The following is a 70,058-nucleotide window of genomic DNA, read 5'->3' as shown; positions in this document are numbered from 1 at the left end:
TGTCCGGGCTGCAGGAGGAGCAGGCACAGAGCCTGCAGGGGCCCTCCGTCGTGCGTCCGCGTGACTGGCCACCGGGTGCCCAGATGCAGCGTTGTTCAGGGTCAGCGAGGGTGTTTCTGGGCGGGATTAGCGTTTGAGTGGTGAACTCTGGAGCGGGCGCCTCCCCAGTTTGGGGCTTCTCCAATGCCGGGGACCTGACTAGGACCAAAGGTACAGGGGGGAGAATGCGCCCCTGTCTCCTGCCTCATGGTGACGGGGACATCTCATCTCGTCCCCTCCTGCCCTCGGGCTGGGATTGGCTCCCCTGGTTCTCAGGTCTTACCACTCAGACTGACTACCCCACCCACTTTCCTGGGCCACCAGCTTGCAGACGGCAGACGGTGGGACTTCCCAGCCTCCATTTATAGTCATGTGAGCCAACGCCTGGAATGAATGAACGGATGAATGAATACGTCAGGAGGCCACGGCAAACCCAGGCAGCAGAAGGTGGTGCATCCGGATGTGAGTACTTCTCTTCCTTCGGTGCCAAATGCATCTACTCTGAGACCACGTCCTTGGCCCTCTGTGCACAGGGACGCCCACCTCTGGTGCCAATGGACTAGACGCGGACGAGAGGACTGAAGGACTGTGCGAAGGTGCGGAGGTTTCCAGTAGGAGACCTGCTGGCCTAAGCAGCCAGGAAAGCGTTGCTTTCCTCAAGTCGGGGGTGCTTTTGGGGTTTTGGGGTGCTGTGTTTGTTTCCTGGGCCTGTGGTCACAGAGCACCATGAACCAGTTGCCTGGAAGCAACACGAATGTCTTCTCTTACCATTTTGGAGGCCAGAAGTCTGCAGCCAAGGCATGGACAGGGCCACGCTCCGTCCAGAGGCTCCAGGGGAGGACCCTCCTGCGTCTTCCTGCTTCTGGCGGCCCCGGGCGTCCCTTGGTTTGTGGCCACATCCCTCCCGTCTCCGACCCGCACCCAGGGGGCTTCTCCCTCTGCCCAGCCCTCCTCCCTTCCTCTCCGCCTCCAGGGTGCAGGCCCCTCACAGCATCTTCCTCACTTACAGAGGCCTGGGCATGAGACCTGACTCCTGTCCTGGGGGCGTGGCCTGTCTCCCGACAGGGATTTCCCTCCCTCCACCCAGTGCGGACTTTGGTCCAGGAGGAAATATCTACTGCTGCTGGCCGTCGGAGCAGCAGCCACAGCAACGCGGGCTGACCAGCTGCAGTCGCTCTCTGGGCCCTTTATCCGTATCGTGCCCCTGGCCCTCCTGACACCCCCAAGGTCAGCAGCATCACCCATCTCCACGTAACGATGGGGGCCAGAGAGGCAAAGGGACTCTCCCTGGATGGCTCAGTGGGTGGTTGTGGTGCTGAGGACGGAACAGAGGCTGTGTCCCCCTTACAGGCCATACGGCAGAGGGGAGGGGACAGGAGCCAGGGCAGCACTTGGCAGAGGCCCCCCGGCTCCACGGGGCGGCGGGCAGGGGGCCAGGTCCAGCCGGGGGCTGGTCGTATTTATTCTGCTTGAGTAACAGCAGCAAACACGTGAAAAGAGCTAAGAGAGATTTTCTCTGCCTGATACAGCGACTCACGTAAAAGGCCATGAAAGGCTGTGTCCACGTGGCGTCCCCAGGACAGCAGCGACGGCCTGGGCGGTGTCTGATGCCCTCATTCACTTGTTCACTCATTCATTCAGTCATTCATTCACCCGTCCAGTCCAGCAAGTGCTGATGGTCGGTGGGCCTGCTGTGAGTCAGGCCCTGTTCCAGGCGCTGGCAGCAGGCAGAGCCCAGAGGGCGAGAGGCCCCACTCCCACGGAGTGACCCTGCCCTGGGGTCTCGGAGTAGCTGCCGTGGCGGGGGAAGGATGGCCCCCACCCTGTCCCTAAGGATGTTCAGCCTCACACATGGGAGGCAAGTAAGGTCGTCCTGCTAAGGCCTCACAAGGAGGGGCGCTCCGTGGGCTCATAAGACTCGGCTTCAGGGGTCTGGGAGCAGGATAGGAGGGCACAGCCAAGGTGGAGAGTGCTGGGGACGGGGGAGGCCTTGGCACAGGCAGCGGGGGGACACTGGGTGGCCTGGATTCTGCTGGCCAGAGTTAAGCTGCCCTTCAAACCTCTAGTCTTTAAACATTTATTCTGATTTCCTCAAGTCGGGCTGGGGAGAGACTGATTTGTATTTTTCTGACATTTCATTTTTTCCCCCAACATTTTGTTTCGAAAAATCTTCAAACATTTGGAGAAGCTGAAAAAACGTTCCAGTGCAGACCAGTCTCCCCACACCCAGATCCGCCAGCACCCTTTCCTCTACCCGCTCTCCACCCAGCTCCGCACTCTCTATCCAGCTGGACTAGTCACCTCCGGCCAGAACAAATGACCACACACTGGGGGCTGAAAACAGCCTGGAGGCCAGAGTTCTGAGACCTGTGCTGCCGGGCTGGTTCCTCCTGGGGTCAGAGGGCGAATCTGGTCCAGGCTTCTCCAGGTGCTGGTGCCGCGGGCATCCTCGGTGTCCTGGGCCTGGGGCTGCATCACTCCCGTCTCTGCCTCTGGGGCGCCTCACCTCCACGGAGCTCTCTGGGTGTCCCCTCCGCTGCTCATCGCCCGTAAGGACATTTGCCACTGGCTTTAGGGCCCACCCTGATCTGGGGTAATACATAACGTAGTTCCGTCACAAAGGCGCTTTCTCTAAGTAAGGTCACGTTCGCAGGCTCCTGATGGGCGCGTCTTTGCTGGGGGGCCAGCAGATGTTACGTGCGAGAGCTGGGCCCCAGGAGGACGGGGCTCCTCAGCCCAGGAATGAGGGAATTAGTCCGTGAATTAGTGAGACAGTGAACTGGTCAATGTCGAGAGTGACACGAGGTGAACGCTACGTTCACTGTAAAGCCGGGGCGGGTCTGCTAGGCCCTCTCAGGGGTGGGTGAGAGATGGGGCTCCTGGGTCCGGGGATGACCCCAGGTTCCATCTGTTCCGTCTTAGACTTCATTACTGATCACACGATACTTTAGTAATGATGGTAGTTAAATGCAGCCTTCAAATTTAAATTTGGAGTGTGACCTTCAAGCAGGAGAGAAAGATACAGACACCAGCGCCTCAGCGTGTCCGCCAGAGCCAGTCCTGCGCTGGGGGCCGGGGCTGGGGATGGCCGTCAGGTGGCCTGGCCGCAGATGCAGGACAGCCGGCTGGGAGAGCTGGAGGCATGGGGAAAGAAAGGAAGTGGACCTGACAGTCCTTCCCTCCTCAGGAGAGGAAGTTCTCTTTGTGGGACCCCAGGGTCTGCTGTATCGGGCCCTGGCCCCATGTGGGGCTGGCTGGCTCTCTCTCGGCCTCCGATTCCTGCCTCCCCACCCAGCCTGTTACCAGCAGACCATGGGACGCAAGCCTGGCTCTCCAGCCATCTGAGCAAACATCGGACTGACGTGGTTTGACAGCTGGAGCCACCGGACGTCTCCACCAAGCACCCCGCGGGGGCCCCTCTGGCCTGAGTGTCTGGCGTGCCCCATCCAGCTGCTCAGGGAGGGCTCTCACAGCTGGGAGACAAGGTCCAGGACCCAGAGGGAAACAAAGCGAGACTTCAGTTTCCAAAAGGGCGGAGAGGATGGGCACCGAGCCCTGAGGTGAACGTGGCCTTGGGCGCAATTCTCAGGCAGACCCCGGAGCGGATGCTCCAGGCCCTGGAAGAAAGGAGCAGTCACCGGGTGGCAGGCTCCCTGCTGCACACCCTTGTGACTCAGAGCCACACTCCTTTCTTCTTCTGCCGCCCCCCCCCAATCTGGGGGTCGTGTCAGCAAGCTGGTTCCTCCCGGAGGCTCCAGCGAGGATTCACTCCTTGCCTTTTCCAGTTTCTAGAAGCTGCCCTCATCCTTGGCTCCCATCCCTTCTCCGCCTTCCAAGCGCATCCTTCCAACCTCTGCTTCCGCTGTCACTTCTCCTTCTCGACTGACCCCCCACCTCCCTCTCACAAGGACCCCGAGATGACTCTGGGCCCACCCTGATCACCCAGGGCAATCTCTCCATTCAAGGACCTTAATTAATAAAATCGTCAAAGTCCCTTTTGCCCGATGAGGTAACATACTCAGGGGTTGCAGGGACTCGCCCCTGGTGTCTCTGGGGGGCTGAGGTTCTGCCCAGCACAGCCACGCCAGGGCGACGAGGCTCAGTGTGGCCGTGAAACGTGTGTGGATTTGAGCAGGAGGTTTGGCCAGACTCTCAGGCTAGCCTGTGGTGAACTACAGGCAGCTGAGGCAGGCGGGTGACCAGCCAGGTGGAGGGAGGGCTGATCAAGAAGGGGGATCTGCGGGGTCACTCCTCGACCTTGTGGCTACAATCATGCTAGGCAACGAGGCCACTGCCTGCAAGATTCTGTGCCAACCTGAAGGTCACCAGAGAGAGATGCAGGTTGGAAGTAGCACATGAAACAACTATTCTTAGAGGCTGGTGTGAGCCCCTGCCTGCAACCAGGGCCCGGGGACCCGGAACCCCGGCTTCCGGGAGGCGCGCAGAGGCGCTGGCGCCACGTCAGAGCAGGTTTTGCTCTGAGAACAGCTGGGAGTTTCACGGGGACGCTGTTTTCTTGCTGCCTAGCATCCGTGTGCCTTTCCTAAGAGCATCCAGACTGCCTGGTGAGGTGGGGTCGCCCTCCCTCCTGGGACAGTCTGCTTTCCCCAGGTCCCCCCCCCCCCCCGGAGGCTGTCCTCTAGGGCCGTCGGCCAGAGAGGGGCTGCTGGTGGACTGGGGAAGGGCCTCCTGCCAGCCGGGGGCCCTGGGGTGCGTGGGATGCAGAGGTGGGGAGGTGGGTGCAGGCCGCCTTGCGCCCGCCTCCTCTGTGCTTCTGGCCCCCGCCTCCAGCAGCAGGGCCACGCGGCGCAGGGCGTGTGACGGTGGGAGACCCCAGCCTATGCGTCAGACCAGGGCGGGGGCTCACTAGGATAATTTTGCCCCCTACCAGGGGGTGTCTGCAGACCTTTTTTTAATACCTTCCCCCCCAGAAATCTGTAACTGGCTATGATCAGTTAGTTGTAACACCACTGCCCTCGGACCAGCCCAGGGACAGTTTTGATTTTTGGACCGAGGTGGGTGACACCGTCCCTCCAGCCTCCTCTTCGGCCCCCTCTCTCATGTCAGGGCTACAGGCTTTTCTTTTAAGGTCAGCTGATCAGCAGCCTTCGTCCCCTGATACGTAAGCTAATATATTCGTGGTCCTGGGGATTTGCGTGGCATTAAGTCTTCATTTTCACTTGATCACCTCGGAAAGACTTTCCAAATGAGGACGCTTTCACAGACGCTGGGGGTTAGGCCTCGGGGGACAAGTCAGCTGTCACAAGTCCTTAGATGAGCGCCGACACCCGTCAGTGCTGGGCCGTGGCGGTCACGCTCAGCTCGCAGGAGGGGCCTGGCGCCGGCCTCCCCGTGATCATGGAACCACCTCCCCCGTCCCCCCGAGAACCTTCAGCCATGCCGGCATGGGGGATGTAAACCCCATGCCGCCCCAGGCCTGGGGCCCCTTTCTCTCAGGGCTGGCTAGCCCAGGTCCCAGGTCTTCAGGGCAGCCTCCCCTGGGGCTCCACAGCGGTGAGAGTGGAGGCTGGGGCCTCCCGCGGTCCAGGCCCAGAGCTCACGTGATGATACACCCCAATCCTGCTGGTCAGGGTGGGACACAGGCCAGCCTTGGATCAGCAGGGGAGGGGGGAGTAGCCCTTCCTCCTTCCCTTCCCCATAGATGGGAAGACAGTCACCTGTCGAGGGGCGCCTCCTGGCCATCTTTGCCGCCACCACGTGTGGGGGGCCCCACCCCGCAGCCTGGGGGGGCATTTAATCGATTCTTTTGTCCCGAACTTCAGCAACATTGTCATCTTGGCCCACCCCAGGCAGGCTACGTCGTCACACACTGCACCCACCGTTCACACTCACTCACACACTCCATGCATGTGTCACACACCTTCACATGTGCTCCTACACGGACCCAGAATTTTCTTTACAAAGCCATAACCCAGAAAGCCCCAAACAGCCACACTGATTCTGCCACGGAGTCCAAACTCGTTCTGCTTGCCGCACGACAGGCCAGTAAATCGCGAGACAAGGCGCCGGGGCAAGGAATAGCGACTTTACTGGGAAAGCCAGCAGATGGGGAAGATGGGGGTCTAGTGTCCTGGAGAAAGAACCATCTTCCTCAAGTCAGAATTCAGGCTCCTTTTATACTAAAAAGGGGAGGGGGTGTGGCTGGTTGTCGCAGACTTCTTGGTGCCGGAATCCTTTGTCCTTGCACCTGTGCCCGTAGGTCAGGTCACGATGTTCCTGCAAACCTCCAACAAGACAAATGTTATTCCCTGTTCTGCAACTTCTTATCTTTACATGAGTGGCAAAGTGTTGTATCCTTAAAGGTCAGAGCCTTGAGAAGGGGCTCTCCTGTGTGTTTCAGGCTCTAGGCAATGTTCATTTACAGAAAGTGTGGAATCAGCATGACTAAGCCCAGGAAACAGAGCCCAGGGTTAAAGTCAAAGGAACAGGTCTAATGCAGAGACAGGTTTGCTCCTTTCTATTACAATTCCAGATAAGTGGCTCTCCTCCCTGGGCCGTCCATGCCGAGGACAGCTACCCCTCAGGGCCCCCTCCGTGCCTGGGACTGACGCCCCCGCCCCGCACACCCCTGTCCTCTGCCTTGGGCCTCTGAGCAGGAAAAGGCGAGCCCTGGTACTGGTTTCAGCACGCCTCCCTCTTTTCCGAGCAGTCCCCCCTCTTCCTGCACTACCTGCTCCCCCAGGGGGACCTGCCCAGCCCCCTGTCTCCCGCCGGGAGGAAGCAGAGACCCAAGGGTCTCTGGACCCTGGATCCTGTGTGGGTCTGTGGGCCTGGTGAAGTCGGGGGTCAGAATGCGGGCAGCTGTGGGGCGCCGTTCACCCAGTACGCCCTCTCCTAGAATAAAAGCCACTCTTTGTAATTGGCCTAGGGGGCCGTGCTCTCTCTTGGCCTCCTCGGCCCCCACCACCCTGTGCTCCCCCCACGGGGCTGCCTCAGGGGTTTGCACTGGCTGTCCCCTCTATCCAGCGCTCTTCCCTGGGTGGCTGGAGGCTGAGAATCTGGGCCTTCTGGGCCCAGGAGCTGGGAGAGAGCTTCCAATACAGGGCACTGGCCTCACAGCTGCCCTGTGCCCCCACCTGGGGCTCCGACACGGCCATCTGGGGATGCCTGTTCCTCTGCAGCCTGAGCCCTGCTCTGGCTGGGCCCTGCCAATTGGCACGTGCGTCCCCCACTCAGTCCCTTGGATGAACCTGGAATAGCTGAGCAGCAGGACAGATGTCTCCCTAACCCCTTCTCATGCAGGCCAAGGTCCAGGCCCGAGAGCATGGCCAACACTGGCCACACGCTTGCCCTGCCTCTGAGGCCTGCTGGGGCTGGGGCCGGTCAGGGTTGAGTGGGCACCTCGCGCCTACAGCCCAGCCACCCAGGGCCACCTGGTTGGCTGGAGCCAAGCCAGGTCCACAGTGCCTTTGGCCCCAGTAAATCCTCCCATTTGGTGCGTAACAAGGCCTGAGGCGTCTGCCGGCTCAGCTCAGCCCCACAAATTGCAGGTATAAATTTCCTGGCTTATTGCAGGGATTCTGGAATTCAATTAAATCAGCCGTCCTCCTGTGGCCTGGCGTGCGGAGACGCCCGTGCTGGGCCAGGTGGTCAGGAGCCAGGCTGCTGGGGTGTCCTCTGGGGGACCTGCCAGCTACCCGCTTGGCCCAGAGGCCTCAGCCCCTCCACACAGGCCCTTGAGCCCTCTCTCAGGACTTGATTTGGCCCTGCCACGTGCCAGTCGCGCCTCGGGCGCTTGGTGCCCCAGCGAGCAGAGATAAAGCCCTGCCCTGGGGGTGGCACCCTTGCAGAGGACAAAGTCGTCAGAGGGACGTGTGGCCTCGTGAAGCCACGTCGTGTGCCACGCGGTGGCCAGTGACGCTGGTTTGATGTGTTTCACTGGTGACCAGGGAAGGTGATACTAAATTTACGTGAGGGGCGAGCCCCGGAAGTTTGGTGGGGGGCGTCAGGAAGGCAGAGGGCAGAGGGAACAGGCAGTGCAAAGGCCCGCAGACACAGAGCAGGAGTGTTGGCCACACCTCGAGGGGACGCGTGGCCGGAGCACAGCGGGGAAGGTGGAAGGCTGAGGGAGCAGGCCTTCAAGGCCACCAATCAGTTTTGGTTTTTATTTTGGGAGACAATGTGCTGGGTGGAATAGCTTCCCCCCAAATTCACGTCCACCAGGACCTCAGAATGTTGCCTTATTCCTCCCTTGGGGCCTCCGGAGGGTGAAGAAACAGACACACACATCTGAGCAAGTAAGGCTCGGTGACTGGGAGAACAGCGGCTGCTCTGGCCGGCAGTTGGCTTGGGTCTCCAGCACTAGCACAGGGCCGCAGCACGGACGTCGGCCGATTAATTACATGGAAATGGTCCTTCTTAGGAGCAATTTTGTTATTTTTTAATTTTTAGTTGAAGTATAGTCAGTTACAAATGTGTCAGTTTCTGGGGTACAGCACAACATCCCAGTCTCACACACACACACACACACACATATATTTGTTTTCATATTCTTTTTCATTAAAGGTTATTACAAGGTACTGAATATAGTTCCCTATGCTATACAGAAAAAAATTGTGTTTTAATCTATTTTTATATATAGTGGTTAACATTTGCAAATCTCAAATTTATCCCTTCCCACCCCCTTTCCCCTGGTAACCGTAAGATTGTTTACTATGTGTGCAAGTCTGTTTCTGTTTTGTAGATGAGTTCATAGTGTCCTTTTTTCTTTTTTTTTAGATTCCACATATAAGTGATCTCATATGGTATTTGCCTTTCTCTTTCTGGCTTACTTCACATGAATGACAATCTCTAGATCCACCCACGTTGCTGCAAGTGGCATTATTCTATTCTTTTTTATGGCTGAGTAGTATTCCATTATATAAATATACCACAACTTCTTATTCAGTCATCTGTTGATGGACATTTAGGCTGTTTCCATGTTCTTGGCTATTGTAAATAGTGCTGCTGTGAACATTGGGGTGCAGCTGTCTTTTTGAATTAAGGTTTCCTCTGGATATGTGCCCAGGAGTGGGATTGCTGGATCATCGGGTAAGTCTATTTTTAGTTTTTTGAGGCATCTCCATGCTGTTTTCCATTGTGGCTGCACCAAACTGCATTCCCACCAGCAGTGTAGGAGGGCTCCCTTTTTGGGGAGCAGTTTTATAATGGCTCAGACCCTTCTGACCTGGTGGTTTCACTTTTAGGTATTACCTTCACGAAACAGTCACAGATATTTCCTAGTGGGTCTGTGCATCCACATTCTTGACTTTCTGTCTGTCCCTCCTCCCACCTCAAAGAGCGAGACCGGCTGTCTCGCCTGCGCGCTGACCGCTGCTGTGGCGCACCTGCCCCCACTCGGGGGCTGCACACCTGCTCACGCCCTGGTAGGTGGAGTCGCAGTTGGCGTGCCAGTGGCCTTCTCGGCCGCCCAGCTTGGGTCCCAGCGAGCATGCCACCCTTTGGATTAGTCAGCATTCTGGGTTTGGAGCAGCAGAAATGGACTCTGCATGATCTTTGCAGGAAGTAAGTTTAGTGCAAAGGATACTGGTTAGCTCAAAGGTGCAGAAGACAAGCAGGTTGGTCAGAGGCCAGAGTGTGACATGTTCTCTGTGCCAGGGGACAGGGAGCAAGGGGTGACCATGGCTGCCTTTGAAGGTAGAGCCCTCTGCTGCCCCCCCTGCTGGCTTTGAGTGCTGACACCAGGAAGTATTTCCTGCTTGCGTGGGGTCCCCAAGGCAGCCTTGCTTCTAACACCCCCTGCAAGTTTAGGGGGTCCCCAAGATCACCCTCAGGTTTGATGTTTTGCTGGGACTCACAGGACTCAGGAAAACTGTTATGCTCAGGGTTACAGGTGATTCCAGCACAGGGTCCAGGTTAGAATCTGCAAAAGGAAGAAACGCAGAGGACCAAGTCCAAGGGAACCCAGGCTGGGCTTCCAGTCATCTCCGGCCCGGGAAGTCGCAGGGGCAGCGCGAGATACTCCCAGCAGTGATGTGTGACAGTGAGCGAAGTGTCGCCAGCCAGGGAGGGTCACCCAGCCTCAGGGTCTAGAGTTCTCGTTGGGTTTGGTCACGTAGACATAGCTGCCTGCCCACGCGGCTGACCTGAGCCTCCCGCCGCTCCAGAGGTCAAGCTGATGCCATGTGGCCAAAGACCTGGCCATAAATCACATTGCAGCAGAGACAGTCTGGCTGCCCACGGCCCCAGGTAAACAGAGACACTCTTATCAGGCAGGACCTCCCCTGGGCTCAGAGGTCGCCTCCCCGGAGCTGGCAGGGACCAGTCCTGCAGACCTTGGGAGGACTTCCGGTGTGCACCTTCTGAGTTAACTGCTTACTGCCCATGGCTGCTACAAACACAGCTTCTGCTCTGCTCTGAAGCCTGGCTCAGGGGAGTCTGGGTACCAGAGGTGGGCCCTGTGCAGCGGGACTTGTCAGGTGAACAGTGGGAGGAGACAGGTGCTGCCCCTCACTCCACCTGTTCTCGCAGAGTGGGGACTTGCTGGAACACAGGAGCCACTCCCCCATTTCACGAACCACCCGCCCACTATTAAATAATCCAGAATCCAGAACATGAGGGTGAGAGGTCCTGGGTCTGCAGGGTGTGGGATCTGCCTTCGTCTTGTTCTGACCCCAGAGGACCAGGCTTCGGGGCCGCTCCTGTTCCAGGCCACCTCTCGATCGCCCACATGGGTAGCAGCGACCTCTCATGTGTTCCTCAGGCTCTTCCAGGCCAGGAGACCTGACCCCACTGGGAGCCTGGAGCCTCTGCCACCTGGGCCCTGGTGCCCTGCAGATGCCCACCTGCTGCCCTTGGCATCACAGGGTCTCTCTGGTGGAGCGGGCAGGAGCAGGGGAGCATCTCGTGTCCCTAACTACGCGACGTGATCAGCTCAACTAGTGTCCTGATGTGTGGCCACTGTGGACCCTTCCTGTCTCAGTGGGTCAGGAGTTGCCTCCCCTGGTGTCTGGGCTGCCCACCCCCTCTGCCCTCCCCTGACGTCCCCGGTCCCTCCTCCTCCTCCAACTGCCCTTGGTCTAGGCTGTGTGTTCTCTTCTGGGACGAGCCACACCGCGCACACCACGTGCTGCTGCTGACACGGCACATGGGTTCTGTGCTCTGGCACGTGCATCACACGATGTAAAAACGAACAGCAAACTTCATACTAACAGGGTCAGATTGTTATTTGGTTAGAATGACATTAAATATCAAATGAAAAACACTATGACAGTTAGCAAGAGAGTAGAGCAGAAGAAAGAAAAAAACTGTAGTTTTAGTGCTTAAAGGACATTTTTTCCCTGAGTTTTCAGCCGGGGGCTACGTCCTTCAATTTTTGCACTAGACCTCGCAGATTTCGCAGCTGGCCTGCAAAGGCTGTACTTCTGCATGGAGACTTGTTCGTTCTCTGCCAAACATCGTAAGCTCCCTGAGGGTGGAGACCTTGGCTTCTGAACCCCCAGACAACAGACTGGCGCTCAGTGCACGGGATGGGGGTGTGGGCCTGGGGATGCCACGTTTGGGGTGACGCTGGTGCTGGTGAGGGAAGGGGCACATCTGCTTGAGTCCGGGGAGAAAACCCACATGAAGACGTCTCATCTCCAGTTCCCGTCGCCTGTGACCCACCCTAGACAGCGGTGGAGACTTTGGGGTTTCTGCCACATCATTCACACTACCATCAGGAAACAGAATTCAAATCAAGAAACCTGATAAAGAGATGTTTACAGACAGAACTGCGGGCAAGGCTAAGGGGCTGCTGAGACACCCAGAGACTGGCAAGAGCGGGAAGCCTAGCCCCTGAAGGAATGCCCGCGAGCCCTTGTGACGTGAGCCAGCGAGAGCTGGGGACCTGGGAGGGGACACCACAATGGCCAGCTGGCCGGCAAGTGCAGAAGCCAGTGGACGGGGAGACTGGGAGGTGCGGCTGTCAAGACATTTCCCGCACAGCAAGGCGGCCGAGGACGGAGGACGGATTGGGCAGTAGGGTGAGTCCTATGTTGACCAGCCACACGCCAGCCCACCCCAGGAAGGACCATCCAGCATCCTTACACCTTTGTGGGAAAAGCCTGGACAGATCTGGGGACAGTGCTCTCAGAAAGTCATCTTGAAACCTGGCCCTAGGGTTGGGGTCCAAGCCACCTTTGAGGGGCACTGGAGTCATTACGGGGAAAGAGGGCAGATGGAGGTGTCCCCATGATCTCACACACAGCTTCCGGAAGCCCTCCATCCGACGCCCCGCTCTGCTAGAGCTGGACCCCTGCCTCAGACCTCAGGGAAGGCCTCTCTGCCCAGGGCCTGGGTCTCATGATCACGCAGCCATTAGGAAGCAGAATTAGCAAGTCTTTTGTTTTCAATGTTTTCCTAGAGCTGCCCCCCCCAGTGCCCCCCCTTTGCTTTGCAGCAGCCTCTCTGACTCAGCCCAAAGGCCTAGTGGGCTCGCTCTGCTCCCCGCCCCCAGCTCCCGGCCAGCCCCTCCTCAGATGGGCAAATCCCTGTTACTGTTAACGGCAAGGCTACCCCTGCAGGGACAGCAGGAGGACCTCAAACTCCTCCTCAGGGAAGCTTGTAATGGGGAGTGTCCAGCCTGGGGCTGAGGCAGGGCTGGGGCCCCGGAGGAGGCAGGCTGGGTCAGCGGGGACTGGGGGCTGCTGCCAGGGAGGGGAGCCCTTGGGAAGTTGTTCTCACACTCCTGTCTCCATTCCTCTGCGGGATTTTCTATTTCCTCTCTGCTCCTCCTCCAGCTGGAGCCTGGGGCAGAGATGCCTGGGGAGCTCAGGGGCCCGGGGAGGCCCTGGTGCTGGCCTCTGGGGGTGTGGCGTGTAGCACAAGTTGGGGCCACCTCCCCACCCCCACCTAAACCTCTGCCCTGGGTGGGTAGCACTCAGCCTGGGATTCCTGGGAGTGAGCAGAAGAGTGTGCCCAGGCTGGGCCCTGACATCAGCTTCCAACAGCAAAGCAGGACAGCCTCGCGGCCTTGGAAGTCCTGGCTAGACAGGCGCACCCTCTCCCAGTCCCCCCACCCCATCCTGCACATGCCACAAGCACACCCGTGCCCATGGGGGGACACACACAGATCCACATGTGCACAAGGTAAACACAAGCACATCTGCACATGCGCACACTCACGCACACAGCCCCCAATCAGACCCTCATGCATGCGCGAGCGCGCGCACACACACACACACACGCACTCGTGCCTACCCAAGCACAGCCGCGGGTCCAGACACATATTTCCAGACACAAACAAATCTGGGCGCCCAGACGTGCACGTTGGACTCTAGCCTCACAGGCATAAAGGGAAGCCAAGGCACACGGGCTCCTGTGTCCACAAGCAGGGGCGCACACATGTGACCCCACGGACACACGCGCATCTCTGTGTGCACAGCCCAAGTGCTGTGTCCACAGGCGTGTCCGGGCAGCAGGCCTGCACGCTCACGGACAGGCCCGAGGACAGGCTCCCTGGCTCCCTGGGGCCTTTGCCTCGGCTTGGCATGAACACCTCTGCTCTGTTCTGGAGGGGTGGGGGCGGGTGGGAGGCCGGGCTCCAGGCTTCAATGCCTTTGGCAAAACTCCCTGAAGGCGGGGAAGGAGCCAAGGCTCAGAGGCCGAGCTCGGAGCAGCTGCGGCCCAGCCCTGCTTCAGGCCCCGCTTGGCAACCTCTCCCCACGGCGGGCCCCTGAGCTGCCGAATCTGGAAATGCAGGTGGTGGTTGAAGGCCTGCAAATGCTGAGGCCAACCCCCCCAGCGCCCAGGCAACCCGGGGAGCAGAGGCCTGGGGGCCCCCAGCAGTGATGGGGCCACCCAGCCGAGTACCTAAGCTTCCCAGCTGGGACCTGGGCTCTGCACCGGACATCTGGGGAGACCGCAGCGGCGGTGTGTGTCCGGGGGCGGGGTGGGGCTGGGCCTCCTCTCTCAGCCGCCAGGCCCTCGGAGCTGGCGTTTTGTGCCAGCTCAGCACCAGAACAGCCCTGTCTACCGAGGAGAACACGCTGTCTGGGAGATTCCATCCCAGGAGCCCTGCTAGGAGCCTGTGGACCTGCAGCGAGTGTGAGTCTATTTTATTGTCGCTTTAAAGCTAACATCTCGCCCCAGCTGCGATCCAGCAGCAGGGTTCTGGCAGGTTCAGGGTGACCCACGGCGAATGCTTCCTCCTCCTCTAGACGAGAAGGGTGTCGGGGCTGCTGCGACCTCGCCCCTCTTGTAAGGACACCAGTCATTGGACTCAGGGCCCACCCTCTTACATCTGCAAAGACCGCATTTCCAAATAAAGCCACATTCTGAAACGCGGGTGGGGGGCACGCATGCTTAGGGGACACTATTCAACCCGGCACACTACGTGCATGTGCTTAATCCTCGCGGCACCCGTGTGGGGCGGCACCTCATTACCTGTAATTACAGACGTGGAAACATGCACAGAGGCACTAGCGGCCCCAAGGTCCCTGGGTGAGGAGACATTTCTCAGCAACCTATGGTTGAATGAAAGCCACCCCAAAACTAAGTGGCACACAGCTACGATGGCTTTAAGTTTTATTGTGAATCTGCGGTTTGGCAGGACTTGGTGGGGACAGCTGGTCTCTGCTCCACTTGGCAAGACCCAGGGCTGAGGTCATCTCCCGGGCCTGGTGGGTCTTGAGCCACCATGTGGCCTTGGGCATCCCCACAGCGCGGTGGCCGGTTCCAGGAGCAAGTGTCCGGAGCACAGAGGGAAAAGCCAGCTGGAGGCTCTGGCCCCTGACGGCCACGCCTCAGAAGGTGGAAGTGTCCCTTCTGACCACTCTGCTCACCAAGGCAGAAGCTGGGCCCATCCAGTTCCAAAGGGAGGGGTTAGGCTCCACCCCACGGTGTGGAGGGGTGAGGGAAGGTTCTGGAAGAGCAGTGGGGCTGAAAAATATAGGGTTGGCCATTTTGGGTAGAATCTCCCCACAACCCAGGACTAGACGTGAGTTCCAAACCCAGGCTTCCCAGATCCAGGGCCACGCCCTCAAACGCCAATCGGTTTATGGAGCACCTGTGCGCCGGGCCTACGGCAGGTGCAGGTGTTTTCTTGGCCCGTCGTTGTCATCCTACAGCTGCCCTGCCGGGGACGACACCTCCTTCTGACACACGAAGAAACTGAGTGGTGCCCGGCCCTCCATGCACAGTGTGGTCAGTGCCGACGTGGAACCCACACGCCACCTGGACTCTGACACAGAAGTCACACTCCCGGGCCTCTCAGGCCACATCTGAACCACAGACGCGTTTCATTGGGCCAGCAGAACGTTTCTAAAACGGGGATCATCCCCCCCAGATAGAGGCTTTCAGCTTCTCTCGAAGGACCGGAAGACGTGGTCACGCTGGCTCCCACTCCTGCAGGGGGACGGTCAGCTGGGGCTGCCTGGGCACAGCTGCCCCTCCATGTGGGCTCCTGTTCTGACTTGCCGCAGTCCCCACCACCCCCCATCGTGTCGCCACCGGCTCCGCACCCGCCATGCAACCCCTTTCTAAACCTGCTTCTTTGCTGTCTCACACTTTGGTGGCCTGCCTGGGATGACACCACGGCTGGAGAGCTGCAGGCAGCATGGACTTGTATGGCCATCCTAGGGTCGTGCACCCTGAGATGTGGCTGTGACTTCGAGGGTCAGGGGCAGAACGAAAACAAAGGGGCAGCCCCTAAATGGCCTGTACCATAGGCCGGGGTCTGACACACATTGTCTTTTTCTCTCCTCCATATCTTTTTTTTTTTTTTTTTTTCCAGAAGTATAGTCATTTACAATATGGCAGTTTCTGGGGCACAGCACAATGTCCCAGTCATGCACATACGTACATATACTTGTTTCATATTCTTTTTCATTAAATGTTATTACAAGACATTGAATATAGTTCCCTGTGCTGTACAGAAGACATCTGGCTTTTATATATAATGATTAACATCTGCAAATCTCAAACTCCAAAATTTATCCCTTCCCACACCCTTTCCCCCGGTAACCATAAGATTGCCTATTAAGTCTGCAAGTCTAGTTTCTGTTTCGTAGATGAGTTCATTAGTGTCTTTCTTTCTTTCTTTCCTTCTTTCTTTCCTTCTTTCTTTCTTTCTTTCTTTCTTTCTTTCTTTCTTTCTTTCTTTCTTTCTTTCTTTCTTTCTTTCTTTCTTTCTTTCTTTCTTTCTTTCTTTCTTTCTTTCTTTCTCTCTCTCTCTCTCTCTTTCTTTCTCTCTCTCTCTCTTTCTTTCTTTCTTCCTACCTTCCTTCCTTCCTTCCTTCCTTCCTTTCAAGATTCCACATATGAGTGATATCAAATGGTATTTTTCTCTTTCTGGCTTACTTCACTTGGAATGACAATCTCCAGGTCCATCCATGTTACTGCAAATGGCATCATTTTAGTCTTTTTTATGGCTGAGTAGTATTCCATTGTGTATGTATACCACATCTTCATTATCCAGTCATCTGTCGACGGACCTGACATGCATTGTCTTGTTTCACCCTCACAATAGCTCTGTGAAGGAGGTCATTGTCCCCATTGGAGATGAGGAAATTCAGGTACCAGGTTAGATAATTTGCTCAAGGTCACACAGGGACCCAGTGGCGGAGCCCACATCAGTGTGGCCAGTGAGGCTGGAAATGAGAAGAGTGTAGGGGAGTGTGGGCGGACACAGGCGGGCTCAGGTGTGCACTCAGGTATGTGCAGGTGTGCCGGGCGCCTGGCCCAGGAATACAAGTACTTCAGCATGTCTTCCTGCTGCCCGAGGTCTGGCGTGGGAGGTGTGCCCACTAACGGCTTTGACCACCTGCCCAGGAAGCGGAGGGGCCTTTTCCCAATCCTTGACCACGCACCCCCCTCCCCCGCCTCCGTCTGTTGGGGACCAGCTGGGGCTCAGGGGCTGGGCCCAGGCAGGACGTCCTCACACTGCCACCTGGTGGTCTCTGCCCTGAGCACCGGGAAATTCTGGCCCACCCAGGCTGGCCCAGCACACAGTGGCTCCCCTGGCCTCTCCCAGCTGCTCTTACCCTCCCTGGTGGGCGCCTGGGCCGTCTCCCCATCCAGGGTGCAGGGGTGACCCAGCCCACGGGCTGGGGCAGGGAACTGGCAAGAACAAGCGAGGTGGTGACTGGGCTTGTGTCTGTGAAGAGGTGAGTGGCCTCAGCTGACCCTAACCCCGCTGCTGTTTGACTGGGATGTGCTTCCTGGCCTGCGCAGGTGCCCGACCCGGTGCTGGGGCCATGCCCAGTTCTGGCCGAGAGGAGACTCTGCCTCTCAACCTGCTCCTGTCCTGACCCCACGTGGCCTCCCATTCTTTCATTCGTTCACTCACCCACTCATTCATTCACTCCCTCCCCAGATCAGGGAGGACACAGTGTGCAAGGCCAGTGCCCTGGGACTTTCATCCTGGGGAGGGAGTCAGGCACTGGGCAAGGAGGCTCATTACAAGTTAATTTCAGGAAAGTGATGAGTGCCCTGAGATGTGCTATCGAGTGAGGGGGGCCCTGCTTCAGATGGGGTTCAGGTGAAGGTGCTGAGTGAGTTGAGGGGACCCAGGTGTGTGAAATGGGGAGGGCCCAGCAAGTGCAAAGGCCCTGAGGCAGAAGCAAGCGTGGCTGATGCAGAGGACAGAGGGCCGTGTGGTCAGGAGGTGGGGAGATGGCCTTGCAGGTTGTCCTGAGGGTGGTGGAAGCCGCTGGGTGGGGTGGCTTCTTCCTAGAACCGGGCTGAGAGACCCAGCCCTGGTGAAGGGCTGTTTTCTCCAGCCTCTGGGGGCCTGCCTTAAACATCTTCCCTGAAAAACAGAGACTGACGTCTTAGATCAGTTGCCTTCAAATCTCGTCTTCCCTGGTGGGGTGGGGGTGCTGTGTGTCTCCGCAAGCCAGATTCTTGTCAGAAACATTCAGTTCGGGGAGTATTTTGAACCAAAAGGAGCACAAGAAAGGCAAACCTGGCTGAGATGAATTCCTGTCGTCCTGGTCTGCATTTTTCCCACATCACTTCTTCTTTGCATCCATACGCTTATGACACAGCCACAAATCTCTTCTCGGCCTCGGGCGGAGCAGGATAAATGTGCAGGGATGAATCCACAGGCGAGTAATCCAATCTCAGCTGGGGTGCTCGGCCCCTCATCGTTGCCCCGGGCAACCACTGGAGTGGGGATGTTGTCTGTAACCTTAAAAAGCGGCCCTCCCCAGAGGCCTTGGGTCTTAAAGAGGATTAAGTGGGAGGCCAGCTGGCTTAGAGGATCAGGCAGGGCCTCCAAGGCTCCTGCAGCCCCCATTTCACGCAGCAAGTAACTCACTTAGTAACTGGGAAGTGTGACCGGTGTGTTAAGGGTGGGCGGGCTGGAGCTGGGGCTTTGGGTCTTGGAGTTTCCCACATTCTCCTTCCCTCCCTCTTCTGCTGGGAGGAGGGCCCCCTGTCCAGAGTGGGTCTGGGCTAGTTAAGCCTTCGGTCGGGACAACCCCATCTTCAGGCGGAGAAACAAGATGATTCTCTCGGTCTCACAACCCGAAGACCACTTGCAGCATCTCCCCAAAGGATCCAAACCCAGCCACTTCTTACCGCCTCCACTCTGCCCCACGCCGCTGCCTTCTCAGGCTCGGACTGGCGCACAGCTCCCCTCTGCCCTCTGCACGGCGTCCGGCTGACACCACGGTGAGGCTCACCTGCTGGGGCCACAACCCCGTGATCCCTGGACTGTGGGTGGGGCCTGAGACTCAACGCTAATGAGCGGAAAATGGCGGGAGTGATGGGAGGCCCCTTCTGAGCTGGGCTGCAGGAAGGTGCTGGCTCCCATCTCTCTCTCTCACTCTTGCTTCCTTGGTTGGATGGAACCGGCACCTACCACGTTGAGAGCAGCCCTGTGGAGAGGCCCGTGGGGCCAGGGACCAGGGGCGGCCCCTGGCTGAAAGCCAGCGAGGACTGAGCCCTCAGAGGACTGACGCTGCTGAGAAGCCTGGGAGTGAGCCTGGAAGTGGACCCCTCGCTGGGAAGCCTGCCGACACCCAGCAGCAGCCTGTGGGGGGCCCTGGGCTGGGGAGCCCCGTGGAGCCACCCCAGGCTCCTGACCTAAGAAGATGCGAGGTAGCGGACTGGCGTTGTTTTAAGCTGCGAAGCATTGGGGCCATTTCTTAGGCAGCAGCGAACAGCTGCTACATGCCTCTGTGTGCCCACCCGTTCTCCATGCTGTTCCCCCACGATGCTCTCTGTCAGCAGCCAGACTGCCCGCGTCATTTCTCTGCTCGCAGTCCCAGGGCCCCCATTGCTCTCCAAGCAGAGGCCAGAGTCCTTGCAGCAGCCGCAGGCCCTGCCTCCCCTGTCACCCCGATCTTGACTCTCCAGCTCTTCTCTGCTCTCTCCTCCAGCCGCACCTGGGTTCTGCTGTTCTTCGGACATTCCACACTGCATCTGTCTTAGGACCTTTGCACTGGCTGTTTCCTCTGCCTCAGATGATTTTCTCCGAGAATGTGTGACTAGGCCACTCTCTCGCTTTTTGCATGACCCCTACTTAACTTCACCCCTTCACACCCCCCGTCTTTTCCCTGCTTATTTGTCTCCACAAAATCCACAGGGATTCGGCACTCTGTTTCCTGTCTCCCCTCTCTTGCTGCTAAGATGTGTGCTCCCCAAGAACAGGGGTCTCTGTGTGCCCGCTTGTTCTCCTGGCTGCATCCCTGGGGCCGCAGTCAGTGTCTGACACACAGCAGGTCCTCAACAACTAGTTGTTGAATGAATGAGTGAATAAAGCGTGTCGAGGGCAGATCCGTCAGCCCAGCAGGCCCTGCTTTCTCGTGCTCTCCACACACATTGACTGAGTTGAGTCGACCTGTCCCGTGGGACACCGGCGAGGACGTGGAATTCTGAGCCTATGGAAGCAGCGTAGCCCGCGGGCTGACATCGCCTGGATCTGTTCCGAGGAGGCTCTGGAGGGGAGAGGCGGGGCGGAGGGCGCCAGCGCGCTGCTGTCGGGCCCGGGCGGCAGGCCCCCTCAGAGCCCCCTGGCCGCTGGCCTGGCCGCGGCCGGCAGAGCTGCCCGGGCGCCTCGCCTTTGCCGTCCATCCCTTTGCCGCGTTGTACAAGTATGTCCTTTGTGATGGCCTTCCAGCTCTGGATCTTCCTCCTGGTCTTCTTTTTAAAAATCACAAGAAACTTATTTTTGAACCGCCCAGGTTTATGCCTGAATCCAGTCTTGTAAAAAGTTTCAGAAACGGTGTAGCTGGAACAAAAAGTAAACAATGTGGACTGCGTGGCGCTGGCTCAGGTGGAAGACGGACAGAAAGCCCCGTGCTCTGCGGGGGGAGGTGCTTGGCAGGAGGTGACTGCGGTGACTGGGACCAGGTGAACCTACGGAAACTGCAGCGCTGGGGAGAGAGGCTGACGGCGAGGATGCCAGTGGGATCTGGTGGGAGCTGTTGGCTGCACTTGGCGAGATGGTTTAAGAGAGAGCCAAACTCAGATAAGAACTGGCCAGCTGGAAGCAGGAATGAAAGTGGAAAAGGAATGAGAAGGCTTGGAAAAGCAAACTCAATTTAAGACCCCCAAATTAAACTCACTTAAAGTGCAGATTTGACAGGGGCGGGCAGAACTCAGTGGTGGAGCGCGTGCTTCGCGGGCAGGAGGTCCTGGGTTCCATCCCCAGTGCCTCCATTAAAATAAACGAATAAACCTAATTACCTCCCCGGCCATCAAAACCAAACCAACCAAACAAATAGCGGTAAGATAAGAATAAAGAGTCACTTAAAAAAACACGCGGATTTGAGAAGAATCAAGGTTAGGTGTGACACCGTAGCCACTGGTAAAGTCTCACGTGGCCGAAGGCATCTCAGAGCGCAGATGTGATGAGAGCGCGGGGTTTGCACGTGGACACGGTGTGTCGGGGAACGTGGCCACCATCCACGGAGGAAGGCGAGGAGCCGGACAGCCCAGCGCAGACCAGCTCGGGGTGGGGCCACGCACTCCTGGTGGTGTTGGTGCTGGAACTGGGGGTGGTGCTCTGAGCCCAGGGTGAGAAACGAGACCCCTGCTAAGGCTCCGAGACAGTTGTGATGACAGAACAAGACCCGTTTGGACAAAAAGAGGATGTGTACACTTGAGACAAACTTCTTCTGCCAACTGCCTGAGACCAGAGAGCAGGCTGACAAACCGCTGTCCCCCGGAAGACAGACACCCCAACCCCAGGTCACGCTGGCCAAGCTGGCACAGCGAAGTCCTCGAGGGCAGGGCTGGGGCCTCGGGGGAAGAGCACGTGGGGGCTGCCTCCAGGAATCTGGGTGGTGAAGAAGCACGCACACTTCGGGGGGCTCAGAAGTCCCCCCCGGGGGACCCTCTTCCACTCCCGCCTCGTCTCTCTGCTCTTCCTCTGTTTACCGTGGTCGCCCTGTCCCTGGTGCACATACCTGTGTAGCATCGAGCACATGGGACGAAGTGATTTTTATTTTTAGCTGATGCACCTTCGGATGCAGAGGTGCCTTGTGTGGACCTGTCAGGAGCCCTCCAGAGCATCACCCAGAGGTCCTGGCTGTGACAGGACCAGCCCTGGAATTTAGGGCTGTCCTGCGCGCAGGGACAAGAGAGAGGGTAAGCAGGGTTAGCTGGCCCGGAGTCATTTGGGCTGTTCCCAAGTCATCTGGTCTCCTTTCCCGGACACCTGGGGGATTACGCTTCCCTGCTGCCTGGAAGTTCGGCCTGGCTGTGTGACTGGCTTCAGACAATGGAAATTGAGCCTTTAGAGGCCAGTTTATGATGTTTCCTGATTTGATGATTGTAGAAGTGTGTGTCAGCCTGGGTTCCTGGCTCCCTGGTGATGACACAGAGCACACTGGACACATAGTGTGAGCGAGCAGTACATCTTTGATGTATTGAGCTGCTGGTGTGGGGGTTGTTTGTTACACAGCAGACCCTATTCCAGCCTGACTGACACACTCCTCTGAACATGACTAGGGGTCTGTCTCGCTGCTCCTGGTTTGGGGGGAGGGGGCAAGGAGCTGCTACTCAGTGAGGCTCAAAACACCTTAGTTTTCAGTCCTCAGAGACAATAAAAAAAAGAAAGATTCCAGAGCCTGGGTAGAGGCACAGCTCTGGCTGTGTGTTTAGGGGCTAGAGGACCGGGAGGTTCCCAGGGATCTGTCATGGCAGTGGGGGGGCCAGGTCTGGTCCTCTTCAGCGTGTCCTGGATCAGGGCTAATGAATGGACAGAATGAATCCTGCCCTCCCTGCCCTCAGCTGGGAGAGGCGAGACCCCACAGCCTGTCAGCTGCCCGGGACTGTGGGCCCAGAGCCTTCCTCAGTAGCCCCTGGAGTTCCCGAGTGACCGCACACACCGCAAGTGTCCAGGGCCCTCGGGCTTGATGGTCCTTTGAGATGCTCTGATTAAATCCCGCCCGAGCACATGGTGTTTATCGTGTCATTAATAATCATGCTGCTGTGCTATGTACATCTCCACGGAAGCAGCCCGTTCCCCGACGCTTCATTGGTCTATTCACACACAATTTCCATCCATCTCCAAAGATTACTGCTGTAACAGCTTTTGGTGTAGATACCGGGAGGCAGTTACATTTAACACTGCATAAATCTAATTCCCTCTGCACTCAATTTTCTCAGGCTGCAGAATCAATTTGAATCTGTCAGGATTTTACTCCAAAGTCTATTAACACCGGCTCTTTCCCTCCATTTCCTGGCTCTCCCTCCCGACAGCCTCCCCCATTTCAGGAACTCAATCCTGCAGAAAAAGATGCCTTGCTGATACAAAGTAACAGCCTTGATCTCTTTACAACGGAATCTAATTAGGCGTGAAGGAGACACAGAGCCTGGACAATCAGGCCTGGGGCTGGAGGTCGTGTCCTGGGATGCTGCCTGCCTGAGGCCATCGCCACCTCTCAGACCTCTCCGCGCTGTGATCCTCTGTAACACAGAATCCCGTGTGTGGGCAAAAAGCGCTCTTTCCAGGGTCTTTTCTGGGGGGTCAGGAGTGTCTGAGACCTGTGCTTAGCCCCATGTGGTTGCATGTGACTTTTTCTCTCTGGTAGAATGAAGTTTCTGCTGTAGTCATAATAACCTGGAGGCACACAACATGAGTGAGCGTGACGTGCAGCCTTCAGCCAACACATCACATAAGTGAGGAATGAAGCCGCGGCTGTGAGGACTGTTTGTTACCACAGCATAACCTCATGTGAGCTGATTGATACACCTCCAAAGACGTGGACTGACCTAACCTGGTGAGGAGTTGGGAGGAGGCACCCCTGGGGGGCCAGCAGAGCTATGGCCTCCCCTCTGAGCAGGTGCTCAGGAGCGAAGGGGTCAGCTATGGAACTGACCAGACCCCACCCTTGGCAACACTGCCTCTCCCGGGCAGAGGCCAGTCATGTCCCCAACTGCAAGCGCTCAGGCCACTTCTGACATCCCCGGTGAGACTGCACGGAGCAGGTATCAGACATGACCTCCTCTGTCCACGATGATCCACCCATCCTTCCTCCCTCCCTCCCAGGGTCCCTACAGGGAGAGAAAGTTTTGAATTGGGTTGCTAGAGCCCTTTCCTTTGTGGAAAGATCATATGGTCTCTCCACGAGGTTTTTCCACGTGGCTTCTCCTCGTGGCTTTGTTACCGAACCCAACTTGGGTCTCTCATCCCACAGACAGCAAAGCCAGTCTACTGACTACAGTTTGTGGTGAAGGGAAGTGCAGCGTTTATTGTAGGTGTCAAACAAGGAGTCTGGGTAGCTAGTGCTCAAAAGGTCCAAAATCTCTGATGGCTTTCAGGGAAAGGTCTTTAAAGACAGGATGGAAGGAGGGGATGCTCAGGAGTGGAGAGGTCACGTACGGGGTCGACCAGCCCCCACCCCCGGCAAACACTGCCGCCCCTGGCAAAGGCCACCCTAACCAGCCCCCTTCTCTCCTGTCTCCTTAACACACTCTGTTTGATCCCCGAATCCTCCTGGAGTCCCTGCTTCTCTCATTTTCTAGGAAACATCACCCCTTCCTTGCTAACAAAGGCTCAGGGCCCTTCTCTGATGTGATTTCCCAGCCTCCAGTGTCCGCTGAATCACTGGAGGTCCTGCCCCACATTTTCGTTGGCTGAGGAGAGGACTGAGATCAGGTCTGTGGGGAGAAAAGGGAGGAGAGGGGTGAGGGCTGGAGGGCCTGGGGTTTTATGTTCTCAGCAATTGTTCTCCAAGAGGGCATGTTCCAAACTCAGGAATCAGTTTCTTTAGAAAGCCGTTTCGTGCAGAGCAGACATCCCTACCACCACCGTCACCAGGTTTGCTATCATTTCACTAGTGGAGCCGTCTCCTCACTCTGGGGCATGTTGGCAGGTCCCCCCACCCCGCTCCATGCAGAGGACAGGTGATATTTTTAACGTCTGTGGAATTGCTCACCTGTTCTGGGAGTGTGATCACCCTGCCCTGTCTCTTCTGTGTGGGTCCACCCCGTAGTTTTCAGGTGGGCTCACCTCCTGGCTGGCCAGTCAGAGCTCTCCTTTCTCTCGGCGCTGATCCAGGAAGGACCAGTCAGGGTCTGCCCCGAGGTTAGATCACAGATACTTAAGTCTCTTCACCTGGAACCGAAGGCTGCAAGACAGAGGTCCGCTGGGGTTTATAGCCATCCTCTGATATCACGTAGATGTCGGCTTCAAAAGAGAAGCAGAGACAGACAAGAGGGCCCTGGTGTTCTCGCACCTTTTTTGGGGCGAGACGATCTCTCCCTTGGCTTCTGTTCACCTGTGTTGGTTTGAGCTGTTTGAGTTGAGTTTCCATCACTTGTAACCGGTCCATCCTTTCAATGTTCAATATTCAACTCTCACCAGCCCCGACATGGCAGTGGGGTGGTGGGGGCTCAGGGCCACCTGTCAGTTACGTGTTAATGGCAGGCACACATGGGGCCAAGTGCTGTGCTGAGGGCATCGCACGCCACATCCCCTCACTGCGCCCGTGCAGGGGACGCCACTACCTGCCCTCTGCTTTCAGCTGAACCCATGGGGTTAGCAAGGTGAGCACAGCCACGAGCTCAGAGTGCCCAGCTGGAGAGTCCCAGGCTGCTCCCTCCCCCCTTCTCGGGCAGCTCAGTTTGCGGGAAGGGAGACCACTGGTTCCTCTGACAGCAAGAGCCATGAGGAGGCGAACCAGGGTGTTCAAGTTAGAGGCTGGTTCCGGAGCTCTGGGTGAAGACTGAATGGAGGGCCAGAGTCCAGCTGCCTTGTGAGGGCAGAAAGCTTTCCATCTTCCTCCAAGCGGAGAAGGCCCTGTTCATCTCCCCTGTTCGGGCGAAACTTCTATTTTCTAAATGATAACAGCTTGGTCTCTGCTCCTGGTGCCCCTCCCATGGCTCATTAGGGTCTGAATCTACAGTCTCTTAGATGCAGAAAGATTTGTTGTCAGTTAGGGTGGACATTTCAAGCATTAGGAACTATGCAGTTTTTTTTTTTTTAATATTTTTGGGAGCAGAGGTAATTAGGTTTATTTACTTCTTTATTTTTAATGGCGGTGCTGGGGCTTGAACCCAGGACCTCATGCATGCTGAGCACACACTCTGCCACTGAGCTGTGCCCTCCCCCCTCTTAAGTGTTGATTCAAAAGACGCACATAGAAGTTACCTATTTCACGGCAAACTAACTTTCCTCCAAGATGCCAGCATCTCATTTTCCTCTTCTTTTTTTGAATACATTTATGTGACCCAAATTGTTCCTCATTCCTTTTCATAAGCTGACACAAGGGCTTCGCTGTGTGCTGACGGCACACTTCACTGAGGAGCCATCCCCATTTGCCATACGGTGTAGGGTCTTCTTAATGTGCCTTCTTTATCGCCTGAGTGTTTGCATGACTGTTGGTGCTTTGAGGGTGCCATCTGATCCTCTGTGTGTGTGCGAGTGTGCAGGCGCGTGGGTGTGCAGGGCACGGGGTCGCAGAGTCCTGGTGGGGTGTGCACGCCCGGTCGCCGAGAGCCTTCACAGAGCGGGGAGAGCCGGGTGCTGCCCGCCTGTGTCTCTGAAGCGTTCCGCCTTCTCTTGATCAGCACCTGACACACAGGCTCAGGCAAAGCCCAGCACAGCCACTTATTTGCAGCGTCCTAACTGCCCGGCCCCAGCTCCCGAGGCTCTGAGTCTCACCAGCTGGGATCTCGCCGGACCCAGTCGACACGTGGCTGCTTGGGAGCCCTGGCTGCACTCGCCTCGCTGGGACTGTTAATTTCCCCTTCGTGTGTGTTTAGAGAAAAACAGCCCTGAAGGACCTCCCCGGTGGAGGCGAGTGGCTGGGTGTGCTTGGCCCAGAGCAAAGTCCAGCCCACGTCGGAACCCCGTTAGGGCCGGGACCACGTCCTGCGTGTTTGGAAGACCCGTGAGTCTGGGGGACAGTGAAGCAGGGCACGGTCGAGGTGGGCCTGGGGGCCCTGAGTCCTGGAATGTTCAGCCTCCCATGACACAGGCTGCTCCATCCACAGGCCTGTCACTGAACCCCCTGGGGTCCCCTGGCCCACGCGCAGTGAGGCCAGAACACTGACAGCAGGTGGTGGTGAAGGGAACTGCAGCATTTATTGTGGGCGCCAGGAAAGGAGTCCAGGCAGCTGGAGCTCCAAAGGCACCAACTCCCTGACGGGTTTCGGAGAAGCACTTTCAAAGATGAGGTGAGGGAGGGGGGTCGCAGGGTGTGTGATCTGCTCATGCGCAGTCCTCTGAGTGGTTGATGGCGGGGTCACAGGGCGCTGTCATAGGGGTTAACGTGATCAGTCCTGAGGCGCCAGTGGGTCCGGGGGCTCCGTGCTCACGGTCATCAAGCAGTTAATTTCCTCCACTTGGTGGGGGTTTTATTTTTGTTTTATTTCGTTTTTTAAATGATTTTTTAAAATAGTTTTTTAAAACTAGTTTTACTGGTTTTTGTTTTATCGTTGTTGTTGTTTGGGGGGGAGGTAATTAGGTTTATTTATTTTTTACTGACGGTACTGGGGATTGAACCCAGGACCTCATGCATGCTAAGCAGGCACTCTATCAATTGAACTATACCCTCCCGCCTTGGTGGGAGTTTTAGCAGCTGCAAACCAACTCAGGAAATGTGCATGAGATACTGTTATCTGGGGACTTTGGAGGGGAGGGGTCTGTCCTGGGAAGGCCCCGCAGGGTCTTGCTTGTTTACGGGGTTATGGGCCCTCCTCTCACCAAAACAAGGTGGAGGGAGTGACACTGTGCCAGTTACAAAGGTCTGGCAGCTCCCATGAGTACTCTCGTGGGAGCCCTGAATGGCCACGTGAGAAGTCAGCCACCCGGGCCACACGGGGAGGCCACGTGACTGGAGCACGTGGAGAAGCGGAAAGCGAATCCCGGTACAACCGAGCCCCTCTGTCGGGCCCGTGATTAACCTTCTACCCAAAGCCTTGGTCCCTTCTTGTCCTGCACCTGCTCCCCCTCAAGACTGAGGGGTATCAAAGCAAAGGGGGGACTGTCGCTGAGCAGGACCCTGTGGGGCCCTCCTGGGACGGACCCCCTCCATGTCCTCTGCCTGCCTCTTGTCTGTAGAAGGGCTTTAGCCTCCGAGTCCTTCCCCGAGTTCCAAAGAACAGATTTATCAGAGAAGTGAGAAAGTGCCGAGACAAAGGAGAGTGGTCAAGGAGGACTGAAATAATGACAGGTTCTCCATTAAGCGAAGTCAGGGACCTTTAGTTCCCCTCAAGGGCTATAGATAATATTCTGAGCCACATCCTTTGAGCTGCTTTGCAGACACGAGGACCCCCACCAGGTGGAAGACGCTAACCGTAGGCTGCTCACAGGCACGTGGACCCCAGACGGGTTGGAACCAGGTTGATGATTTTGGCCGCGTCACCACCAGCCAGTCAGAAGAAGGCCCACGAGCTGGTCTCACACCCCACACCCCCTCCTTCATCTTGTCTTTAAAAACCTTTCCCTGAAACCCAGTGGGGATCTTGGACCTTTTGAGCGCTAGCTTCCAGGACTCCTTGTTTGGCACCTGCAATAAACGCTGCACTTCCCTTCACCACAACCCGGGGTCAGTAGACTGGCTTTGCTGTCTACGGGATGAGAGACCAAGTTGGGTTCAGTAACAAAGCCACGTGGAAAAACCTCGTGGAGAGACCGTGCGATCTTTCCACAAAGGAAAGGGCTCTAGCAACCCAATTCAAAACTTTCCTTCCCTGTAGGGACCCTGGGAAGGAGGGAGGAAGGATGGATGGATCATCGTGGACAGAGGAGGTTGTGTCTGATACCTGCTCCGTGCAGTCTCACCAGGGATGTCAGAAGTGGCCTGAGCACTTGCAGTTGGGGACATGACTGGCCTCTGCCCGGGAGAGGCAGTGTTGCCGGGGGTGGGGTCTGGTCAGTTCCACAGCTGACCCCTTCGCTCCTGAGCACCTGCTCAGAGGGGCGGCTGTAGCTCTGTGGGCCCCCCTGGGGTGCCTCCTCCCAACTCCTCACCAGGTTAGGTCAGTCCACGTCTTTGGAGGTGTATCAATCAGCTCACATGAGGTTATGCTGTGGTAACAAACAGTCCTCACAGCTGCAGCTTTTTTCCTCACTTATGTGATGTGTTGGTGGAATGTCGACTGCAGTTTTGCTCCTGTTTCTTCTTCATTTCGAGACTCAGGCAGAGGAGCGTCCACTGTCATGGCAGAGAGAAAAGGGCCAAAGTGGGGCCAGGCCCTGGCTCTCAGACCTCCACCTGTAAGTGGTACGTCACCCTCCCCCTCATGTTTCATTAGCACGTCCGATGGCCAAGCCAGATGTCAATGGTGGGGAGTGGCATCCTCTCGCAGGAAGGGGCAGGGAAGGTTCTGGGCCAGTGATGCCTGCTGGGGCCCCAGACACTGGGAGTGAAGCTGGAGTGAGGGTCCCACCCGGGGAGGGAGTGCTGTGGCGGGCTATTCCTGTGCCCCGGCTGCTGCTCTGAAAAGCAGACCTCCCATCTCACCTGTGGAGACCCAAAGCCGGGGCTGCTGAAGTGTTTGGGGCTGGAAGCAGGGTTGGACTGTGTCTCAGAGCTGACCTCGGCCGGCCGGGGGTCCACGCTTGGGCCACGTTGGTCAGAAACCAGGCTTCAAGTTCAAGTCCAAGTCCTTGCTCTGCCCTGACGAACCATGTGACTTAAGAACATTATCTAACCTTTGGGGGCCTCAGTTTCCTCATCTGTAAAATGGTGGAATGGCTGCACCCTCCTCGTAGAGCTACTGTGAAGGCTGAAAGGAGGTAATCCACCCAAAGTAGTTCTTTTGTTTGTTTGATTTTGGTATCTTTTTTTGGGGGTAAATAGGTTTATTTATTTATTATTATTATTTTAATGGCAGTACTGGCAACTGAACCCAGGACCTCGTGCCTGCTAAGCACACACTCTACCACTGAGCTACACCCTCCCCCCCGAAATTAAATAACTCCAGGAATAGAGGGAAAGCTCAGCAAGCGTTAACCATTACTGTCATTGCTTGAAAACCTAAAGTTGAAGTGGCGGGTGGCAATAATTTGATCTGCAAGTGGAGCAGGAGAAACCTTCTTGTAATGAGTGTCATTAGTCATTCACAGTATGTGTTGTTCTTTTTCCTGAGTTTTACTGTAGGGTCTCCCAGGAAGACCCTTGGGAGATGGGAGATGTGGGGTCTTCCTGAGGGCCGCTCCATCTGAGACCCCGTAGTGTCCCAGGGCAGGGGGAGGCCTCCCCTGTGTGAGGATGGTCCCCTCCCAGGTGCCCAGGCCTGGCCCGGGGTCGCACATGGCGGAGCTCCCCCGCCTCCGGCTGCCTGGGAGGGGCCTGGAGCAGGCAGCGTCTGTGGACTCTGCCGCGTTCCCCCTCGGAAGGAGACTTGTTATGAGATTGGCCAAGGCCCATATGTCATGCTGCCTCATTAGCTTTGCATTTGGGCTCTGCTGCCAGTGGGAGCTACATTAATCCCCCGCCTGGAGCCTTCTCAGCGATGTGGGGATGACGTTTGATGCTGGGCTCCACGCACAGCCCCTAAAAGACCCCCTTGATTTGCTGTCCCTGTCACTCCCCCTCACAGCCGCCTTCCTGGCCTAATCAGGGCTCTTCAAAACCTTCAGACCACAGTGGTTGCCACGGTGACAAAATGACCCATAATAGTCCCTGGCTGCTTCAGTAAGTGAAGTATGGACGGTTTCCAGAGGATAACGGGCCATTTAGAGGAAGGGGGAGAGGGGATGCTAGTGAGGTGATGCAAGGACAGAGAGGGCGTCGGGGACCAGGATGGAGACAGCCCTGCCCCTCGCCCTGGACCGAGGGCCATGGGCAGCTCTGCTCCTGCCCATCTTGGGGTCTGGACAGCCGTGTGCTGGTAAACCTTTAAAAGCTGGCTCTCCAGATGTCAGTGTAAACAAACATGTTTGTAATGTTCCTGATGTGAACCGGGTAGCTCTCAGCTCACAGGTAAGGTCTGCAGACGTCCCCTCCCTAAACGCTGCAGCCGGGAGGCTCCCACACAAAGCTCTCGCGGGTCTTCCCGACTCGCCTACCGTCAGTCTATGCACACAGCTGCCGTCCGTGTGGCGCCAGCGTGCACACTGGTACCTCCGTTCAAGTTCAGGAGTGGGAAGAATGCACGACCAGCGAGGCTGAAGTCAGAACGTCCCGCCTCGTCTGTCGGGGACTCAGGGACTCATGTGGCTTCTTTGATGAATCGGGTGAGAGTTTTAGAAACCAGATGACTGGCTCAAGGCTTTTGTGCTGTTCACAACCAAATGGCTGCAAATGACGCCTTTTCAGGTTTGGTCTGAGTGACTAGCATTACTGCCCTGGCCTTTCAGAGGCTGGGCTGTCGGCGTCCTCCCGCCCCGGCTGGTAGCAGGTGCTCACGGCAGTGGTGTGAAGGCCCCCACGTGGCCCATTCCCAGCTCCCAGCTGGGGAGCACCAGCCAGCGGCCCCGGGGGGCCCCTCCGTGTGGCGCTCGGTCACAGGGTTTCTTTTCCCTGAGAGACCTCTGCGGCCACCTCGTGCCTGGACTTGAACTTGGGTCTCGGCCAAGGGCTCCACTCTTGCCCTGGTGCATCCGGGAAGGTGCACTTACGCCTCTGCTCTCTCCTTTGTAAAACGGGGATCATTACACCCCAAAGTGATCATCAGAATACTTAGTAACCAGCAAAGCACCCGCTCAGCAGAAGGGCACGGACTGCAGGGAGGGGGCGGCTGGGGCGGCGAGGGGGCCTTGCAGGAGGGGGCCTTGGAGGCTGGAGCAGCTGCTTTACCGGCTGGAGGCAGGACGTGTTGGTGTTTTCACATCCAGGGTGGTCACACCGTCATTCTGCAAAGCACTCGTGTGTGTGTGTGTGTGTGTGTGTGTGTGTGTGTGTGTGTGGCAGCCAGCAGGCACTCGCCAAGCACTAGTCTCCCTGCCAGTCTTCCTCCCCCTCCTGGAAGGACGTGTGTGGAGGGTGCTACCAGGAGCAGGCGGCACCTGGAGGTCGCCTACCCCCTCTGCCCTCCCTCCTCCTCCCTGTTTCTCTTACTGTGGCCGGGCTGTCTCCATGTCCCCTCACCTGCTTCTGTTGGGGGATGTGGGGGATCTGTGGGCTCCAGTCTGAACCTCTCTCTTCACCAGAGACTGGGAGGGCAGCCCTCAGGGGTGGTGGCTCTTAGTAGCGGGCAGCCCCCAGCGGTCAGGGCTGGCCCACTCTGCGGGACTCTGATCACCAGGTTCCCACGCCGGGAGGCTGGGCACATGGCACGGCCAAGTGCGACTCCTAGTGGACAGACGGGTCATCGCTCCTGGGCTCCCTCACCCTGGCTGGACTCCCTCAGCCCCACCAGCCCGGGGCCCATGCTTTCCCAGCACCTTCTCTGTGTATGTGTGTTTGGGGGGAGGGGGGTTGGGGCGAGGAAAGGGTGGGTGCAGGCACTTCAAGGTGACAACCTCTTCCCTCAGGGAGAAAGCGTGGAAACCTGGCCACCTGGAGACCGAGTCCTGGCCCCAGACCCACAGGGCTTGGCTGTGCTTTTGCCCAAGATTGTGCATGTCCCAGCCCGAGGGAGGGGGTTGGGACCCCACCGATGCTGGGTGTGGGGGGAGTTCCATGGGCTCAGAGGGATGGACACCCCAGGCCGGGGTGCTTGGCCTCCTCCTGGGCTCCTGGCAGCTGTCCGGGGGCCTCTCCTAGTCCCGGCAGCCCAGGCAGGGTCTGCCCCAGGCAACTCCGGTTCCCACCTGGTCTGTGGTCTGTCCCTGTTCCCAGCAGATATGCAGAACCACATCCAGCCCCCCAGTGCCTTCCCTGGGTGAGGGACCTGCTGGTGTGGAGACTGGCTCAGTGACCCACGAGCCGCCCAGCTCGGCTGGAGATCCCGCAGGAACGATGCTGCTGCTGTGACAGCCCCGGGGTTGCAGCCCACAGCCCCCTCCCCCGAGTGTGGGCTGCCGGAGGGACTCGCTTCTGGACAGAGGAGGAGTCTAGCCGACACCTTAGCCCAGGGGTCGAGGTGAGCAGCAGCCAGGCACGAGGACGGCAACCAGCTCAGTGCGCGGTGGCAGGAAGGCACTCCAGCTCTGCAGCTACCCCGAGCCCGCACCCCAGAGAGCTCCGGGAAAACCTACAGATCGCGGGGCGGTCGGGGAACACCCGGCTGGCATCTCAGAGCTGTCAAGGTCAGGACAGCCAAGAGGTGGCGGGGAGGCTGCTGGGTCCCGGAGGGAGTGGAAACCAGCCTGCAGCCTAGGTGAGGGCAATGTGCCTCTGTCACTCTTCATTTTGACAGTGAACCGTGGGAGGGGAAGTGTGGACCTGCCCACCGGCGCAGACCCACCTACCGAGGACGGACAGGTAGGGCGTCCAGATGAGCTGCGCGGGGGCCCCTCCTGAGGACTGGGGGCACGCAGGACCCCACATGCCCACCAGAGGGCAGCAGCGCCCTGCAGCCGGGACCGCCCTGGAGAAGGGCCCCGCTGTCTGGGTGGTGCTTGAGTGGCCTTCCCTCCCTCCCAGGAAGGACGTGTGGCGTCGGGCAGCTAAGAAGGGCAGACCCTTGATTTGGAGAGAGTGGAGGTACGGGAAGGGCTTCCTCACCCAGAGACCCGAGTGGCCATTCTCTCTGTCTCTGTCTCGGCCTCTCTCCTGCCCTCCCGGCCCCCTCACTAGACCCTGCAGCAGACCATCCGGGTTCGAATCCCAGGCCTCCCACTTCCCGTGTCTCATCCTCCCCCCACTGGGGTGAGAGCAGCCCCTACTGGGCAGGGCTGTTGTAAGGACGGATGAGCCACTGGGTGACAAGTGCCGGGAACCGGGCCGGGAGGGCAGGAGCCAACCGCATGTGCGTCAAGCAGTTAATGACACCCAAGCCCTCCCTCCCGCCCCTGGGCACCGGGTCCTCGTCTCCAAGCCCAGCCGTGGGACGTGTCCAGGCTGCACTGCGGGCAGCCCACGTGTGATGGGCCCAACGCCCGCAGCCCCCGTCTGATTTCCCCCCACCCCCGCCCCCCTAGCCCCTGGCCGACAGAACCGCAGGGTGAAGCCCAGTTCCTGGGCGGGTGGTGTCCCAGCCCGGCTGGGCGCATCATCCACACTGCCTCCCACAAGCCAGGGCGCCAGCCTAGGGGCAGAGCTGGGTGGACCCACCCTCATCCACGCTCGGAGGACCTGGCAACACTCTCGTTTTGTCTGCAATTAACGGAAGCCGCCGTCTGAAAATTGCTGGTTGCTTTGCCTGGTAGGCAGCAAATGACCTTCTAGTGGGTTTTCCTTGTTCTGGGAAGTCACCTGATTTTCTTAGCTGTGTGTGTATGTAGGTCAGTATGCATGTGTATACATGCGTGTGTGTGTGTGTATGTGTGCGTGTGTTCAGGTGACCAGAGGGCGGGTCATGAGATGGTGCTAGAATCTGGAGGTTGGGGAAAGTCTGCGGTGTCCTCCACCCCTTCAAGCTGGTTTTGCTCGCATCAAGGGTGCCCCCACCCCGTCCCCCAGAGGGCAGAGAGATGAGGTCCATTCTCCACCAGGTAGTCCCTGCTCCCCCTCAGCACCTTCCCTGAGCCCTGACGGTCCTGAGGCCTGGGGCCTGTGGACAGAATGACCGGGAGCAGGGAGGGCCGGTGGGGCAGAGACAAGATTGGCGGGTGCCACGCAAAACTGGAGACGCTGATGGTGCGTGTGCTCTGCGTTCCCAGACAGTGGAGCTGATGCGAGCAGGACAGGGCCCCAGGGCAGGAGGAGGTCGGACAGACTCTTGAGGAGTGGACGGAATCTGTCCAGCTCTCCTCCTCTCAGGCCAGTATTCGGTGGCACCTCTGGTAATTGCTCTGCTCCAGCCCTGTCCTGGTGAGTCCGTTCCATTGTCCTGGTCACGGATGTTGATGGTCAGCAAATAATGGAATCAGTACGAGCCAAGGGCAGGACCATCTGTGGTTTTGATTTTTGTAGGTTGGCTTTGTTCCCAGCAAACTCTGAAGCGGTGGTGCACTCGGCCCCCAGAACCCATGGGCTGGCTTCCCCGCAGGTCACAGCCCCTGCAGAAAGGGCTCCTTGCTCCCGATGGTTTCAGCAAAGTCCCAGGATGGCTCCAGTGGCCACAGACTGAGGTCCTGTCCATCCCCAGGTCGACACTGTGATGGTGATTAATCTGACCTGGACCGAGTGGCCGCCCTGGGATGGCAGGATAGGACTGGCCTGGCAGGATAGGACTGGCCTGGAGCCCCGGGGGCTGGGGCGGGGGGAAGGGATGCTGGGAGACAGCAGGTGACAGGGAGCCCCTCTCCCCTACATGCACCTGGGCTCAGGTTTCTGCTGTGTGGAGCCCGGCCGGCCACATCAGGAGACGCTGGTCCAAGGGTGGGAAATGTGTTTTCCATTCGGTAAATCACAATTAGTAACTCACCTTGAACAGCTGTTCTTGGTGTCTCTCAGCCGTGGAAACAGACGCAAAGGAGGGCATAGAACGACTGTTGCCCAAATGGCACCTCGAGGCCGCCCGAGGCTGCAGGGCCGGGACCCTGGCCCGCCTGGTCCAGGGGGCTTGCAGAGGAGAGGCCTGGCTCTCGGGGCCCCCCTCCAGGGTCTGGAGTGCCCCCCACCCCGAGCCGGGCCCAGGCGAGCACAGAGGTCTCCTTGCTTTCTGGTCTTCACCCTGTGGGCCGAGTGCTGTGTCTCCCCAGCCAAACTGACCCCGTTCTGTGAAGGCGTCAGGAGGAGGGGCCTTTGAGTGACTAGGTGACGGGGGTGGGGCCCTCATTAGAGAGGCCCAGCCCCCCCACGCCCCTCCCCCCAGGTGGGGGAGAAGACGGCCAGCTGGAGCCAGGAAGCCGGCTCTCGGCTGATTCCCACCAGGTGCTGGATCCGCACGCAGGTGCGTTGATCTCGGCCTTCCAGCCCCCAGAGCTGTGAGGGACAGACGTCCGGCTTTTACAAGCCCCCAGGCTGTGGCTGGAACGGACTAGGACGCGATCCAGGCTTGCTCTCTGCTTGGTGCACAATGTCACCCCCGTCCTCTGGGGTGGCGGGTGGAGGGTCCCCAACCTCCAGCCGTCCCTCCCTCCACAGTCACAAACTGTCTGACTCCCAGAGGGCGCCTTCCGGGCAGTGCGGCCAGGTGACTCAGCTCCAGCCAGCAGTTCAGGTGGGGACGGGTGCCTCCTCCCTCCCTCCCATCCTGCAGCTTGGAAGTACATGTGGTGGCAACCCCACTGGCTGAGACAATACCCTGGGGACAGCAGAGTGCTGGACAGCAGGAGCCACCGTCACCGGGCTGTCTGTTGCCTGCGGCCAGATCTCGGCTTTAGTGCTGAGGGCGGGGGCTCCCCCACAGGAGTGGCGGGCGAGTGGGCACAGCGCTCGAGGCGACACTGCATCCCATGCACGGTGCCGGGATGCCCTGCTCGGGTTCTGGGCGACGGTTTGCGCTTCTCTGCCGTCACCCCTGAGAGAGAAGTGGCCACAGGGGCTGCAGTTGGAATTCTCGCTGGAAACCTCATCTTTCATAGCAGCTGGCTTCCCGGCCCCCACCCTGAACTCACACCCTTAACGTTGAAACCGACACCACTTTCCTCTTCCTGTCGTTGGACGGGGGCTGACTAGGATGACGCGTGTCACTTTGAAACACCATAAGGAAAAAAATCGGGGAATAAGTAAGCGACGGGTCCAGCTCTCTGAGCAAGCGAGAAGAAGGAGAACTTCTCAAAAGCAAAATCCCGCCGCTGCCAGTCTCTGACAGTGTCCTCTGGCTGCGCTCCGACGCTGTCTCAAACACATGCTTTTGGGAAAGCAATTTGTCACGCACTTCCCCCACGTCCGCCTTTGTTCTCAGCGGATGCGGTGGGAGCTTACAGCCGGGACAAATCAGAGCGCTAACGCTCCCGCGTGTGACTCTGGGTGCAGAGGGAGGTGGTGGTGGACAGCGGAGGGGGCAGGGCTGAAGAGGGGCTCTCGGACCTCTTTTTTAGTGCACAGCCAGCAGCCTTCGTTCGGCAAGCTCCTTCTCGCCCATCCCTGGACCACCGGGCAGGACTGTCAGGACAGGAAGGGCTGGGCCAGCAGATGACTCTAGGGCCCCCCCCACCTCCTTCCGCCCTCCCCCCTCCCCTTTCCTGACAGGGATTACGGGGCTTCTGGAGGACGGCGTGCGCTGTGTGGGCAGCAGCTGGAAAACGCGCTGTTCCAGCTCAAATGTCGGTGTGACCCGCTCTGCAGTTTGCAGGGTGGGCACGCCAGCCTGGTGCCATGCAGGCGAGAAGTCATAGTCCCCAGAGCGGCCACCATCAGTCTTACAGCGCTGGCCCCCGCACCCTCTGTCTGCTGGACATGGCCACAGGCCCAGCCCACCAGACCGCTCCTCTGGCAGGGAGGGGTGCCCTAGAACTTTTGGACATATCTTGAAACCACCTCTCAGCTCAGGGTCCTTGAGGCCACCCCATCCTCAGCCAGGCTGTCCTGGGTTGCCACCACGTGGCCTCAGGGGCTGCTGGGTTCCCTCCTCGTATGTGGAGCTCTGTCCTCCCATTTCCTAAAAATCCCGCTGGACCAGCCGAAGGCATCAGCCACTGTGAACTAGTAGACCGTGGTCCAGTGGGCCACGGGACCAGCTGACCAATCCCCACGTCCCAGGGACGGTTTCAAGCCAGGTCACGCACCCAGCCTCTAGGGTGGGAGTCGAGCTGCGACCACACGCCCCGTGGGGGAAAGGTGAACCCTAAAGAGGAAGGGGGGCCACTAGAAAGGGGAAACGTGACAACGGAGCCGGGGCTCCCGGCCCAGCGGCCGAGCAGGGGTGGGAGTCACCACTGTGGACACGGTCGCTGCTCCCTGCACACCGTGAGTCCCGCCGGCCAGCTGGCCTCAGGAAGGCGGCTTCTGTGCCGGCCCCTGTGGGCCCTCGGCCTCAGTTTCCCCACCTGCATTTGTTCGCAGTCACATGTGTTAACAGCAAGGACTCAGATCTGTCCTACCGGGACCCCTGGGGCTGCTTGAACCCTCAGACGAGAAGCCCTTGAAGGTTCGCAGCTGGCCCCTCAGTCTCCCTCCTCCGGGCGCCGTTGGACCTTATCTGGGGATTAAGTGTCCCTGGGCCCTCACGGGGTAGACGCTGTGTCCCGGCCTGGGATGGGCACCAATGGGGATTCCACCACGAACCTGATACCCTCAGATGGCCTCGTCCACACAGGTCAGGCGCTCTGCAGGGTCCCCACCAGGGCTGACCCGTGAGACCTGGGCAGCCGGGGGGGCCAGACACAGCAGGCGGTGCGTGGAAAGCAGCCCGTGGGCAAATGTGCTCTGGGGAGGCTCTGTCTGCACAGCCGTGCCCCACATCTCCCCGCGACCAGGGGGCTGAGCGCAGGCTGGGGGCGCAAGGGCCACGTGGCGGGGAAGGCCCCAGGAGATTGCTCAGCTTCCAGGAGGCAAATCCGGACAGAGGCAGCAGCCTGGGGAGGTGGTGGAGCCCCTCTGATAACTCCAGGTGCATCTGAGATACGTGGGCAGGAGGTCTGACTTCGCTGAGGAATGCCGTGAGAGCAAGCCAGACCAACTTCCCAGGGTGGCCCTTGGGACCCTGTCACCCACCGGGGCAGGCGTGGCCGTGGGACAGACCAGGGGGCACTGTGTGGGGGACGGTCTGTGTGGGATGACGGTGGTGGCCGGAGCTGGCAGCCGCCGTGGCATCGGCCCAGACTTCTGACTGCCTCCTTTTGCAGGTTGGTCACAGTCGCTGCTGCCTGGGGAGGGGCGTGCGGGACGCACAGCTTCTGGGGGTAGGCAAGGCTGAGTAGGCACAGGGGGCCAGCTTTCCTGCAGGAAGCCCGAGAAAACTGTCTAAAGGGACCAAAGGCCCGGGAGCTCATGAAAGTGAAAAGCAAGAACTGAATGGGCCTGATGAAAATCACACATCCTTCAGACTAAGGACCCCAGGAACTCCACAAGAGGGGAAGAATTTCTCGCAGTCAGTAACTCGTGCACCGTAAATCCAGGCTGCCGCTGGAGCAAGTGCTCCGTTACCCGCCTGGTCCGCGTGCAGGCTGCCCATGTGTGTGGGAGGGTGGGTCTGAGGGCCGGGGCTTAGGAGGAGAGGGGCTGTCTGCCTCTGACCGCCCTCTTCCGCAGGGCAGCTCTGGCCGGAACTCGCCGCCCCGTGGGGGGCAGGCAGCGTCTCTCCCACACGTTGTCCCCTGTGAGACGTCCTCCGGCAGCCCCTCCGCTCTTTTCTCCTGATTCTTGTGGGGCTGTGACCTCAGTCTGCGCTGTGAGGCCGGCCCCACTGACCTTGATGCTTGGGGATACCCCCGCGTGGTCTGGGGACAGCATCGTACACCCTGGCCCTCATGAACCTACAGACCAGAAAAAACACACTTCTAATCACCTTCTCTGCCCCGGGGACCCAGGAGCTGCGGGAGAAAGTCATGTGGAAGGTAGACCCCATCTGCTCTAAACTCATGACTGCCGACCTGAAGGGCACTGGGCACTGACCAGTGACCTCAGTCCAGCTCACAGGGACCATTTCAAACCTCTTCTGTCCTCAAAACCCCCACTGTACTCCCCATTCCTGCTCACTCTCAGCAGGCGGCCCCTCCCACTTTACTGATAACATTAAAGCCCTAAGATGGAAAAGGCACCAGTGAGAATGGGTTCAGGAGTGCAAAACAGAAACCCAGCTGACAGTGACTCAGCCATTAAAACCAGTGGTGTCCCAGGGGGTGGGGGTGGGCGTGGTCTGTCCTGGAAGGGAGGGTTGTGTACAATGACAGCAATACGCAGACTGACTTTTACTCAGTTTTGTAATTGGTATTCAATCCCCTCCAGGAAATGCACCCCTCATTGCCTTCCCACAGGGCAGGCTGTTCTCCCCACCCCACCCTTGAAATGCCACTAAATAAAGACTTAGATATTATCACACAAAAGTCTAAAGGTAAGCAATTCTAAGCTTGGCGAGGCAACCCAATTATTCTGCCATGTCTGTTTTCATTCCCTCATTCTCAGAGTGCTTGCTTCATGAATACAAAGTGGCTGCCATAGCGCCGAAGGTCATACTCTTATGCAATGATAGTTAGGGCAGGGAAAAGGAGGCCAAGTGGAAAAGGAGGTTTCCTCTGGCAGGGTAAAGTAAACATTCTTCTAGAATCCTCCAGCAGACTTCCTTGTAGGTTCAATTGAACATAACTAGCAATTGATGCAAAAGAAGTTTGAAATAGTGCATGTCCATCAAAGGCAAATGGATTCTTGTTTTAATGATTGGCTTAAGTAAACTATAACTTATTTCACAGGATGGGCATTTGCTGTCCTGGACAAAACTGGGGCTCTGCTTGCAAGGAGGAAGAAGGTGATGGCTGCAGGAAATTCCGCATCCTCTCCTGTTACAGTGGAAGGGGTAACTCTCCTGTCAACAGCCACGCTCACAGGTCCTGGATCACAGCTCTGCCGCCTGGTCAGGGGCTTTCTCCCCTAAGTCTCCCTCCTTTCTGCTGCTGCATCCGTATTCTTCCCCGGGAACTGGCTGTGTCCAGCTGCCCCATCCTTAGCCATTCTCACTCAGCATCCCCTTGGAGCAGGGCTGTTTCTCCAGCCTTCCCAGCCCACATTTGGAAGAGGGTGACTCCGATTCCTGGCCCCTTGTTCCCCGCCTGTCCGTGGTCCGGCTTTGCTCCCAGTGCCCCCATCAGTGCCACAGTGTTTCCTTCTCGCTTCCGGTGCACCCCGCTTCAGACACGCTCGCCTTTCAGCTTCCAGGACGGCTCCTCCTGGCTTCCCCTCTCAGCTCCTTTGCCAGCTGGTCGGGCTCTCCCTGACTTCTAAATCTGGGAATTCCTTGGGGCCCTGCCACCCCTCCTGGGGCCTTCCCCTCCTCCCGGGCCCCTGTTTACTCCTACCACACACAGCCTCACAGGCACCTCCCCTGTCCAGAATGCTCCATCTCTCCCGCATCTCGGAGGCACCCTGCTCGCCCCTCCCATCCTGGCTCAAACACCAGCTCCTCCGCAGAGTTTTGCCCTCCTAGACCTAGATGCCCGCCGAGGGCGTCTTTCGGTTTGGCAGGAAGTCGTTGCAGATGACTGAATCGATCTCTCTCCTCCGGGAGACCTCCCCCGTTTGGTGGCCTTCGTCCCCGCACGTGGCACCGCGCGTGAGCTCGTGACCAGTAGTGGGCGGGAGAGCAGGGGCGGGCCCTCTGGAGGGACCCGTGTCCAGCGCCCAGGGCTTCCCTGCCCGCACTGGGCCGCGCCCCTGGGGGACCGGTGCTCTCGACATTATCAATTACCTTTGCCGGCCCTGAGGGTTTTCCAGCTCCCACGTGAGAATCGCTTTTTTCCTGACCTACTTTGTTGGAAAAAGAGGCTAAAATATACCCAGAGAGTAAAAAGCGCCAGAGAGAAGGAAAGAAAATAAAATCTATTTATCAAAGGAAGTTCTCGTCTTCGCTCTGCAGAAAAACACGCTCTGTTTCCCTTGTCTCCCTGGGTGAAGCGGGTGGTCAGGGCTCGTCCGGCACGATGGGGGCACCGGGGGCTTCTCGGCTGATCCCCCTGCAGGTGTGCCGAGCGAGCCCTGACCAGCGCCACCCTGGGGTCTTCATCCGCTGCGCTGATGCGCCTCTGGTGTCCTGCACGGGTGGCCGGGGGACTCCGTCCTTCATGTGGATAGTTTCCACCTGTTTCTGCAGCGTGACAGGTGCGTGGACCTCGTCCCCTCTCCTGGTGGTGCCCGCCCGCCCCTGCTTCCTGCCCCGCCGGCCCCCCAGACCTCAGTCCAGGCTGTGACCCGTGCTGGTCACCTCAGGCTGCATAGAGAACACCACAGACCGAGCGACGTGAACAAGAGACCTTCGTTTCTCACAGTCCTGGAGGCGGGAAGCCGGAGACCGAGGTGTCTGCAGGTGTGGAGTCTGATGAGGATCTGCTTCCTGGTTTGGCCCGTGTCTCCCGACTATCCTCACCTGCTGGAGAGAGGGTGCGGGAGCTCTCGGGCCCCTGATGAGGACGCTAATCCTGTTCCTGGGGCCCCACCCTCATGACCTGATCGCCCCCCACAGGCGCCTCGCATGGGGGGTTGGGCATCAAGGTGAGTGCAGGGGACACGGCGGCCACCGCACGACGCCCCGCTGACTTTCCACCAGCTCTCCTCTCGCAGCCTCCCCGCGGCTCCCACACTTCCCATTTCTACCCTGAGGTTCCCGTGGAGCTTTCGCCAAGCACTTCTGGTCTCGCCTCAGGGTTGGCCGGGGCCCAGCGGCCAGCCTGGCCCGGGAGCTGCGATGGCCACACGGGGCGCGTGTTGGCTCCTGGGCCGGTGCTGGCGCGCTCTCCCTGCCCAGGGCCGAAGTGCTTCAGATGGACACCGGCCCACACCCCTGGGGACCCAGCGTGAGGTCCCGGCCTCAGGAGCGATGGGTCCGCAGCGCCCGCAGGGAGAAACCCGTGCAGCTGGGAGCCATGGAGTCTTGGGGTTTCCGGCAGCTCAGTCCCTGCGACCGACGGCTCTCCTGAAGCTGCTGACGCTGTGAAACGGGCAGACACTCCAGGGCACTGAACGTCCTTGTCACAAAGATGAAGGCACCTGTTCCACGGGCCCCTTCGAGCCTGTGACACCAGGGCATGCGCGGCTGATGGGGTGAGTGTGGAGGCGCCAAGCGTGGTGTGTGGAGGGCTGATGGTGCTGCGCACCAGAAACGGACGCGTTGTAACTGACTGTACTTCGGGAAAGTTAGAAAGAAGGAAAAGCAGACTGAGCAGACCAGCCTGAGAAACACGGCCCCCCTCCCGCCTTGTCGGGGTGAACGCTTCCGCCTGATTGGCAGCCAGCCGAGGGCCGCCGGGACCCCCACCCAGCCACCCTGCAGGGACGCTGAAGCTTCTGTGCAGCCGAACAGCCCTCCGCCTCCTCTGGAACCTCTCCTCCCCGCGGTCCTGGAGGGCAGAGGTGGGGAGTGGGCTCTGCCGGCTGAGCTGGCTGGAGGGCAGCCGTCCGGAAGCCACACGCAGGCCTGGAGAGACTCGGAGCCCCCAGCCGTACCTCCTCCGCCAGAGTCCCGATGCCCCGGGGGTCGCCGGTCTGGAGCTGTTCTGGGAGGGGAGAATCGCCTGGACCTGGATCGGAGGGGCTCTGTGCCCCCCAGCCATCCTGTCTCCCCCGCCCCCTCCCTCCCTACCTGCTGGCTCTGGGCCCCTGAGGGTCTCCCTCGTGGTTATCAGTGGCCCGAGCTGCGGGGAGAAGCTGCAGTCTATTAAGATTTAAAGAGATTTAATGTAACGAGACAAGCAAGAGAAGGAATTTAATTTAGTGATAAAAAAGTAATCAAATCTCGCCTCGTGGACAGAGAACTGTTGCCCGAATTGCCGATTGTTCTCACACATCCATTATAAAGCAATTAACTCGGGCGGCGTCGGCTTTCCAGAACCGCAGGGCAGGGTCCCCTGCGGGGGCTGCTCCAGACGCAGGCTGAGGCGGCCTGGGAGCAGGCATGACTTCTCACGTAGAACTTCCCGGTGTTGAATGCGGGGCTTCCAAAGTTTCCTTAACTGTCCTCCCAGCCAAGTCGCCAGATTCCTGGAGTGTCACCTAGAGGCAATGCGTGGGGTCCGTGTTCTCACTGTTCCGTTTTGTTTACTGATTTTTCACTGAAGCACAGTCAGTTATAATGTGTCAGTTTCTGGTGAACAGCACACTGTCCCAGTCATGCATATATATACATATATTTGTTTTCATGCTCTTTTTCAATAAAGGTTATTACAAGATATTGAATACAGTTCCCTGTGCTGTACAGCAGACGTTTGTTTTTTATCTATTCTTACATATAGTGATGAACATGTGCAAATCTCGCGTTCTTACCATTTTAGAAAGCACATCCCTGGGTTTACTTCTGCACTACAGCGCCCACCGCTTCCTCCCGCGGGCGCCCATCTGCAGCGGGGAGTCGGGGAGACGACGGGACACATGCCTCCCCGAAGGAGGCGGCACAAGCCCCCAGCAGCTCCCAGCTCTGGGAAGAAGGAGGCTTTCCCTGGGGGTTCGAGCTCCATGTGGGGGCGGCCGGCGTGCTGCCCGTTACCCCGACGCCACCCCTGCCTTGTCCCACCCCCCATCTCTCTCGCCAGCCCCAACGGGGTCCTGGTGCACTGGGCGGCTGAGAAGTTGAGTCCACCTGCCAGACAGTCCCCGCCTTCTCTGGCCGCGGCCCAGCCCCAGGCCCAGAGCTCCCTAAGACGCTCACAGCCTCAGTGACCCACCTGGACTCTGCCTGGCCCACCCAGGTGTGCGGAGGTCAGCGGAGCCCACAGTCGCTTCACCTGGTCATGGAAGGGCAGCTGGGAGGGCCCCCTTCCCTGGAGAAGGGTGATGCCCACACGGTGGCTCAGACGCCCAGATTGGGGCAAAATACATCAAAATGAGAAACGGACAAAGGAAAACATCATTGTGAGAGACCGGGATGCGCTCTCCCACCCCGACCTCCTGTCTTTTTTTAATTTAAAAGGACGAAATAGTACACAAGTATTCACCTGGTTGTGACCTGGCGTGAAGGACGGGCCATAGTGGCTAGAGCGTGCGACATCCTCTGCGCGTCCTTTGGAGAAAAGTTCTCCATTGTTTTTGTAAAAAGAAAGCGTGTGTATTCCAGAGAATTTAATCAATGCAGAAAGTACAAAGACAAAAATGCCAACACTCACTCCAGGCGCCTTCGCCGGGGAAAATCCGCCGTTGACGTGGTTAGCATTCGGTGGTGGTTACTCCAGGTGAGCCTGCGTGGAGAGGAATGAACAGGAGAGGTGCGCTTGCCCATGTGACCTGACTGCTGATGTTCTTTTCAGCAAGGTACGTTTCACATCCTTGAATTTAAGGCGAGAAAAGGGAGCTAAGGAGTTTTTGAAATGCAAATAAACATTTCTTTCTCTGTCAACTGTCATTTCTCGAAAGAGTTCTCTAGAGGCAGTCTTAAAAAGTTTACGAGGAGCAGTGAAAGCTTTGCATCCCCTGTTAGACGTGCATGACTTAGTTTTGCATACGGCTGTAACACAGGAAGAAATTAGTTGTGACATAATAAGAGATATATGTATTTGGTCTCTGCCTCTGTTTCCTGGCATGCTGCTCCTAAAACCCACGGAGGCTCTGCAGTGGTGTCTTGTGTGCACAATAGGGTGACCAGTGGCTGGGGGCTCCTGGAGCAAGCCTGGACGGGGACAGGTGGCTGGAGGAGCGGCCACATGACAGGGCTGCACTGTCAGCCCCACCCCTGGCCTCTAGGAGCAGAGGGGGCTAGAGACTGTCCAGTCGCCAATGCTTGGTGATTTAATCAACCATGCCTGCATAATGAAGCCTCCACAAAAAGTCCCAGAGGAGGGGGTTGGAGAGCTTCCGGGTTGGTGAACACTCCGAGGAGATGGGAGGTGGCATCCGGAGAGACCAAGGGAGAAACGCAGTTTTTCCTGTCACTGGGGACATCCGCCCTCTGCCTGTCTTGTCCTTCTCCGTTCTTCGTTTTCACGTGGTCCCAGCGTTGACATTCCGTCTGTAACGGCAATTCCAAGAGGGCTTTGAACTGGACATGTCTTGCAATGAATCCAGTGCCCCTCCACACCGTTGCCCCAGCTGTCTTGTTCCTGAAATCTGACTCAATTCAGGATTGTGTTGGTGGGGAGAGTCTGTTTTCAGGAAGGCTTCAGGGGCGCCTCTGCTCTTTGCTGTTGGAGAACGCACACCTCTGCCTGTGTACCTGGGTGCATCTCAGCCAAGTGTGACTTTGTTACTGGGGACAGGTTCTTGCCTCACGCAGGGAAGAATTCAAGAGTGAGGCACGGTAAAGCGAAAGCGGGTTTATTTGGAGAGATACACACTCCATGGACAGAGCAAGGGCGAGAGAGAGAGACCACAGGTGTGGGGCTGCTTGCTCGCGTGGGCTTGGTAATTTCATATGCCGGAGAGCAGGAGGATTATTCCAACTACGCTGGGGAAGGGACCGGGACTTCCAGGCATTCCACGCGTGCCTTGACCTTTTGTGGTCAGCCTAGGAACTGCCATGGCGCCTGCGGGTGTGCCGTGAAGTTCAAGGTCTCCTGGGAGTCGAGGCGTCCGCCGTCTTGGTTCTAACCGGTTGGTCCTGTCTTCAGTCGCTGTGTCGTTCCTCCAGAGCTTGTGCCCTGCCCCCTTCCCTCCTGTCGCAACTTCTGCGGGTCCTACGGCCTTAGCCACGGTTTTCCTACTGTCTTTTGTCTTCTGGTGTATGGGAGGCCAAGGCTCTTCGCCAAGGGACTCTGTTAGATTCAAAGAAATTCAAGGACCTAACGACCCAATGTGATGAGTATCTCGATACTGCTTTCAATAGGCCAGCTGAGTGGGGTAATTTTAGGTCAACTCAGGAAGTTTAAAAATGGTCTCAAATGAGATTAAAATGAAATGGAAAGATGAACGCTGCTGACTGATACAAGCAGGTAACAGAGAAGAGTCGAAGTAGGGCCTTCTTTTGGCCGTTTGGAGGAGAGAGGTGCTGTAGGTGTAAACAGCAGCGCTATCTGGATGGTGGAAATGTGAAGTTTTGTCTTTTTAAATTCTTGTTTGTGTTTCCCAGTATTCTCCTGCTTCGGTGATAACAACAGGGTTATTTTACAAACAAAAATAAGGTTCAAAATTCTGGGGGAAAAAGTCACTTTGCAGTATTATTATTATATTTCTTACTATTTCTAGGTCATTCATTAGACCCATAACTGTGTCATTTTCATCCTCAGTTTGTTTCCTAAGATTTGCCACCTCTCTTTTCAGGGCACTTAATTATTTTATTTCCTGTCTTAAACCTTTATTTCTGTTTGTTGAGTTCATGTTACTATTGTTTCACTATGAAAAAAATAGGAGGAACATCCCTCAGTCCTAGGTTATGAATATTTTTCTTTCTGCTGTCTGTCTTCTGCACATTCTCTGTGTGTCTGTCTGTGTCCCCTGCAGCGTGTTAGGATAAACGTGACCTGGGGTGGCAGGCCCTGAGTTTCCACTCACCTTTCTCTGCTATTCTGTCACGTGAGTGGTCCTTGACTCCCGCCGCCGGGGCTCCAGCTTCAGTTTGGAGATGTGCTCTTTTTCGGGGCTGGGCTTGTGCTTGGGAACGAGTGTGCATCCTTTTGTAGTTCATTTGGTGACGCAGCGGCTGCCATGTGCCTGCCCCGTAACTATTCTCCTCTTCCTCTTTTCTTACCAAAACCTTGCTTTCGTTCAGGGAAGCAACGTGCCCAGCTAAAGCCAAATCTGTCATTCACAGATCTCTGGCAGGCGGGTTCTGGTCTGCGGGGACTTATGGGGACGTTTTCTCTCCACATCCAGATGCTGTCCCTCCCTCTACCCCTTTCTCTTCCTCATTTCTCCCTGAAACGTGGTTTGATGGTAAGGTCTGGCTTCGCTTCCTCGGGCAGCATCTGTGAACATGTCAGGCCAAGCTGGGCCCCCCTTCTGCACCCCTCCATGTCACTTCCTCCATCCAGGCTTTCCACACTGTAGAACAGTCAATGATGGTTCCTTGACGTGTCCCCGGTGGCCAGAAGCCCCGTGAGGATGAAGACCATGCCCGTGTAGCTTTCGCCATGTTTCCCTCCCAGCACAGGGCATGGCGTGGCCAGTGCTCAGTGAACGGTGGGTGACCAATGAACCAGCAGAGCTAAGGACCCTGTGGCTTGAAAGGGTCAGTGTGACTAATTGGATATTTGGGTGGTTTGCTGTATCTTGTTTAAGCTTCACCAGATGGGTCTGATGACACTCCTGCCCCTCCTTTCCTTCTTCCTAGGGGGGTGGAATCTGTCCAGAAAATGAGAGCTGACCTCTCTCATGCCACCACCCTCTGCCCTGGCCCATCCCAGGCCCTGTCTGATGGATTCAACTCATAACCAGGTCCTAGAGACTCGATTTGTAGCCCCTGCCCATCTCTTCCTTCATCTCTGGTGGTGAATTTCTGCAAAGCCACAGCAGGCATCCTTGTCCAGCCTGGCAGTAGCAGCTGCATCTTCCAGACGGCACGGGCTCACCACCGAGACAAAGGCCCTGGGGGGCTGAATGACGGGGACAAATGGCACGTGCTCAAAAAGACAAGTGGATGATCATTACTCACTGCAGCAACTTTAGAGCAACACCCTCTGAACTGTAATCGTCATTTGACACTAAAATAAATTATTTTAAAGAGGAAAACGAGAATTGGCAAAATCCTGCACGTTCTCATAAATAGTCCCAATCCTGAGAGCAGCAAATCCTGGGACCCTTCGTGTTTCTTCCCTCTTCTGGCTGAGACCTGGGGGAGAGGCTGCCGGGGTGCAGGAGAGACCGGGGGCGTGGGCCAGGAGGCAGAGGTGGTGCTCCAGGACCCCACCAGAGCCCACAGCCCGAGGAAATCCAGCCCGCAGGGAACTCACTGTGCAGCAGCAGAAGGCAGAGCCCGTGTGCGGGGCAGGGATGCCTTCACTGCGAGGAGCCGGAAACGTGGCAGAGCTGCACCAGCATCTCCCGTGCACTTGGTGATACGGACGCCCAGGCTCCTCCACGGACCTGCTGAGCCAGCAGTCTGCATTTCAGAACGATCCCCAAGGAGCGCAGACACTCAGTGAGGAACCCAGAAGTGGGCAGTTGGTCAGCCTTGTTTTGATGGCCTAAGGATGTACAAGACTTGACAAAGATTTCCTTGATGGGACACCAAAAGACAACAAAAGGAAAGAATAGATAAATTGGACTTCCTAAGGGGGGAAAAAGCTTTTGTGCGTTTTTGACAAAGATAGGAGACTCTCAAGAGACTGAAAACACTGCACGGAATGGGGGAAAGTATTTGTAAGGTACGTATCTGATCAGTGATCAGTATCCAGAATATAAACAGAACCACTGAAACTTAACAGGAAACCCCAAGTAAACTGACTCCAAAACGGACAAAGGACTTGAAGAGATATTTCTCCAGAGAAGACATCCGAGTGGCCAACAAGCATGGGAAAAGATGCTCAACGCCACTAACCATCAGGGGGACGGAAACCGAAACCGCAGCGGGACACCACCTCATGCTCATTAGGACGGCTATTGTCAAAAAGAAAATAAATGTCGGGGAGGGTGTGGAGAAGCTGGAGCCCTTGGGCACTGCTGGTGGGAACGTAAAGTGGTGTGGCCACCGTGGACAACAATATGGTGGCTCCTCAAAAACTAACGGATAGAACTACTATGATTTAGCAATTCCACGTCTGGGTATTCAGCCAGAAGAACTGAAAGCGGGGTTGAAGAGATACTGGCACGCCCGTGTTCACAGCGGCATTATTGACGATGGTTAGAATGTGGAACAACCCAAGTGTCCTTTGTTGGATAATAGATGAACAAAATGTGATATATACACACAATAGAATATTATTCAGCCTCAAAAAGGAAGGAAGTTCTGACACAGGCTGTGATGGGGTGAAGCTTGAGGACATCATGCTCAGTGAACTAAGCCAGCCACAAAGGACTAACGTGTGGTTTTATTCCCATGAGGTCCCTAGAACAGACAAGTCCGTGGAGACGGAAAGGAGCAGGGTGGGGGCCGGGGGCTGCGGGAGGGGGTGGGGAGTGAGTGAGTGACGGGGACAGAGTTTCAGCTTGGGAAGACAGAAAATTTCTGGAGAGAGATGGTGGTGATAGTTGCACAACAATGTGAAATGCAGTTAATACCCCAGATCTGCACATTTTTTAAAAAGGGGTTAAAATTTTATGTTATGTGTATTTAGCCACAATTTTTTAAATGTTAATTGCATCTTAAGAAACAGCTACGTAGCGACATTTAGACTGGTTTTGACCCCAAACTGAGTACCACGGGCTACAGGCTGTCACACCAAATTAACCCCACACGGTGACGGAGGACGGAGGAGGGCCAGGTTGCTGGAAGGGAGAGTGGGTTCAGCTACCACAATTAGAGCAGCCAAGCCCACAGGCCGAGCAGGTGGGTAAGTACCCCACAAAGCACCAGCCCTGCCTCCCGTGGGGCGCACATGTCCTCGCTTCTCCCGGCCCGGCTGCCGTGGCCTTCTCGTTGACTTGCAGAAACCCCACAAGCCGGGACGTCTGCTCCGCCGGCCCTCTCTGGGGAGGGCTAAGGTCAGACTCCACTTGACGAGACGTTCCCTCTGGTGCCTGGCACCCCCACAGAGCTCGAGGGGAGTGGCGGTGAGCCAGTGGGGGGTGGGGGCACAGAGGGAGGGCAGGGTCCGAAGGGCAGGGGTGAGGAGGGTGCCCCGGGAATCACTGGGAGCCGTGGATCGTGGTCCTGGCTTCCTCCTGGGGACAGTGTCCCTGAAGCCAGCCCTGTGTTTCTTGGGCCTGTGGTCTGTACTGAGAAGCCGTGGGTGGCTTCCACCCTCCCCTGGGCACTGGTGGACGTGGCCATGCCCAGAGACGTGTCCCAACCACCACTCAGCCGTGGGCCTGGGGCCAGGGGCTGGGGCCCCACAGGCCACACAGGGACACCCACCTCTCCAGTCTCAGCTGTCTCCCTGTTGGCCGGGCCCCGAGCCTCTCGCTTCACTGCCCGTCCATTAGGCAACCCCTGTGCTTGCTGCCTCGGCAGGCTCCGCTAAGAACAATTGCTTGTCTTTTCATTGACTGTGGAAATGTATTTCGACCAAGCGGCGCTGTTATTATTTGGTGTGGAATTGCAAGGGAGATCAAAATCAAAATTCCCAGCACTGCTCATCTGCGATCACGAATCTCATCTCTGTTTGCCACCCAGCAAGTCACGCGTCGTGGACTAGTCGTGCTAATGGATTCAGAAATGGAATTGTATTTACCATTGGAAACAGGAATTAGCTGCTTCCTTTGGATCTGGTGGGGCTGGATGCAAATGTCAGGTGGCATGTGTACGGCGTACGTGTGTCTGCACACGTGCACGTGTGTACATGTGCGAGCACGCATGTTCGTGTGTATATGTGTGTGCTCGCGTGTGCATGTGATGTGTGTGTGTACGTGTGCACACGTTTCTGTGCTGTGTGTGCACGTGTGCGTGCATGTGTGTGCATGTGTGCACCCATCCAGCAGGTCTCCTCTCCCCACCCTGATGTGTTCCCAGGCTGACCAGCGTCAATGAGCAGGACACCCCTCTCCAGACGGGGCCCTGGGCCTGACTGCTCTTCTTGGCTGCAGGGGTGGGACTTGGGGATGCTGGGGTTCAGGGAGGACGGAAGCCATCCCCAGGGACCCACCTCAGGATCCCGCGAAGATTCTGTTGTTTGGGACAAAAGAGTGCGTAGTGACGGCAGACACCAGGCTGGACGGGCTTGGACCCTGGGTGCTGGGGACGGCTTCTTCGGGAGTGCCCACCGCTCTCCTGGTGTGACCACTACGCTGCCCCGGTCCTGGCCTTGCACCTTGGAGGCAGTGTCCAGCCACGCAGACAGCAGCTGGTGGAGAGGTGGCTGACACTGTTGGTTGCCAGGCAACCTTCCCCCGGCTCACCAAGCCCCAGTTTCCTCAGGCTTCAGGCAGCAGCCCTGCGTTCGGGGGAGGCGGCACCTCCCCAGCCTGGTTCTCGGTCGAGTGCAGCCAGTCCTGCAGTGCAGCTGGCCACACCGGGATTGGAGAGCCCCCCAAACCGGCAGGCCACCCTCCCGATGGGGCTCAGGGAGAGGCTGCAGGAGTTGCTGGGAAATTGTCTGTACTCTTAAAAAGGGACACAGTGAAAAGACTGGCCCCTGGAGGACTTTAGACGCTGACACGTGAGGGTGGGCCACCCGGAACTTGGAGGCTGCCTTGCAGTCCCAGGGCGAACTCTCCCCTGGGCCACAGAGGGGCCCGCCTGTGGTCAACCTGATTTGCCGTCCTTGGATGACAGATAATTAATCCTCATTCTTCAGGGGCTTCTCAGTCGGTTTTCTGCTCCAGCTGAGAGCTCTCAGATGGGTCCAGGGACTGAGAGCCGCTCACGTGTAATTTTAACACTCCGTCCAGAGTTAAGGCTTATTATCTTGAAAGCATATTACCGCGTTCACTTTTCTATCGAGGGGATGCTGGCCTCATCGAATGAGTTGGTGAGATCTCCATCCTTCTCTGTTTCCAGGCATGGCTCGAATAAGGTGAGAATCCCTTCCTTACGAGCAAGGCTTTGGCTGCCCACAGAGGAAGAAGGCACCTATGGCGGGGGAAGAGGCAGTGCTGGAAGCTTTCCTGGGGCCCCCGGCGGTTCCTTTGAGAATCCCTCTCCAGTCAGAATTGCTCCTGGGCTTCAAGCCTTTGGTGTTACTTTGTTTTTGTTGTTGTTTTTGTTTGTTTGGTTTTTGGTGGAGAGGAGGTCATTAGGTTTGTTTGTTTATTTTATTTAATGGAGGTACAGGGGACTGAACCGAGGATCCAGTGCATGCTAAGCACACGCTCTACTCCTGAGCTGTAACCTGCCCCCCAAGACTTTGGAAAGGAACCCTTAGCTGGGGCTGGAGGCACCCTGGCCTCTCCCACCAGAGGACAGCAGGGCCCCACTCAGCCAGCTCTGTCTGGGCTGGATTCGAAGGAGGCCAGTCCAGGTCTCAGGTCATTTGCCTGGAAAACAGGATCTGGACCAGATTAGAGGTTCCCACGTGTCTAACGTGGCTCGAACATGAGTCACTGGACACGTTTTCATTTTTTTTCACTCTCCATAGTGTTTTAGAAAATATTGAAAAAAATTGGGAAATTTGTCGTAAAAAGCCAGGTTTCTGGTGTTCTTTAAAAGCCGGCATTCTGGCAATGCTGAGTTTGTGTGGTGAGAGCCGGCTGCAGCTAAGTGGCGGCTACCACGTGTCGTGGGGACATGGGCCCTCCCCTTTGCTGCAGTCCCCACCGCTCCACATTGTCCCGCCACCAGACTGGGTATAGCTGACAATCGTAATACCTGTGCTGGCTTTCCCCCCCGCCTTCAACTCACTCGCTCATTCATCCAACAACTCTTCAGTGAGCACCCTAGCACCTGCTACACCAGGCACGCTGTCAGCACCTGGTACACACGCTGAGCGAAGGCCCCCAACCCTGGAGCTCCCTTCACCTGCCTGGCTCATCTGGGCTTGGGGCCCTTGAGCCCAAGTTTTTCAAGAGCTCTTGAAGTTTAATGGCCTGTCTCCTGCCCTTCCCTCCACTGTGGTCACAGCACAGACATCCGAGACAGGCAACCTGCAGGGGGCTGCCCAGAACCACGCCACTCACCTAGGCAGCGTTTGTGTCCATGATGCCTTGGGGTGCTGCCAGGTGTGGCCTTCAAGGTCAAAGGGCATCATGCTGATCAGGTCACAAAGGGTCAGGGATGAGGAGACCAAAGCCCAGCATTTCCCCTTTGGGTAACAGCACCCTGAAATTCCTGCGCAGACGCTCTCTCTCCCTCTTCCTGCCTGGTGTCTCAGGTGACATTGTCCCTGAACCCACAGGTGAGCATGTGATCAGACCTGGCCGATCAGGTGTCACCTTGCTCTGACCATCCCAGTGGTTCAGGGACAGCCACCTGACCCAGGCCAAGCCAACCAGGTCTACCCAGAACTCTGCCACAGTGGCAGGAAAGAGGCTTCCTCTGCCCCAGGTGCTTGGACACTCTGCTGGTGGCATCCTGTCACCAGGAGAGGAGAGCTGGGCTGGAAGTGGAGCCGGTGCAGTGGACTCAGAGTCAGGAGAGAGACGTGGTCTCCATGACGTTGGTGGGGTGCCTGGATCAAGGTGTGCCTGAAGCTCATGCTGCCCCTGAACCTTTCGGCACCTGTATGAACACATGGCCTTTTCTGATTTAAGCCACTTTCAGAGGGGGTATCTGCCATTTACAGTGACCAAACCAGCCATGGCTGATACCAATATCATTTTAATACAAGACACGGAACTTCAGGGAAGAGAAGTCAGTTGCCCAGGGACCCGTGGTGAGCTAATGGTGGAGCTGGAGGCAGAATCCCGCCTCCCTGAGCCCCTGCTCTGTGCATCGCCGGCCCATGGAGGCTGGTGCCTCTACCCGCATCTGCGCCACCATGGAGTCGTGTGCTGCCACCACGGCTGCCTCTTCCTGTGGCTGGTGTGAGGCCAGTCCCTCCCGTGGCAAGGAAGGGGCATTCTGCTGCCGCTTACAAATGACCTTGGACGGCCCCTCCTCCACTCCCCGGGGCGGCTGCAGGAAGGACAGGGAGCCACGCCCTACCACCGGTAGCACCTTCCGAGCCTTGTTCAAAGCTGGTCACAGTCTCTTGAAGTCATCCTTGCAGAACTGGCCTCACAGCCTCAAGGTCAAGGCTCCCACCGCCCCCTGGCCCTGGGAGCTACTTTGAAAAAGAGATTTCATCTGAGAAAGGAAGCGAGAAGGCTGTGCTGAGAGCGCGTGATTTTGCTGGGCTTCTGCACCCAGCAGGGGAGGCTGAGATCACAAATGTTCAGAGAAAATGCAAAAGTTCCTTGTGTTTGAATTAAGCAGATGGGGGGGGGGGCTGGATGCCCATCTGCTGGCACCATTTGCACTTACGTGGCGCCCACAGAAGAAGCATCTCCCTCTTCGCTGCACCACCCAAGACAAGGACGTGTCCCGTGGCACCCAGGCTGCTCTCAGACGCAGTCGCCCTCCCCAGCTCTGCCTCTCGCCTTCCAGGATGACCTGGAGGTGGTGGCCTGGCAGCTCAGCTCCATTCGCCCTAGGCTGACCGGCGGAATTTCTGGGTCAAGCTGGAAGGAGTGGCTCCCTCCCTTCTTACACTGACTAAGGCCCATCCTGAGGCCCAGCTCAGTACTCACCTGTGTGCCAGCTCCCCAGAGATCTCCTGTCAGAGGAAGCCTTTCTCTTCTGTTGCGTCCTGAGTGTGCGGAACTTCTCATTACTTGGTTGGAAGCCTGTGTCATCAGAGTTCCTTGGCACCGACCTGGACGCTGGTCAGGGGCTGAGATGCTGAGGCCAAGGCATGGGTGCAGGGTCACTTGCCCCGTGCCATGGTGTGTAGACCCAACGGGGCTAGTCTCAAAGGGGCTGGGCCATCTGCGCCGAACAGAAACTCGACTAAGCAAACAGGGACACAAAAGCAGCACAGGGCTTGAACAACTGCTTGAGGGTGTCAGTGAGAACTCAGATTGACTTCCTTCCCCACCATCCTTAGTGTTTTTTTTTTATCCTCATGGCTACAAAATGGCTGCTGCATCTCCAAGCATTACATGTACATTCAGAACAGGAAGAAGGAAAAGGGGGCAGCACCTCAGTCAGGAAAAAAATGAAACTTTCCCAGAACTCCCCAGGAGATCTCTACTGTTGTCTCATTGGCCCAAACTCTGCCCATTGGCCACACCTCACTGCAAGCACACCTGGGAAATGTAGTTCTCTAAAGCTGTCCCACTGCCACCCAAACCAAACTGGGGTTCTGTTAGGAAGGGGAGAGTGGATCTAGGTAGACAGCCGGCTGCTGTTGCCACACACACACTGGGGGGAAACCATGTGAGGGTGGAACAGACCGTGGAACCAAGCTATCCATCCAAAGGGGCCAGGCGGAGGGGGGTGGGAGACATAAAGGTGGGAACCGGCATGAGGGCAACAGTAGCGAAGTAAGTGAAATGGACATCTTTGGTTCATTTTAAAAAACTAATGGACTATTTTTCAGAGCAGCTTTGGGTTTATGGAAAATGGAGCAGACAGTTCCCACCCAGCCCTCCCCACCCCCTCAACTTCCCCTTATTAACGTCTTTATGTTAACGCCTTACTTTAGCAGGCGCACTTGTTACAGCGATGAACCAGTGCGCCGTTATGCACTGAAGTCCGCAGTGTCCGCGAGGGTTCACCCTGCACTGTGCGTTCCACGGTTCTGACACACTCGATGTCACGTCTCCAGCTTCCCGGGGCCGTACAGAAGCGTTTCCCTGCCCTGCCTGTACAAGCACTAACTGTGTGTCTATTTAATGCTCATAAAAGCCCACGAGGAGGGTTGTATTGTTGCAGCCATTTTACCAAAGAGCAAAGAGAGGCACGGAGATGTGAACGGCGTTACCCCAGGGCCACCCGGCTATCCAGGAGCAAAGCCAGCGTCAGGTTCCAGTCGGGACAGTCAGAGCCTGAACGTGGGGCCACTGCCCTGTGCGGCAGAAGTGGGCAGACTCGCGGTGGGGATGGGGGCGGGGCGGGGGCGGGGGCGGGGCGCGGAGCTACCCTGAGCCTGAGGCGGCCCGAGAAGTGCTGTCTGCGGAGCTGGAAGTGCTGCTGGCCCGGGACGCAGGCGGCCCCCTCCTGGCACGGCACCGGAGCCCGAACCGCCGCCCCTCCAGCACCATCAGGAGGCGGTCTCCAGGCAGAGCCACCCAGCCCCTCTGAACAGAGAGATGTCGCAGCAGCTCGTTGTCACTCCTGCAGAGGCGGGGAGCAGAAGTATTTCGGATGCAATTTTATTCTTCTTTCCTGCTGCGCCAGCGCCCTTATTCATTCTCCGAGGCAGGGCAGGGTTTGCTGAGTAAACACCGTGCCTGGCGGTTGCATCAACACGCTTCGTCTGTCATTATTACACTTAGTCCAGGTGTAATTACCCATAATTTGAGGAGGGAAGCGATCATGTATTTGCCTTGCAATTTGCAGCGGCGACTTAGACGGATGCCCCGCCGTCTCTTACTGCAGGAAGCTCCCGGACTCCCGCAGAAACTGCAAGGCGCTGGAGGGGCACGTGCAGCGCTGTGCTGGGTGGAGGAGGGGACGGAGCCGTGCTTCTCAGCTCCATCTGGGGATGCCCCAGGGCTGGGCCCTGTGGCGCTGCCGGACCTGCCCCCATAGATCTGGGCGAGTGTCCTGTGCTCTCTGTCCGTGGGCTGCCTCCATCTGCACCCTGCGTGGGCACCCGCCCGAGCGGCACGTCCCATGTGCAGTAGGAGACACTGCCAGCTCTTCCCTTCGCAGGGGACAGAACAAACACCTTGGATCAGGCCATCCTGGTGCGGGGAGGACTCACTTAGCTGGCCTCTGGGGGTGATGGGAGTGTAAGCGGGTGGGCTCCCAAGGCGTAGTGGTGGCTGGGACAGCAGCGCCTCCGGGGAGTGGGGGCGGATGCCGTAGCCCAGGATCTCTAAGAGGAGGCTTGCCTGGGCGTGGTGCGGGGTCGTTCTGGGTGCACATTATTCAGACTTGAAATATTTTTTGCAATTTGCCAAGATAACCTGTGTGGGGAAACTTGAATGAGCAGATGTTGAGAAAGGACGTGAAAGCAAACGCCTCTTGCTGGACAAACGCGCAGGCAAGCCGGTCAGGAGTGGGACCCGGGCGGCTTCCTTGTGATCTTGTCGTTGGTCCCCCTCCAGCCAGAGGTGCAGCGGCCTCTCCTCATCCTGCCCCCATTTCTCTTTCGAGACTCAAGGTTATCGGATGCCCTCTGGCAGGACGTATTTTCAGAAGATGGCTGCAACAGTATCTCTTTGCATCAGTCTCCTTGGTGGCTGAACCAAACTCCACAGGCCGAGTGGCTTCATCAACAGAAATGACAGCCCCTCTCAGTCCTGGAGGCCAAAAGTCTGACATCGCAGTGTCTGTAGGGCTGGTTTCTCCTGAGACCTCCCTCCCTGATGTGTAGACGGCCTTCTTCACCCTGTGTCCTCACATGGTCACCCTGTGCGTGTCTGTGTCCCAGTTGCTTCTAATAAGGACACTGATTGTCTACAAAGACCCTACCTCCAACCTGGGCCACATCTGAGGTGCTGGGGTCAGACTCCGTCATGTCTTTCAGGGGACACTCCCGTTTTCCATGCTCCCCTTGAGAGGGGGGTCCATGTCCCCTCCCTCGGGATCCTGGCGGATTTGCGATGGTGATGGCAGTGATGTCACGCGGCTTCTGGGGCGGCACAAAGGTGATGCCTCTGTCTGAGGGGCCTGGTCTCAGAACCCGACTCCACGGGGGGAGGGAGCCCAAAGTGCCTACAGAGAGGCCCTGCTGGGCCCAGCCAACAGCGGGCACTGACGCTCCCAGGCTCCAGTCAGGCTGCCCCAGCTGACACCTCGTGGGGCAGAGAGGACCCCTGCCTCCCAGCACCCCCCACGTGCAGGTGCGTGAGCAACGAGGGCAGTCGCTGTTGTTGCACCAGTAAGTGGTTTGTTGTGCGGCTGCAGACACAGCCCCGAGGAAGCGCCACCGCGGAGGGCTCAGTGGGGAGTGCGTGTGGGCGGGTGGATTGCAAGGGACAGGGTCCTTCCAGCCTGGGTCGGCGGCCCAGGGCTTGCGGGGCTGTGGGGGGCTATGCGGGGCTGTGCGGGGCCAGCGTTCAGCGTGCCATCTCATGGCAGCAGGCGTTCACCCACCTCGGACTTCTCTGTCGGTCCTGAGTGTGGAAGCAGAGCTTGCATCCTCGAACTGCGGTTTCAGGTGGTGGGGATGCCCTGGAGCTGCTGTGACCACAGTGAACTATTTGGAAATCCTAATTGACAGGAATTCAGTTCAAACTGGGTCCAGCCCCAAAGAGCTCGTGTAATTGGAAATTCAAGGGCCGACAGCTTCAGGCACAGCTTTATCCAGATGCTGAAACTGTGTTGGCAGGAGTCTTCTCCCTCCAGCTCCCAGCTCTGTCCGCTCTTGGGTTGGCTTCATCCTCAGACAGGCTCTCTCCCTGAGGCGGCCTCTGGAAGCCTCTCTCAGCAGCTACAGCGGAGATCCTAGGATTCCTCTGACCTTGCCTGGCTGGATCACGAACTCTTTCCTGATCCAGTCCCTAGGCCAGGGCGGCAGGGGGGTGGGCAGTGTGCTGGTTCCGGGACCCGATCCTAGAAGCGGACAATGAGGTCAGTTTCACTCAAAGGCTGGGTACTGACAGCTGGGGGTGCCCCCACCAAGGCCCCTGCAGAAGGGGCACTGGACTCTGAGCGGGCAAGACGGGGGTCTGTCACACGAGGAACAAGGCCAGAGGCACGAGCGAGTGGGTAGCTCGTGATTTGAGGAGGGAAGTGTGATTTTCTGTTTCCTGAGCTGAAGGACGGTCATCGCTGTCACCTGCGTCTGGAAACAGGGCATCCTGTCTCCACTCACCAGTTGCTCTGCCCCCCCTTTCCTGATGCTTTGGTCCCGTCTGGGTGGGACCAGGTCCTCCTGTGTGTCTGCCCGGGGGGAGGGGCTCCCGCTTGTACCACTGGTAACAGTGTCCCCAGGGAAGCCCGCAGACTCCCTCCAGCTTCGGCCTTCGTGCCAGCCGAGGCGCAGAAGAGGTCAGGAGTTGGAAGGAGACGGCGATTCTCCTTCACTTCTGCGGGGGCTCCCTGGCTGAGCCGTGCCTGACAGCGTGTTGGTTAAGACCAGGCATAGCGGTGCCTCGTTGCTTAATTATGGGCTTCATTAAAATGAGGATCAATAACCAGGGTAATAAAATCTCAAAGATGATGGAAACGATTAAACTGCTTTGTCCTACGTGACATAAAAGGACTCGTCCTTCCTTGAAGCCAAGCTTCCTGGTTCCTCCATCTGGGCAATTTAGGCTGAATTAAAAGTGATTGTGTCTCCAGAGCAGCACCAAGATCCCGGACAGAAGACCCAGGAAGGGTAACACGCCCATCTGACAACTTCTCCGACTTGGGTGTGAGTTCCTTTTTGGGGGCCAGTCCCCACGGAGGGAACCACAGAGAGCCCATCTGTGTGGCTGGTGTCCGCCCCTTTATCATTCATTCATTCACTCAACAAACATTTGTATTCTGAAGATACAGTGGTGGGTGGGGATGCACATTGTGCTTTTTCAGGGGGATTTCCAATCTAGCAGGAGAGACAAACACTAATTAAATAATCACATGATTACTTTCCTATAAACTTTGGCAAGTGCTCTGAAAGAAAGAATGTGGGACTGCAGAGAGGAAAGCAGGAGATCCTGACATTCTGGGAGGGAGGCTGAGATCTGAAAGACGAGCAGCAGTTAACTGGATGGAAGGGAAATAGATGAGGCAGAGGGAACAGCAAGTGCAAAGGCCCTGAGGCAGGAGAGGGCCTAGCACCTCCAAGGGATCACACGAGGACCAGGTGGTTGGAACTCAGTAAGAAAGAAGAGTGGGATGAGGTGGGGGCAGCAGGCCTGGACCACCGGGGTCTTGGGGACAAGTACTATTCTAAAAGCAGTGAGGGTTCCTGGGACGGTCGGAGACAGAAGCAAACATGCTGACAAGAGGACCCATGTGGACAGAGGGGCAGGAGAGGCTGGAGTGTGTGAGCCTCCAGATACATCCTCAAGAACACTGGGCTCACAGAAGCGTCTCCATCCAGAGGGACGTCTCTCCAGATGTGACTGCAGAAACCTGGACTGGAGCGACTCTGCAGGTGAGGAGACAGGTGGCTGCATGAGCTTGGAAAGACTCCTCACCCAACGGCCACACCTGGGCGGGCCCCACGGCCCGCTGCTCCCTCAACACCTGCTAAATAAACACAGGTGTTTTCTCATGAAGCAGGTCACTGGGCTACCTGAGGGGAGGGAGACAAAACTTGACAGGTTCACCTGGACCCAAACCATCACCCAGGGGGATGCAGGGCCCAGCGAGGGCAGCCCAGAAAGGGAAGGTTCGGTCTGGATGGAAGAGGGTGTTGTGGACCCGCGGGGTGGCGGATGCTAAGATGACTGTGCTCACTTACCCGTGGCCGGAGGGCCACTGCTCCGACGGGTCGTGACTGGTCTGAGGTCTGTGAAGGCAAGGCAGTCTCCCAGCACCTTTCTCCTCCCTTCGTTAGATGCATCATCTCCCGCTTGCCCGGTGTTGCTCTAAGGATGACTCTCCACCAGGTGAGCCTCCCGCCTGGGGAGGGAGCATGTGGCGCTGGACCTTGCCCAGGGGGGCCGGGCATCACTCTCATCACATCTGATTGGCCAGGCTGTGTCACATGGCCACATCTTGCTGCAAGGGGAGCTGGGAAATGTAGTCTTTCTGGGTTCTGTTACTAGGCGGGGGACCCAGAGGAGAGATTTGGAGGCCAACAGCGCTCAGACTTTTCCACAGAGACCCAGGCTTTTGGAGTGTGGGTCTGGGGGCTTGGCCTGGAGGAGGCCAGGGAGAGGAGGAAGTTGGCAGAAGCCACCAGAGAACCCAAGGTCTGAGCTGGAGAGAGGGGGCTGGCAGGACCCCAAACTGGTTTCCATCACCCAGAGTTCGCTCCACTGTTCCCCAAGTCAGACTTCTGGAGGCTTTCAATTAAGTGAGTTCAAGATGGGTTTCCACCACTTAGCAGCAAAAGCCTGGACGGCATGTGGAGCCGGAGGGTCAGCCTGGAGCTGAGAGCCCACACTCTCCAGTGACTTCCCACGGGCTCTGCAACCTTCTCCCTCAGCCTGACGTGTCAGAGAGGCCCCAGGAGTGCCGAGTAGGACCTCGGCGTGGGTCCTGCTGGCCTGGGCCCAGTTCATCTCACTCAAAAGACCCTTTATCTGGCCCTCACCTGTCACCTTCCTCTGCACCAACCTGGGACCTCAAACCCACACCTGCCAGGGGTATCCCTCCCTTTCAGGGCACTTTCTGTCCTTCTAGAATCCCCAGGATTTCTCTTCTCTTATGTGGGGAGAGTGTTGGGCAAAAGCTTTTCTTTCATTCCTTCCTTTTCTGGTTTGTGTTTTTAAAGGACTAGAAGCAAGCTGTTCTGTGTCGCTGGAACATATGAAAGGAAGCATGTATTTTCCACACACAGTTGCTCCCAGTCTCAGGCCCCAGGAATGCAAAATTTTTTAAAGTAAACACCAGCGGATCAGAGACAGAATGTTCCAGATGGCAGGGCCTGCATTGGTGGAACCGGCTCCTCCGGATGTTGGAACGTTCCCCGAGTGGCTCTCTGCAGTGTCTGGAAATCTCCTCCTTCCTCTTCCCCAAATGTCTCCCCGAGAGTCCAACAAAAGCAAGGAAGGACCAGGAGACCCCTCGGAAGACACTCACGTGGGTGCTTGGGGCGGGGGTTCTTCCTGCAGAGGAGGGGAGGTTGGGAGGGGGTGAGCCATGGAAGGCTCCGGGCGAATTCCCACCAGGCAGGACCACCCGGGACAGACCAAGTTTCCAAAATCCCGTCCTCCCAGGGGCCACTCTGTGGGGAGGGGACCATGGACCCACTCACTCCTTCCAGCCCAATCTAGTTTCCTTGTGACCGTAGCTCTGATGGTTCCGGAGTCCTCAGAGTTCTGGGGTCGGGGTTGTGGGGTCCTAAGGAGCACAGGGCAGAGGCGGCTCTGGGGCACCCGAAGTGTACGGTGTGGACTCCACGTACTTTTGCGTATGTGGGGAGATCACGAAATAATTGCACGTTAGAGACGTCAGCTCTTCTAAAGCTACGTGTCATTTACATAAGCTCGAGGACAATTACGTAAGAGTGATGACAGGGCCATCGTGCTGTCTTCACTGGGAGAAGGTTCAGGACATCGAGCGGGGTGGAGGGACCCCTTGACAGCATTGTGAGGCCAGACTTCAGGGATGAGCCTGGCCCCAGACGGCACTCGAGTGTCCGTCTCCGAGAATATGTGTAGGTCTCACTTCAGATCATGAACGTGCTGCAGTGCTTTCGGGTAAACCTAGAGTTTCATCACAGTAGAGAAGGGGAAACTGTAGACGTCTGAGTTTCAGGTTCCTTTGGTTTCAAGAGATGGAAGATCAGCCGGAACTTTGGCAAAGGAGGGGTGCACTGGAGGCGGTCTCAGGGACCCAGGGCAGGGACAGATGGCGGGGCAGTGGGGGTCTGGGATGCCAGTGAGCACGTCTCTGGCTATCCTGGGGCCCGTGGCTTCCAGCTTTCAGCTCTGCTCCCCTGCTGTAGGGGGGCTCCCTCCCGTGTCGGATGGGCCAACACCCCTCATCTCAGTGCCCGTAAGGTCTGTCACCAGGCAGGGGCTCACTCTGGTCCCTGTGTGGAATCAGACCTCAGGGCGGGCTGGGTCAGTCCACATGGATTTTGTGCAGACGTGGAGGCTGCCTCGGCGTCATCTGGTGGAGTGGAGGGAGATGTTTCTCCTTGGCAGGGTCCCAGGGAACGGGGGTGGGTGGGCCCTGCGTGCACCCACCTGTTCTGCCACATCTGCTGGCTCGGGCATCCTCTTTCCTGGAAACAGCCAGGAGTGCCCCTGTGATTCTCCAAAGACAGCCGCCCTGTCTGTGTGATCGTCCCCTCCTCCACCCGGTGACTCCAGTCGAGCTGAAGGGTCAGTGTGCCTCAGCCTGGACAATCAGGGTACACGTCCCCCCGCACATGTGACCCCTCTGGAGACGAGGACTCTGGGGTGACCACCCCTGCTGGGCTCGGCCATCCCCACAGAGGTGAGCTTGGCCAACCTGGAGCCAGCATAGACAGGCTGTGCCCGGACAGACTCGCACTCCTGGTGCTGTTTTTGGCTCCCTGATCAAGCCATGCCTGGACCCCGCCTGCCTCTCACTTCCCAGGTACAGGAGCTCGTAAATTCCATTTACTCTGCTCAAGCGCCTTCGAGTAGGTTTTCTGTCATTTGACCCACCCGCCAAATACTGCCTCAGAGCATCGTATCAGCCAATGTAAAGTATGCTTGCTGCCGGGAGAGGTACACGATGAACCCTCAGCAGCTTAATACAAAAAATGTTTACTTCCTGCATTAAGAAGCTCACGGCATTAACCAGCGTAGGTCGTCAGGGGCTGGATGGCAGGTGTGGGCTCCACCCTGAATGGTCATGGAGTGATCCAGACCCTGCCCGTGTCTTGCATCTCCGTCCTCCTCTGACCCCCTGGGTCCTCTCCATTCAGGCAGCCGTGGGGACAGAGCCAGGTCAGGTCCAGGCTTCTAGGGGAAGCCCATCATATCTGCCTGCACACCATTGGTCAGAACCCATCACGTGGCTCCACCTGGCCGCAGGGGATTCTGGGAAACGTAGTCCGGCTGTGTGTCCAGGTGGAGGAGGAGGGAAGGCAGCCTCTGCCCAGCTCTGCTGCTCATCGTGGGCTTGCTTCTCGCCCAGCGCTGAGCAGAGGCTCAGAGCTGGACCACACCACCCCCACTCCCCGATACTGCGCTGGCGGGCCCCAAACTCCTCCCCACTCCCTCTTATCACCTGGGACCCTCATTAGATTGACAGAGGCAGGGGCAGCTTCTGAGAAAATCTGGTCAAACTTTTGTGGAGACAGTCGAGACACATGTCGAAGGGAAGTCGCTCCCACTGACAAGCTGGTGGATCGAACGTTCCCAGGTGGAGAGGCAGAGGCAGCCCGTTCGCCTCACCTGGGACATCTGCGGCTGTCCACAGAGGGGAGGGAAGCTCAGAACTGAGGAATTCTGGAGCCGGGGCTGCTGCCCGACTGCCATGCAGGATTACTGCTTTAATCACTGCCTGGGAGCAGGCCCGCAGCCTCCCTGGGGGGAAGCTGGTTTCAAAAGCCAGTTTGCAGCGATCCTGCCTCATTCTCTGGACGGGGCTGGAAAATGTGAGAGGCTAACAATCAGAATAGCGGAGTCCAGTCCTGGGGGCCGTGGGGAGGCACGTAGAGGGGGGAGGAAGGAGGGGGGTCTCTGCGGGTGTTCCCGGCATTTGACGGGGTTCGGGGAAAGGATGGGACCGGGGAGCACGGCAGTGAGGGGTCTGGGGATCTGACTTCTGATGCAGCAAGAGGAGTCGCGCAGGAGGGTCAGGACACCTGGGCTGTTTCACTTCTGCTTCTAATTATTTGCAGTGTCTGCAGATCAGTCAGTCGCTTGGCGCCAGTTTTACCTATGAAATCACTGTCATCTCCATCTTATTTATCTCCTGGGGCACTTGAGAGCCTCGAAGGAGGCCAGCTCTGCAGCCAAAGTCCCCATGAAGCATCGTGTCCTGCACTCATAGGTCGGAGCGTGTACTGTCATGGCCAGTGTGTATAGACCGTGTTGGGGAAGCAGGTCCAAATTCTCTCGTTTTCATGTTTTCACCTTCAGGTTTTTAAGAATTGAAGTATAGGCAATTTACAGTGTTGTGTTAATTTCTGGCATAATAGCCTATGAAGAAATAAAATATGAAAAGGAATAGATATATGAACGTACAACTGAATCACCTTCAGACGGTCACGTTCATTTTCCAGATGAGAAAATCTGACACGTCTCTGTTTCAGTGCTTCTGAAACAACAAGGGAATAACACACTGGCGGCCAAGCCCGTCCTGAGATGACGACTTGGTCGATTTGAACTGAGCGAAGAGAGAGGTTGGGCATGGCTCCTGGGTGGAGGAGGCAGGAGGTGGGAAGGGGGCGCAGAAGTCCTGCCTGAAAGACTCACTCACCCAGGGCTGTGACGCAGAGATCTTGGGTCTTTGCGTGACCCCCCTGGGGCAGAGGGGCTGAAATGGTCCTAGGATCTCACCCCTCGCAGCTGACTCTCAGGCTACGCCAGGCTCTGGGGGGCACCAGACTCCCCCAGCCTTAACTCCCAAGGAACCAGTGCTCGTTCCCATGGGGCTGTGGTCAGCTGGAAATCTCCAAGGACAGACCACCACTGTGAGGCAGGCACTGCTGTCAGGAATTCCAAGCAGAGGACGCATCACAGAGCTGGGTGGGGTGGGGGCCGGGCAGGACCCAAACCATGGAGTGTCCACCTCCTGCTGATTCTGAGGAGATAACTTGGGTGACAGCATGTGTGTTATTTCATGGAGGTATGTACAGTCCCCCACCTTTCTTGGGGAAGCAAATGGAAGGGCTGGAACATTTCCAGAAACTTCTTCCAGGAAAGGAACCGAATATGCCAAGGCTATTTTGACTATAAGTGACAGAAACCCAACTCAAAGTGGCAAAAAGAGCAGATTTATTGGTCACACAAGTGGAATCAAGCACAACTGGATGCGGGAGATCTGAGACTTGGCCCCCACCCCCCGGCTTCCCCTGCTGACAGCTTCGCTGTCAGCTAGGCGCCCAGCCAGTGTGCACACCCTATGGGGAAAGGGCACTGTTCACCAGTCTTCCCCCCAAATGGCTGAGAGTTGTGCTGTGTTGACCTGTCTTGGGTCACGTATCCTCCTCCAAACCAGTCCCTGGGTCTCAGGCCTGGAATATGCTGACTGGTCTGAGAATCCCAGACTGTTTCCAGAGCTGGAAGTAGGGTCTACTTCACCTCAACCAATGGATTTAGAACAGGTGGCTCCCTGAAGAAATCGTGGATGCCCAGTCGAATAACAGATGGCTGTTATAGAAAAGGCATGAATACCCTTCCACAGCCAGACATGGAGCCAAAGCGAGCTGTACTGCATGAGTAAGTTTGCCGACATATCTTCCTCAGGTCTGTACAAGATGGGCATTCTCTTTTTATTATTGAGATGTAGTCAGTTTACAGTGTGTCAGTTTTGGGTGTACGGCATAATGTTTCAAGGTGGGGATTCTTAACATAGGTCTCCAACCCCACCTCCATCCACCACCAGCTCTGACCCACTTGTACTTGCATGAACAGTAAAATTTGGATGAGCTGAGAGCCCCCATAGTGGTCAGAGGTAAAGAAATGAATCTGGTGAAAGACAGAGAGGCACAGAGGGAGCCTCTGAATGTGTGTATGCTTCTGTGTATGCAGTGGTGGAGGAGGTGGAGATGGTGGTGCTGGTGGTGGTGGTGATGATGATAGTGAGGATGATGGTAATGATGGTGGTGGTGGAGGTGATGATAGTGGTGGTGATGAGAGTTGTAGTGATAATGGTAATAATGGTGGTGGCAGTGGTGATCTTGATGGTGATGATGATGATGCAGGATGGTGGTGATGCCGGCCCTAATGATGATGGTGATGATGGTGGTGGTGGTGACAGTGGTGATGATGGTGGTGGTGGTGGTGATGGTGGTGGTGATGATGATGGTGGTGATGATGATGGTGGTGATGATGGTGGTGGTGATGGTGGTGCTGGTGGTGGTGGTGCTGGTGGTGGTGATGATGACAGCGGTGATGATGATAGTGAGGATGATGGTAATGATGGTGGTGGTGGAGGTGAAGATAGTGGTGGTGATGAGAGTTGTAGTGATAATGGTAATAATGGTGGTGGCGGTGGTGATCTTGATGGTGATGATGATGATGCAGGATGGTGGTGATGATGCCAGCCCTAATGATGATGGTGATGATGGTGGTGGTGGTGACAGTGGTGATGATGGTGGTGGTGGCACTTTGTTCCTGGCACAGGAAACTTGAAGAGGGGTCAGAGTTCTATAGAAGTGATCCCAAACTTAAAAATTCCACAGGCCAGGGGGACTGAAGTGGGCCAGACAGGAAATGCGGCCAGCTGGATATTGTACATTCTTCTAAAGGGAGCAGTCCTTGGTCAGCTCTGTCTACTTTTTCCGTGAGAAAACAGTTCTATGTGGCCACATTTCTCAGTACTTCTAGAGACACCAGAAATCCTTCTAAACGTGACATGTTCTGATGTCAAATATTGGCAAATAACTCAAATTTTTGAAGAAGTGATGGTGGACAAAAGAAAACAGATCTACGGGGAACATTTGAAAGTGTTGTTTGAAATGAAGTTGCAATGAAGGAGGCAGAGAGTAAAGTCAGGGGGGCTTTGGGGGCAAGACCCTGAACCTCCACGGCCCCAGTCCAGGGAGGGGGCGCCATGGCCCCTCCTGGAGCTCCAGCCTCCAGGCGCCCCACATCCCTCCAAATCTGTCTGTCCCCCCTCCTTTCCCAGGTCTGAGCATCCAGACCCCAGGGTTCTGGGGGCCCCCTGCTCTCCCTGCCCGGGTGGGAATCCCAGCGGCTCTTGTGGGAAGAGTTTGATATTCAAATTGAATTGGAGCTGGTTTGGGAAAAACTTAGTTCCACAGAAGACTGTAATTGGAGCCTGTGGGAACATTTACACTTACAGAGAAACAATGGAAAGCTCTGTTGCTGGTTTAAGGAGCAGTCTTGGGAGTTTCACTGTGAGGCTCTTTGCGAGCGCCCCTCCCCAGCCCCTCGAGGGGAGACCGAGGGGGCAGAGCCCAGGTGGGGGCCCTTCTGCCGCTAGCCCCTTCCCTGGGCCGTGGCCACAGGAGTGGAAGGAAGTCTGGGTCCGGGAGGGGTACTGGGGGGAGGAGTCAGAGGAGGCGCTGACGAGACGGGCTGGGAGTTGGGGGCTCCACTCTCATCCTGGTAAATTACAAGGGCTGATATTTACTGAGCTCCTCCAACCGGCCAGCCACGATTCTCCACCTTTCACACGCATTTATTCTTTAAATCTTCGCAACCTGAGATGGGACGCAAGCCCCATTTCTCAGACAAGAGAGGGGTCAGGAGAGCTCCAGAGCTCTGCTCAAGGCCACAGGGTCCTCACTGATTATCGTGGTGCGACTGTGCCCCCCAGACGCACATGTTCCTGTGTGACCGCCCACACCTCGGGATGGGACCTCTCTAGGAAATAGCGTCCTTGCAGATGTAGCTAATCAAGTTAAGATAAGGTCTTGCTGGAGCAGAGTGGGCCCTGATCTGCAGGACTGGTGACCTTATAAAGAGGGGAGGCCCGGACACAGACACGCACGGGGAGAAGGCCACGTGAAGTCATGGGCAGAGGGGTGAGGCCCCGAGCCGAGCAGCACGAGGATTGCCCGCAACCACCAAGGAGTGCTGGGGACAGAGTCTCTTCTCAGAGCAGCCTGAGATGCGCAGACCCGCATCCTCCAGCCTCCAGAACAGAACAGGAGGGAGCAAATGTCTGCTGTGTGAGCCGCCCTGGGCGGGCATGGTGCTTGGTCCCTCGGTCAGCAGACAATTGCAGCTCCAGTTTCAGAATTCAACTGGCAGTGCGACTCCAGCCGGGCTGGCGCTCCCACTGCCCTCCCCAGAACGGAGGCTGTCACTGTCCTGGGCAGGCAGTGTCCTGAGACAAAGGGAATCAGTTGGCTGGGGGCCAGGCAGGACCAGCCCTGAGCACATGCGCCCCACGTGACCCTCCAGGTGCTGCTGATACCTGAGTCTGGCAGGTGAGACACTCTCAGGTGAGGTGCTTTGCCCAGCGTCACCGAGGCAAGGTTTGAACTCAGTTGTGTCTCCAAGTGGCTTTCAATGTGGGGTCCCCAGGGACAAAAAATCTCTAAATGTCGCCCCCATCTCAAAGGACACACCAGAGGCTTCCCCAGCAATGCCAGGCCACCCCAGGGTCCCTCAGATCCCCAATGTTGGAAGGAAGGCCGAGGCTCAGGAACACCCCCCAACACGCACACACGTGTGCACGATCCCATGCACACACACGCTTACACACATGGGCACACATAACACCATGTACACGGGACGAGCCTGTGGAGAGGGCTGCCTGCTCCCCGTGGGCACTCAGCTCTGGTCTTGGAAGGCAGCGGCAGTTCAACGGAGCCCAGGGCTGTGCCCTGTCTTCTGGCTGCAGCTCTACTCGGCTCATCTGCCATGTCAATGTCCTGGGGCAGCAAATGCCACAGGTGGGGTAGCTTGAACAACTGGCACTTCCTGTCTCAGTCCTGGAGGCCAGGGGTCCAAGGCCTGAGTGTCTGCAGGTGGGTTCATTCCAAGGCCTCTCTCCTGGGTGCGCAGATGGCTGCCTTCTCCTTTGTCTTCACGTGCTCTCCCCTGCGTGTCTGTGTCCTGATTACCCCTTCTTATAAGGACACTGGTTAGATTGGTTCAGGGCCCCCCTGCCCCAGTGTGACCTCACCCTAACCTGGCTGATTCTGACCCTGTCTGCAATGACACTGTTTCCAAATAAGGAAAGGACCATTTGGAGGTCTTTCCATGAGTGAATTTGAGGGACATGATTCACCCCATAACACCTGCAAGATGGGAGCAAAGAACATTAGCACCCACACCTCTGGGGAGGGGACTGGGGGAGCTGACCAGGCTCCTGGCTGGGAGGTGGCCTCCGGGCTCGGCCATGACAGTGACTCGCTGGTGAAGCCACTCAGCACCTCAGAGCCAGAGCCTCCAGACCCTGGGGACAGGCAGGAGCCACTCCAAGTGCAAAGCTGCATTTTGGGCTGTGTGGGGTGGCCCCAGCGAGCAGCCTCGGGGAAATCGGAGCAGGAGTAGCTCGGGGAAGACTCCTGGCAGCCGGAGCCAAGCTCGGGGGACTTGGGCTGTTTCTGCCGCCGACGCCCACTCCTCCCACCTGGAAACTGCAGGCCTCTTCTCTTTGGGGGGTCACTGCGTCCTCACTGTGTGCCTTCTCGGAGGGACCGGCCAGACAGCATTTCCTGCCCGCTTCCTGCCCATCCTTGACACCAGGAGCGGCCCCTGCCCTCAGCCCTCTGCCCCGTTCGTGATAGGTCCCCCACTTGGATGAAGCCTGACTTCCTTGGCCAAGGGCAGAGCAGCCTAGATGCAGGCAGAGCTCGAAACAGCCCTCCCTCGTCCCTCTGTGAGAATTGCCGGAACACGTGGGCCCGCCTGCGGGAGGCGGGTGTAGGCAGCTCAGTGGAGGTTCCACGTAGGCAGAGCCATCAACACTCCACAGCGGACCACAGCCCGGGAGAACCGACTGGCCCCCCCCCACGGGCAAAGGTAAACATTCACCTCAGGCTTCTGACGGTCGGCGTGCCTGTTTGTTACACAGCACAACCGAGGCAGCAGGCGACCCACACATAATTCAACAGATGAGACAGAAAGGACCACGGTGTCTGCCCAAGGTCTGATGACAAGCCCAAATGAACGCTCGACATGAGGTGACTCAGAGGGGCCACCGAGTCAGACTAACCGGAAGCTGCTTCCTCTGCTGGGGGCGCTGTGGCGAGCCCCGTGGGCAGGCTGCCCCCCAGAGCTGTCTGGGTCTCAAAGCTGGGGAGATGACCGTTCCCACCGTGCAGACAGCAAGTCCCAGTGAGCAATTTCCTTTGATAAAGTCGTTAAGAAAATTATATG

General features: G+C 57.3%; 1 long non-coding RNA gene across 1 annotated transcript; it reads right to left on the bottom strand.

Moving 5' to 3' along the window:
• Positions 1 to 47,991: 47,991 nt before the first annotated feature.
• Positions 47,992 to 55,402, bottom strand: LOC116149968 (uncharacterized). Its single transcript, XR_004133558.2, has 3 exons — positions 55,041 to 55,402; positions 54,090 to 54,327; positions 47,992 to 48,044 (listed from the first exon to the last, which is right to left on the bottom strand). It is a non-coding gene; the product is annotated as an uncharacterized LOC116149968 (long non-coding RNA).
• Between the last annotated feature and the right edge of the window lie 14,656 nt (positions 55,403 to 70,058).

This window comes from Camelus dromedarius, chromosome 31 (assembly GCF_036321535.1).
Source record: "Camelus dromedarius isolate mCamDro1 chromosome 31, mCamDro1.pat, whole genome shotgun sequence".
Lineage (NCBI taxonomy): Eukaryota > Metazoa > Chordata > Mammalia > Artiodactyla > Camelidae > Camelus > Camelus dromedarius.
Note: the sequence above shows the minus strand (reverse complement) of the source record. Positions and strands in the feature narration are given on the sequence as shown.